The 60,948-nt window shown below is 38.7% G+C and overlaps 4 protein-coding genes across 5 annotated transcripts; all 4 read right to left on the bottom strand.

The window, feature by feature from the left end:
• Positions 1–320: 320 nt before the first annotated feature.
• On the bottom strand, positions 321–3,552 carry sox7 (SRY-box transcription factor 7). Its single transcript, XM_079255502.1, has 2 exons — positions 3,084–3,552; positions 321–2,132 (listed from the first exon to the last, which is right to left on the bottom strand). The coding sequence occupies exons 1-2, from the start codon at positions 3,313–3,315 to the stop codon at positions 1,141–1,143; spliced, it is 1,224 nt and encodes a 407-aa protein (XP_079111628.1). The 5' UTR covers positions 3,316–3,552; the 3' UTR covers positions 321–1,140.
• Positions 3,553–6,878: 3,326 nt separating this feature from the next.
• Positions 6,879–25,904, bottom strand: pinx1 (PIN2 (TERF1) interacting telomerase inhibitor 1). Its single transcript, XM_079255222.1, has 7 exons — positions 25,876–25,904; positions 25,030–25,139; positions 24,287–24,379; positions 23,992–24,079; positions 23,449–23,538; positions 18,459–18,541; positions 6,879–8,146 (listed from the first exon to the last, which is right to left on the bottom strand). Exons 1-7 carry the CDS (start codon positions 25,892–25,894, stop codon positions 7,481–7,483), a joined length of 1,149 nt encoding a protein of 382 aa, XP_079111348.1. The 5' UTR covers positions 25,895–25,904; the 3' UTR covers positions 6,879–7,480.
• A 6,101-nt stretch (positions 25,905–32,005) lies between these two features.
• Positions 32,006–37,808, bottom strand: tdh (L-threonine dehydrogenase). Its single transcript, XM_079255441.1, has 9 exons — positions 37,675–37,808; positions 35,969–36,163; positions 35,615–35,657; positions 35,463–35,533; positions 34,319–34,468; positions 33,802–33,974; positions 33,545–33,635; positions 33,032–33,301; positions 32,006–32,941 (listed from the first exon to the last, which is right to left on the bottom strand). Exons 2-9 carry the CDS (start codon positions 36,153–36,155, stop codon positions 32,802–32,804), a joined length of 1,125 nt encoding a protein of 374 aa, XP_079111567.1. The 5' UTR covers positions 36,156–36,163; positions 37,675–37,808; the 3' UTR covers positions 32,006–32,801.
• Positions 37,809–44,188: 6,380 nt separating this feature from the next.
• On the bottom strand, positions 44,189–56,658 carry mtmr9 (myotubularin related protein 9). Of its 2 annotated transcripts, none has more exons than XM_079255206.1 (11): positions 56,610–56,658; positions 56,112–56,296; positions 54,392–54,500; positions 54,170–54,295; positions 53,870–54,043; positions 53,545–53,762; positions 53,225–53,386; positions 52,967–53,108; positions 52,545–52,765; positions 49,994–50,145; positions 44,189–45,974 (listed from the first exon to the last, which is right to left on the bottom strand). In XM_079255206.1, the coding sequence occupies exons 2-11, from the start codon at positions 56,291–56,293 to the stop codon at positions 45,808–45,810; spliced, it is 1,653 nt and encodes a 550-aa protein (XP_079111332.1). In that variant the 5' UTR covers positions 56,294–56,296; positions 56,610–56,658; the 3' UTR covers positions 44,189–45,807. The 2 variants fall into 2 exon arrangements, with proteins under 2 accessions (XP_079111332.1, XP_079111331.1); XM_079255205.1 differs by having other exon boundaries at positions 56,112–56,348; positions 56,610–56,637.
• Positions 56,659–60,948: the final 4,290 nt, after the last annotated feature.

Genomic DNA, 60,948 nt, shown 5'->3' on the forward strand with positions numbered 1-60,948 from the left:
TACAGTAATCCTCTGAACGGGACGAAATGAAAGAAAGAGGAGACGGATGGAGAAACATGACAGATGAGGGGGGGGACAGAGTAGTGGGTGTCATGGAGCCTAAAATACAACAATGTATGGCGGGGCACTTCATTCAAAGATGGATCACTTCAACTAATTAAAATAGATTAAGCTTTTACGCTCCTTTATTTTCCAAATGGATGCATGGAAATCATGAAAAACTAGCAGGACTCCTGGATGTTTTATTGTCATGTTTTGTAAGCATCTAGTTGTTCTAAGTGGTTGCAAATCTCATAAATATATCATATATTACCAACATCTGTTAATAACAATGAGATAATAAGTGTTCATCCTTTCGTGGTCGGCTGTCTGTGGGTGTGTGATCCAAGTGGCAACCTCATTAATTTTAAAAAAAAAAAAAAAAGACCTTTATTTTAAATTAGCGTCTTTCATAAACCTAAATCAGCATACAGTTACAGTTATCATTATTATTTTTGTCATTGTAAAGGGTGATTATATATTTCAGAAGTATAAATGCCTTTCTGTCTTCATGATACACCATTTTCTTAAACTGCATAAGAGATGTCCAACTAAAACCTCATTCAATTACATCTACTGAGGTAAGACTCCCAAACTACTGAGAGTAAAAAAAAAAAAAAACATTCGAATGGAAAGCGTTGATAGTAGCATTACATTTATGCAAAACACCAAAGGACTTAAATTAGCTTCTAAAGAGTATCTGTACATGCCTCAGCGGCAACAGTAACTGGTGACATTTACAAAGTGGACAAACAAGCCTTTTTTATACGATTGTTCAACTGGTTTTGGAAACTTCATGACAACTGGAGGTGGCATACTATTGTATTCTGTGTCTCCTTCCCTGAGGTGTCCATCTCCTCTTCTCATGTTTCTCAGCGTTGCTTTGTGTTCTTTCCTCAGCTCCAGACAACCATATTGCTCAGTAATTACTTCAGCTTTCTTGTGCTTGGATCGAGTTGCTCATGGATGCTAATGAGGGCTTTGAAATTACAAGCAGGTGCACAGAGATCTTGTCTTTGTCAACACCCAAGCGCAACATCACCCAAAATGTCTTAACAAACTCGCGAATTGTTTCTGATCAGTCACGTGTGGAGCAGCTTCTTACGAGATGCCATAGTTGTTGTAGTAGGCTGCCGTTGCGTCGGCCAGCACAGAGATGAGACTGGTTTCTGTGGTGCTGCTGGGGCAAGGTGCGGCAGAAGCGGTGGTCGCGGAGGCCACCTGGATGTGTCCCGTTATGGTCATGCTGCTGCCCTGTTCAGGGTGAAAACCGCTACCGGTGGAGTTCAGATACTGGTCAAACTCATTGCGGTCCACCTCACCCAGGAGCTCAGCCTGGCTCAGTTGGTCTAATGTCTCCAGGTGACCTTGAGTCTCTGGTGGGGGGGACAACTGACCCAGATGGCCCTGGTGAAGCCCACGGTGAATCTGCGGGAAAGATGAGGAACTGTAGTAAGACAGCGGAGGGCCTGGGATTAGTCCACTGCCCCCACCAGTTTGAGCCATGTGAGGGATGTGACCTAAGTGACCTCCCCCGCAGTGGATTTGACTCTGAGTGTAGTCAGTGTGGTAAGGAGGTGGGCTGCCCATGTGTGTCTGATTCTGGTGGTGCTCATCTGCACATGAGGCTGTGGAAGAACAGGAGACTGATGAGCTACCAGATGTTGAGTAGTAAGACGATGGTACGTGATCATGGTCCATTGCATCTAAGGGAGACATCTCAGGAGGGGTTGGCAGACCGTAGGGGTAGGTGTCAAAGCTGCTGTTTGAGCCAGCAGGGTCTCTGAAGGTCCTGACGCCGGGCAGAGCAGGACTGGAGGCGGCAAACCCACTGCTGACGCCGTTAGGGCTGCCATCGTCTTTGTCAAGGGGGTGACAAAGGGCTCGCTGCTCGGGCAGGGTGCTGTGATCTGGAGCCAGCCCGCTCAGGAGGAAGCCAGGATCCACTCTCTTACAGATGCGTTTCAGCTGCTTCTTCCTGCGAGGCCGATACTTGTAGTTAGGGTAGTCCTGCATATGCTGCACCCGAAGCCTCTCTGCCTCTTCCACGTAGGGCCTCTTCTGAGGGGGTGTAAGGGCCTTCCATGACTTGCCTGTAGTACAGAAGATGAAAAAAATTATTAATCTTAACTAAAAGTCTGGATAACAGTTATAAACTATCCAAACCTTAACTAAGTTTTCCCTTCATTTTCCGTCTTTTGATAAATAACTAAACTAACTTTCCTTGAAATATAGTTTTTTTTTCCCTATAACTTGGGGAAAAAATATTTAAGGGCTCATTATCATCATGTTAAAATATTTATACGAATGTTTTTCATGCATAAATAAAATATTAAATTCATCTTAACATTTGATAAAAACAAAAAGTCAAACTATAAAATAGAATTCATAAATTAAAACAGAAGAAATAAGCCTCTCCTAAAAATATTCACCAATCTTTATTCACTTTTATTTAAAACCAAGATATGATACAAAGAAAGTAAGTTTCAGCTTTAAAAGAGCTATTGTCATTTCTAACATGATCCCCAATTAAATCCCGTTAATAAGAGGAGGAGATGCTGCTCTGGAATTGGCTCAAAGATAAATTCAGATTTGCTCAAGTTCCATCCAAATGAATTTTTATCGACTGCATCCAAGAGTTTTCTTCTATAAAGTCCGTTTTTAGAAACGAAAATCAAGTTCGATGTCAGCATAAGAAATCCCTTTGACTTAACATCGACTCGGACTTTAAATATCACATTATCGCTTGAAAGTTGTCTTTTATTCATTAGATTTGGCGCACGTGGCCAGTTTCCAAATGACACATTTAACTTTTTATGTCGTACAATTTTATATTCGAATTTTCCGTCTTTCTGAAGTTTTAGTGGAAAAGTCTTTGAAAGAAAAACTTTGTTTAACAACTTGGGCCTACAGAGCTAAAAGTGCCGTTAGAAACAACAACAACAACAACAACAACAATAACAATAATAATAATAATAATAATAATAATAATAATAATAATAATAATAATAATAATAATAATAATAATAATATCTTTTTCTCACCCAACATTTTGCTGAGCTCGGCATTGTGTAGGTCCGGGTTTTGAACCGCCAGCCGTTTGCGCTCATCTTTGGCCCAGACCATGAACGCGTTCATGGGCCGTCTGATCCGCGGCTCCGGCGCCTTGTCCCCGGGAGACCTGTGCGGGCCATGTCCGTCGGGCACGTCCCCGTCACCTGGAGGACACTCGAAGGACTCCGGCCACGACGAGTACGCGCTAATTAGCGCAGCCATCAGCCAGCGCGCTCTCTCCAAACTTATCAAGCGGGTCAGACTTTTGAATAAATTGTAGATGTTTCTCTTTGTGAGAAGCTGGATTAAAAGATGACCAAAATTATCAGGGGAAAAAAAAACTGACTAATTATAAAGAAAGACAGAAGATCCTGCGGTGCTTCCTTCACTGCCTACAGTTGGAGAAGAGTGTCAACACAGATTTGTGGAGAAAGCCCAGATGCGCACATGCAGCGGCTCCTCCTTGTCGGTTATGATTCAGTCTCTCCTTGTGGTTGGAGGGAACGCTTTATACTTGAAGAGCAGGTTCCAGGAGAAACCCCGGAGGAGTCTCGACTCCTCCTTGATTCCAAGTTGAGCCCCGTGAAAGGGAAGAGAGAGAGCGCAACATTTCAACACAAGCAACTCCTTAAACTGGCCACAACAAAACAGCACTTTCCTCTGACCTAATCTTCATTTAACTAATCTGGCAAACAATACTAAGCATTGATTTTTTTGGCTACTGATCAACACATACATTTTTTTTAAAACAAAGAAATACACCTGGAACTTATGTTTGTCAATCAAGGAAACATAAATCTTATTCATTTTTTGCTTCTTTTTTTTCTAAAGTGATGATGTCAAACAGATTTTGCAACTTAAGGTTGTTTTTTTTCCTAGTTAACAAGGAACAGCTTGCATGACAAATTGACCTAACTGCTTCTGCAGTCTATTCAAGACAAAAAAAAAGTAGTGACTAAGTGGCATTTTGAGATCTTTATAGCCCTTTGGGTGGATGTCGTAGTATTTGCCTGCCAAGACCAACACAACATTACCCTGAAAATCTTTCCTTATCGTTTCCTTTTTATGATATTCTCAGTAGTTTGAATGCAGATCAGTATTAAATGCTTTCTGAACGTGATTGACCAAAGAAATAAAACAACTCAGCACACATGCACAAATCAGTTTCCTTCTGTGGCCAGAAGCGGGTGCGTATCAAATCCACGAGTTCCTGTTGACAGGATACTCTGGAGCTGCGGTCATGGAGTAGCTCACAATCCCTCACACTCTCACACTACTCAAATATAGCTCCGGATCAGAGGTCAGATCTTATCTGTAACATCTATGAAGACAGAAACTTGACAACAAACCAGGAATATTCAGTTTTGATAATCCAATTCAGAGGTAAGATGGATCTTAAGTTGGAGTCTAATACACATCTTGTGGAGGGGTTGTGCCTCCCACTTGTCAAAGTGAAGTGTCAGCTCTGGTTTACCCCACACAGGAACAGGATACGGCACCTGAAGCCACAGATTGTGCGTGGTGGAGGCATCAGTGATGTATAGGGCTGGATTTCCTTTTTCTATTCTGACAGGGGCCATACTGGTGTGCAGTCAGTGAAAGTCCGAATGAAAGCTGACCGGCGAGACTGATGACACTCAGGTGGAGCGAAGTCTGACAGCTAATGTTTGAAACCAAACTTTTATAGAATATTTGCAACTTGGAGTGAAGCAAGTGGCAAGAAAAAAAAACACCCAATTATTGTTCCCAATTATTTAATTTAACAGCCATCTATCACACTTTTCTGAAATGTAATATTTTCATTCATCTAATATTTTATTTTACTTATAAAATATAGCCACAAATAGGAAGAACTTATGTTTGCAAAAACTGCCAAATAGATAAGCAACACTCTTTCTGGTTGGCTTACTGCCCATAAGCAGGCTTATGGACAACAAAAGGAAGTTTGTAAGAAAAACAATATCCTAGCAACAGTAAAACATGGTGGAGCTTTCTCAGGTTTGGGATTTTCCAGTATGGCAACAACCTGAAACACCCAGGGCTCGAAATGAACTTCTACCACCAGCCAGTTTAGGGTTCAAATTCAACTTTCCAATTATACATGGAGACATAATGGCTAGTTTAGAGGGTAATGAATGAAGGAAATCATTACAAACCCATGGTCACGACTCCATGACATTCAAAACATCCACTAGCTGTGTATTTTGTGAAGCTTGGGTGGTGTCATTTACACAACACATATTACATGCTAATGCCAGATGAGATTTTTTAAATCTCACTGGTTATCTGACTTAGCATTGGTGGCTGGACCAGTTAATCAACTTGGGAATCAAGGTAAAACCTGTCAATCAATGGTGACAGTTAAGTGATCAGGTGTTCTGATGTATGTTTAGTCTAGTTTAGCACGGTCATCACAACAGTGTCAGTATAAGCAGTGACTTGTGAACTAAGAGTAAGGCTGGTCTGATTTCCCTCTAAGCTAGTTCCCTTAGGCTTTCATAAATATATATACAGCTAGCTTTGGGAGTTGTTTTACAACAAGATAATAATTATGTTTGCTTATTTGCAAACCAACAAGGAATCTATTAGCCAAATTAGTTGATTAAAAAAAAAAAAGTTCATCTAAAGCCCTACTCTGATAAACAAGGAACGAGACTCAAACTGACCAAAAACACATCTTCACCTCATCATATTGAAAACAGCAGAATTTTGTCATTAAAAAAAAAAAACTTTATTTGAGCAAATAAGAAAAATTATTTGTTTTAAATAACACAGAATCTAAGTCAAATAAATGATGGCATGTCCAAATGGGAGTAGGACTTTTAGGTCCAATGTGTTGTGCGTTTAGAGGTGGTTTTCTCCATACGGTAGCTTGGTAGTGATGGGTGATTGAGTTACTTTTTAGTTTTTTTTTCTCATCCCAAACCAGCCTGCCCATTCTCATCTCACATCAAAATGGCATCTTCATCCAAACAGTAGCTCACAGAATATTTTCTCTTTTTTAGACCACGCTCTGCAAACTCCAGATAGTTGTACATCAAAATCTGGGTAAGATCAGTAGTTCATGAAATCTGACACCCACCCACCCCAGCGAGTTGTCTTGACAACTCCATGCCTAAATGCACGGAGATGCCAACATGTGATTGGCTGATTTGGGTTGTCATTTCTATAACAAGAGAAATACCAAAAAAGGCATCCAGTGAGTGTACGAGGGAAAAGTCACAGCCAGAATCTCCTGTTGCTCCTTTAGTGTTGCCATCTCTTTGCAGCAAACTAACCAAGTTTCATCATTTGCAAGTCATGTCAAGTTCTTTACAGTGTTACTGTTGTCACATATTTTCTCCAGTTTTCAATGGCTTTTATTCAGTGTTCCATGACATCCTATGTTGTTGATTTTTTTTTTTTGTACTGAAAAGGTTCAAAAGTTGATATACTTTATTGTGGTTTTATTTACATTACAAAAACATGTCATTGTAAGAGCAGTGAGTGAATGTTTTACACCCACTGTACTTCCATACATGCTCAAAACAGTGATGAGGAAGGCAAGATGATGATGCCAAGATTGGGTATTGGATTCCCTTTTGATGGTTTGACTCGCGTCACACAACTGCTGAACTAGAAATACTTGTTAAAGTTCATCAGTGATGTTCATCAGTTAGAGATCATTTCACAACATGTGTCACACCTTCGAATGGAAAGTATGAACGTCAGAGCAGGGACAACGCGTGAGAGTATTTCCCTTTCATCTGTATTTCACTTTATTTATGAAAGACAAAAATGTGCACAATCATTTATTTAAAAAAGGGTTCATCCAGGTAAAATACATCTGATTTCCAGAAGCTCAGAAATGTTGAGATTGGTAACATATCACTGCCTAAACATCAAATTTCATCTGTCATTTAACATAAAGAATACGTCTGTTTTCGTTTAGTTCAGTTTTTTGGATAAAACTGACAAAAAAAGGTAAACAATTCATTATCTGGTTAAAAAAAAAAAAAAAAAAAAAAAAAAACACTGAAATTTTGCTGAAATAAATAGTAATGCATATACACCAAGTTGCATTGCATGAAGAAAAATAAAAGAAAATGAAATAAACAAAAAATAAAATAAATGTAATATAGAAGAAAACATTTTTAGGCACCAATATTTTGTAGAGAGGATGATGTGGCACAAGCTTTTATCCTTTTAAACAGCTTAAAAAAGAAACAGTCCCAGATGATAATGCCACATAGTGGAGCTTCTATGAGAATTTTCCAGGTCTTACAGGTTATTATGTTCATTAATAAGAGCTTGTTTCTGTTTAGATAAGTTAACCTCACAATGAGTGACTTAACAAGAATAAGTCATTTGAAAACCTGACAGATTTCATCATACCATCAAATTCAATTTATTCCTGATTTTCTGTCTTTCTTTTCTTCTTTTTGGACTTCTTCCTCGGCACCTCCCCCTCATCTTTTACTCCAACTTCCTTGTCTCTGGAGCTCTCCTTGTTCTGTGTAACCTCTGACTCTGTAGTTTCATAGTCAGCTGAGTGATGTCCATTCAACAACTCACTTTGTTTATGCTTTTTAAGATTCTTCTTCTTAGAAAGAGGCAGTTCTTCGCAGTTTTGCTCCAAACAGTGTGTGGAGCTACAATCCTCATTGGCATCATTACCGTTTTCAGCCATTTTCCTCTTTTTCTTTTTCTTCCTCAAACACTCCTGCTCCTGGATTTCTTTGTCATTTACAACAGTGGGAGTGCTCCAATTGTCTTCTATCACTTCCACCTCTTTTGCAGGTTTTTTGTTCTTTTTCTTTTTGCTTCTGGTCTTTTCTGTATAATCATTGCTGCTGCGGACTGGGCTGAGCTCCTCAGCTGGCTCTGATGTTTCTACTGACAATGTACCCACAGCTCCGCGAGCCTTCTTCAGCTGAGCCATTCGCTGTGCAAAATACTCCTGCATGTTCAGAGTACTTGTCACAGTCTTGGTGATGGACTCTGCATCCAGTCCAGAAGAAGCAGGAGTTACACTCTCCTGGGCCTCACCCTGAGAATCGCTGCTGTTACTTTCCTAGACCAGAAAAAAACACAAGAAAAGATTGGTTAGGCTTTGATGGAGCATTTACACAACATATGGAATAGCACACAATGGTATCCCAGGGAGCTTAGGTGACTGTCAATCACCTCGCAAAGACTACAAAGACAAAAAAAAACAAAAAACAAAACACATAATGACTAACTGAAAATAGGATGCTGAGGTAACAATAGATTTTAAAGCTTTAAAATAAGCACCGTCAGCTTAACTGTTAGATTTGACATTTATCCATTTCTTAAATTTTAAAGCTCCACACGTCCGGCAGTGTTTCTCTGCACAGTCAGCTCCTGACATCTCTCTGTAACGGCTCCTCAGGAGACGAGCAAGAGAAAGATGAAACATGATAGAACGAAAGCAGACCACAAGAAGATTAAAACATCTAGCCAAGAATCAATGTAATCCAGTTCTTTGGTGACAGACTTTGAGAGCCCACTCCTCTTCCCACTTGAATGGAAAACTGAACTGAAATGGTTAAATCGAACAAGTTGGTGACAACAGCAGCAGAGTGGGCTTTCAGAAAAAATCCTGTTCCTCGCAGTGACCACTTACAACCATGAACAGAGACTTGATTCCTCCAAGGCCGACTAAGTTGGACCAAGTTGCACATTCAGGTGCAGTTAGGCTGAGATGTTGCTGAGTGGGAAGGCAAACTACAGAGGTAATAAAAGCAATGAGCCTACTGTTTGAGTCACTGTGCCCCTCAAGTCCTCAGTAACCTTTCATCAGTTATAATATCTGAACCTAATGGGGATAAGTTGGCAAACTAGCTCTCCAGCAAACATTATTGTTTACAGTGGACAAGAGCCTTTTTCTTCTTAGCTCTTTACTCTTATAGTCTATTAATCTGGCTTCACAATCTTCGCTCCAACCTTAAAAAGGTACACCTTAAATAAGGCCAACTTTACAACGTTAAGGTACAACAGTCCTGATTTTAACTCCGCAGTGTGAACAATTTGTCACCTCGCCCGTGTGACCCATTTGTCTTCATTTTCCTAATGGCCTACTCAATGCATAATGATTTGTCCAGAAGAATACAGCAGCTCCTCTGGAGTCACACTAAACAATACTGCCGCTCTGTGTATTATCTCAGATGCTGGAGTGGACAGCATTTTTCAAACCCTAAAGATTAGAGATAAATTGAAAACACGGTTGTGTGGATTCTCCTCCTGGTTTGGCCTTTCAGCTTTTCGGGCGCGATTAAACTCGAGCAACAGGACTGAGACGGACTAACTGATGATCATGTAAAACAATGCAGATTGAGAGGTAGATGCAGAGTGATGAACTTCATCTCTGTGTGGTCGTGCAGCGTTGGAGATGAACGGACTATAAACTTAGTTTCTTATCACTTTTTTTAAATGATCTAGTTGGGTTTCTGAAAACTAGGATAGTAACAAGAGAAGAACTGTTATTAGGCTCATCCAGGTGAAGCTGAAGACAGGGTTGAAAAGTTTTTCATGGTCCGAGACCCCGACTGGAAATAACCAACTTCTAACGAGGAGGATAAGGTCCTTTAGGTGAGGTGCCATTAAACAAAACTTTCCAACCTCCTGGAGAAAATCTATACTCCCGTTACCGCACAATGGCATCTTCTCTGCTAGGGAGAGTGGAGATGGGGCTTAGAGCTGACAGCGCCAAACAACATGTAACTGGGATTTGGGAAGATGGCTGGGGGCCACTTTAGAACTGCCTGTGAAATTACTCTCAGGAGAGGGGGAGGGTGAATGAGTGAGGGAAGAAAGAGGGGAGAGTGACAGAGAGAAACATCATCTTCATCATCAGGGAAAGGTGGCTTGAGCTTGGTTCGTGGTTCTTCCTCACTGCCTGGGGATCTCCATTAGACTGATTCGACAGCGAGAGAAGTGCTGTGCTGAGCAGAGGCTGGACACACACTTAGTGTGGATGTAAACACACACAGATCCAGTCAGCACTACTGGCAGCCCTGGAGATCTCTCCTGGCAACATGTTACTAAGAAGCTATGTCGCACTTTGAGATGTTTCTCAATTTCCAGCTGTTCCTTCCTTTTCCTGGTCCGCTATCGGTCGTATCTTTACCGTATAATGTAGTTTAGTGGATGAAGCACAAGGATAAACTTCACAAGATAAAAGCTAAAAACACTTAAAAAAGTGTCAAGATTACTTTTAAAGTTCTTTTTTTAAAATCCAATATCAAGCACATGCTTCATATTCAAATTCTTTATTATCATGTATTTAAATAGTCATTACAAAAAACTTCTCTGTCAAAAAGTCTTTTCTGAATCTGAATTCAATCTTTTTATTTCCCTGAAAGAGAAAATACTTTTTCTCACAACTTTAATTTTTCAACCACTTCTTTTCACTCACAGCAAGTAAGAAATGCACAAATAGAGAAATAAAAATAAACAGCATGGCTTTGCATGTGCCAGCCTTAAGCTTCAATAATGGTGGATTGTCAGAAAGGGATCCAATTTGACTCCTTCATTTATCACAATAAGAAAATAAAAACATTCAGGAATAAAATTACTGATCTTTTTTTCTTTTTTTTTTAAGAGATGTGAACAATATAGTATTCCCTCCCTTTAGCATATAAGGCCTGCTACATACCCCATGAGAAACTTGTTCTCAAGCAAGTGACGTGATTTTGACAGTTCCTGACACATCAGCTGAACTGTCTTCTCAACGGGCTCTGAGAAGTATTGCATGATTGGTCAGACGTTTGAAGTTTTAATGAAACTGCTGATCATTTTAAACACATGCTGCGTGTACAACCGCCAGGCTGCGTTTAAAGTTTCTCGTTAAACATGAAATAACTGGGTTCGTTGAACATAAAAAACACAGACACCCCCCCGCAGTGATCCCCGCCCCATTACAGACGAAGCTTCTTGTGGAGCATTAACGAACCAGATAAAAAAAATTGTTCTTGCAGCCTCAAGAGCAATAACAAAGACCTTGCTTCTCGGGGAGTATGTAACAAGCTTTAGGTGTGTAAAGCAGACCTTCCATCACTGTGAAGATGCATCTGACTACGAGATGCCACCTCATCATGGAGAAATTTATCAGTACTGGTAATACAAGGATGCAACAACGTGCTTCAGTAAAAAGTTAAAAACAGAAATCCTAACGTTTAGTAAATACACTACAAGTTAATGCAAAATAAATGTGTTCCACTAACCAACATATACAAATCTTCCACGCAAATTCTAACATGCTTCTATGGATTTAATGTGCCTTGCCGGAGGACTGCAGATGTAAGTTAGCCTGAGGAAAACTGATACGATGCATCTAATGCATATGCACAAGTTCCCTAATAAATAAAATAAAATAAACACTAGTTTGCTGTGCTAAGCTTCTACTTACACCTCAGAAAGGATTCAACAAATTAGCAAACTGTTTACATAATTGCTGGAACAAAAGAAGAATGGCAAAAAAGCTAGGATTGAGGAGAGGAGGGTTGAGGGAACACACCTGTATCAAGCAGTGTCTACCCCTTCTCCTCCTACACCACCACCTCCTCCTCCTCCTCTCCTCCCAGACGCAGAACCTCAGGAAAAGGATGCGCTCAATGCGCTGTGTGCAGCCCTGAGATAAGGCGGCTTCAGCAGAGGAGCGGTCTGGCTGGCTATCGGGCCTTTCCTGCTCCACTCTCCCCTGGCGGGGGCTGGGGCTGGGCAGGGAACACAGGGAGGGTCCACAGAGGGTCCCACAGAAAGAGAGAGGGTGGGAAGACATTCAACAGGCCGGCTCCTTCAAGACACTCCAGTTCCATCTCCCCCAGCTAATGTAGCCAATGGCAAGACATGTGCCAAGGTACTGAGACACAGAGGCCAACAAATTCAGTGGGAGAGTCGATCAAGCCAGCTGAGATGATGGAAAAGGTTCACTGGAGTGCACGGAAAACTTTTCTCCTCCCAAAGAAATATTGCAGAAAGACTCATTTTCAGCACTTTGCGCATATATTACTGATTATATGTGATGGTTTTGCAGAACAAACAAGCACTTTATGACCATTTCTAAAAATAAAAGAAAGGTAAACATTAGTCTGAAAATTTCAGATTTTTATAACACGTTTCCCGCACATCCTGTAGGCTGAATGAATTATTTTTCTTCTCCATTATCATGGGCATCTTCTGTCAGCTGTAATAAATCTAATTTCTGAGACAAAAAATAAAGTTGGAGCTCGTTCAAGCAGATTAATATGTTACTGTTAAATTCAAGATAAGTTATTGCGCTGCAGTATTCAGCTGGTACTGTGTGTGCGTCTTTATTGTATTGCATCATAGTACTTTTTTAGTACTGTGATGCAGTAACAGTGATTTTTATAGTTTCCCCATTTTCCTGATGCAGTGATTGAAAAATGAAAGCAGTTGATCACAAAATAAGCATAACTTGGGTTTTGTTTTGTTTTTTTAAATTTCTTCCCTTTGTCTAAATTTGTAAAACCATAAAGAAGTGTCATAAGTTTCTATTTCTAAACTCTAACCAAATTATTGGAACATGCTGTGTTGTGCTGAATTTTGCAGCCTACTGGAGATTTTATGGCTGTTCTCGTACAGAGCATCTGGGTATGATGGCAATTACAAGAAAAAAAATCATTGGTTAAATTTAACACCATTCTGCAGACTTAAATGCAGACTGATAAATTAATAAGAATGGTAAATATGAGGAGTTAGAAGCCAGTTGTTTCTTTGTTAGTCTGCATCTTGTTAATTAGGATTTGACAGTGTTGCAGTTGCCCATTAATTTTCTTAAAAACTGCCTCTTTGCATTACTTGCTATTTTTTTCAATAATTTCTCGCCAATATTGGTTGGGTCTGTAATTGCATGAGTGTGCCCTCATTGTCCTGCCACAATAATAAATTTGGTGATACTTGGGGTCTATGGATCAGGGCCTGATTAGCCAGCTGTCTTTCCCTGATGAACACACAAGTCCAGCATCCCATCCTTCATGACCCTGATGTGGGCGGACAGAAAAACAGGTAGATACTTCTTGTCTGGTAAATAAGTATATGTTTCGGTTGACCATCGCAATACTTTTAAGTCTCTAATCCCATTCAAACACCCATCTTCTTTCTCTGCATGAATAGTTTTACACAAACTAACAATTAAAACCCAAATGATGCCCCCTGAGTTCATTAAACAAGTTAAATGTTAAGATTTTCAGAAAGAATATATTTGCTAAAAGAATAAACTGTTTAGTCTTAACAAGACGAAAAAAAATAAATAAATACAAAGGTCTGAAAAACTGTGTCCCCAGTGCAAGAGTGTTTATCATAAGTAACAAATGAAGAAAACATTATGCATGCAGCATGACTGCCCTGTGCTTGTTTTACATTCCAAACGCTTGCCGACAACAGCCCCTTCATGAACACCGAGGTCCCCTACCCCAGCCCCACGGAGGGGAGACGCTGTGATCATTTTCCCCTGCTGTGATTTATTAGATTAAAGAGTCAGTGATTAAATGGTGGACTACCAATATTAACAGCCGAGGGGGCTGGAAATCTTTGGGCGGTTGGCTCTACCAGGCAGTAATTATCCTGTTCTCATAGATTGTAGCTCAGGCCTGTAACTAAGAGACAGACACTTTTTCCCCCCCTCTTCCTTCTTCTTCATTTTGTCCTGCACTAATCTGTAAGTGTCAGCGAGCTGGCACTGCCAACAGGGAGCAGTCCACAGAACTGCCAGGGAGGTAAATGGGAAATGTGTGGTGTGTGTCTTTACAAGAGTATGGGGGGGGGGGGGGGGGGGGGGGGGGGGGGTTAGGTTTAGATCGTTTCAACAGCAGAAGTAAGTATCCATCAACAAATGTGCTGAAGACTGGGAGCGCTTTTGCTTGAGGCAATTAGATGTTATCGGACAATGAGTCAGAACAAGCCAGCATCATAATAAGCCCGGTACCCTTCATGAGTGCACTGGCCCATTCAACCATGCAGCGACAATGCATGTTTACACCGGCGGGTCCTTTCAACAGATCACGTCTTAGAGTTGATGGACAACAGAAGCAAAAAGTTAAACTTGGTTTTGGTGCTGTATTTCTATTTATTTAGCTAATTATAGAACTAGATCTCAGCAGAAAAATGAATTATATCCCAGAAACAAAACTTCTGACATTTAAAGCTACAGGGAGAAATATTTCTTCACCTTTTGACAAACAGAAAAAACATTCTTAAGTTTAAGAAGTTTGAAGTATTAAGTCCATCTGATTTTTAATCTTTAGATTTTGTCCTGCATACTCGCTTGTGTTTCACAGTTTTGACTTCATAAAAATATTTAAACATTTTAGGCTTCAGCAGCAAACTATAAAAAACTTAGAGAATTTTTTTTGTACTGAATGACATTTTGCTTCTGCGCTGTCAGCGAACGTTCACCACTTGACTCCACCCATCAGCGCCCTGGTGCCTTGGCAATGCATCTGCCAAATGCTGTAGCCCCCAACCAGTGTCGTCCCTGCTCCATATTCCATAACATGCTGGTATCAGGGGAGACCCTGCTGACGCATGATTTTTCATGTGGACGACGCGTGGGCAGCATGCACTAGCAACAGGTGCCATCCGATGAGGCTTGATCCTCCATCCTTTGTGTCTTAGTAGGAGTGGGAGTGGGAGAGGCCACAGAGGTCACACTGACCCTAGAGCAGGGCACACCATACCCGCCGTCTGACTGGAGGTTCAGACGTCAGAACATGGCCAGCACCAATTTATGTTCGACCATTTTTCTTATCTGACACATTAAGGGAGTACAGGACTAATGAGTAAGTTGATTTTGGAATTGCTTAAATGTTTGTGGTGAACAAGCAGTCAGAACATCTAATAAAACTAAAAACTGTGTAGAGGTGGAAGTGTTTTATAAATATACATATAAATATATGCGCTCTTCAAAATGGTCACTGAAATAAAATTCAATTTGCTGATGGCACTGAGTCAAAATATGAGTCATAAGGGAGGGAAAAGAGATAAGTATATTTAAGACTAAATAAAAACAAGGAAATTTAACATTTTACTGCTCCTATTTTGTTTCAGTTTAAACACCACATCTCCTATCTTAAAAATTAGAAATTGGATTTAAAAAATACAGCACAAGAATAAAGATTAAAAATGCAGAAAAGATTAAACAAAATTTGTTTTTGCAGTGACAAATAAAAAAAGAAGACAAAAAGAAATGTAAGAGGAGAAAAAAAAGAAAAAAAAAACTACGGCTTGTTTCCACCTTTCATCTGAGCTGGCAGCTTTAAAAAATGACTAACTTTTGTTGATGTATGAATCGGCGTGGAGTCTATTTATCAGCAGGCCCTCTGCGGTCGCCCGCTTGGGTCCCTCAAGTCACAAGCCGCGTCGCTCCCCTTTGACTGATTAATTAGCCAATCAGAGGACATTTTTCACTGGGCGGCAGAATGGTTTATTTCAGCTAATGCCGGGCTTTCGAGCTGAGGCCCGCTGGAGCCTCGTCGGCTCTTTCGGCCTGCCTGAGTGGCTGGGCAGAGGGGCAAGGGAGATAAATCAAGCCGGGCTGGCCCTCCATGTGGCTCCCCTAACTAAACCCCCTGAGGAGGGCAGCAAGAGCAGGGGTGGTGGAGAAGGGGGAAGAAGGAGTGCAGGACGGCCAGGGGCACTGCTCGCCCGCCGATAAGCACAGGGAGCACAGGACTGCCAAAGTGCCTTCATTTAGAAGTGGCCGGGGCTTTCTGATACCTCGGCAGTGAGAGCCTGTCATTTGTCATGCAGTGAGTAATTGTGTTGAGGGCCGCAAGAGGAGGCAGGAGATGGAGGAGGCTAGCAAGCGTAGGATGGGTGATGGATAACAGAACCAAGTAGATGGACAGGTGCTACGACACAATCCTTGCGGTTCAACTTGAGTAAATAATGGCTTCGGGCATACATTATCTGCAGGCTAAACCGTATAAAATTAAGTTGTAGGTGACATGGGCGGGGGCATCAACTTATCGTGTTAAACATTTTTTTATTTAGCTTATAGTCCTGCACAGGTAAAATAAGAAAAAGTCAGGAACAAATTTATTTATGTTATCATTGTTTAGAATATGCTTATATACAGTATCTCACATCTAAGTATTCAATTAAGAAAAAGTCCTTAAAAAGATTCATTTTAACCCAGTGAGAATGTTTGGTAAGTTACAGGCTAAACCAATTAATACTCTATTGTGTTCTCATGTTATTTTTAACACATTCATTGGTGCCTTTGATGAACAGAGGCCTCTGGGACTCTGTGTGTCTGTGTACCGTTGTCCGTGCACCCATGTCTGTTTCATGAACGTTGTGGACAGCGATAAGGAAGCAGGAAACATCACTGTGGAGGAAGGAAAACACCCGTAGTGGGGGGACTGGTGGACAGAGGCTGGAGACGCAGCAGTGGGTGGTGGGTGAGTGCTAGGAGATTTGTGAGGGGGGGGGGGGGGGGGGGGGGGGGGGAACAGGACAGGTCTGCAGTAGTCTGTCCAGATTTGGTAAACTCTCACCTCATCAGGAGGGAGATATGCGATAATGCCACAAGTGTGTAACCTCCTACAAATCAACCACGCTATCAAACAAAAACTCTCAGTGTTTACGGACAAGATCATACTAACAGGAGTTGATGATAAGCACAAATCATTGTGAGACAAATAGCAGTGTTACATACACACTGCTACATCAAGCAAAATGCTTGGGTCAATCACCCTTTCCACCTCTTCACAGCAAGCTCAGATGTTGTTGAGCTTCAACACAAGGCCTCATGGGAAGCCACTGTAATTGTTGGTGGCATTCTTGATATGGTCAATGGTGTCCCTCCTGGCTGAAAAATAGCAACCCATAACCAAATGATTAGGGAGAAAATGATGGTGTGTATAGCTTGCATTTCCAATGTTAATCAGCTAGGGAGCTTGCACCATTGTGATGTTATGGCTCAGCACCTACAGGGGAATAGAACATTTGTTTTTTTGTTTTGTTTTTTTATTGTAATACATTTTATGGATTTCTAAGATGCCAATTTCTTCAAGCCAAATACTTGAGATAAACAAAAGAACCCAGCGAGAGGCTTTTCTGTATACTGGTGTCCAAAAGCGAGATATGTCATTGTTTTTATGGCTCTATGGATTAGATTGGGCAAACTTGTGATAAAAAAAAAGAAAAAAATCTACCTGTTTTAGTGCAGGAAGATGTATTCAATCTAAATAAAAATGTAGAAATGGTTTGCAGGTGCTTGTTTAACCTATTTTGTCCACAGCTAGTAAAAGTGGACAATCAGTAAAAGACAATCTAGTATGTAACTGCATTAGTTAATCAGTAATAATGTAAAAGCAATTTAAACACCTACCATGTATTAATGTATTCACAAATTCTACAAATATGTTTTTGGAGAAACACAGCAGCTGCAGATAAAACTAAAAATAATCTGATCACATCAACTAGATCTCGTGCATTTTATTCATAAAAAAAACAAAACAAAGCAAAACACAATATTGGATTTGTATATTAGCACAAGGTCCTCACTGGCCGATCAGTGCAAGTTAGAGCTGTCTGAGCCTGTAAGCTATGTTTTAAAAGCATGAGAGCCACCATAATATCAACTGGCAAGGTGACGTTTGAAGTGACCAACCATCGATGCCAAGAGCAAAAAGAACTTTTTTGCAAGCGTCATCACTTCAGGTTTCTGCACACCTCACCACAATTTTGATTTTCCTTTAATAATGCCTGCTGGCACACTTAACCACCTGATGTGACGCTCCGAGACAGGAGTAGAGAAAGGGGGAGGGGGGTGTGAAGAGGAGAAGGAAAGGGTAAGAGTGCAAATCCCTTAACTGGATTTAGGTGCTCTTGCCACCATCAGTGGCCTGTTGGCAGTGTTAAAGCTCTGCACTGTGACATGGCTAATCTACAGCCAGAGGCCGCATTGAAACTGGGCCCTGCAGAAGCAGAAGGATCGCATGATACCAAAATGACCCATGAGGACATCAGCACCAGTGGTCACTTGCAATTACCAAGACGGAGACAGATAAGCTCAAGCCACCTGGCCAGAGGTATGCCATCTCCTCTGCAACTTTGATTGGGTTAAGAAAGATCAGAGACTGGCATGCTCAATTTAGATATTAACTACTGTCCAAGTACAAGAGGAAGTTGCACACTGGATTAGGATTATGGCCTACAATCTTTTTGTAGTAGGCTGGAGTGTATTTTGATAAATCAAAACTGACCCGTCAGGTTGATCATTATTGTGCAACAAGTGGAAGAAACCAATGTAATGATTAACTGTCCTAATGCAATTCTGAAGCTATAAAGAATATTATTCCAAACTTTGGCTCATAAAACTCATGTCAGTGTCTTACCTGTTCTGGGTCTTTGGCAGATCTTCCTCTCTTCCCGAAGATACAGTTAAGATCTGTTTCGCTACGGGAGGAGAGGTCTTTTCCTGAAAGAAAAGGAAAGAAAACGAGAGAAAAATTACACAAAGTCGTCTTTTGACTCAGAAAACACACAGATTACTTCAACAGCAGGATCAAATAAAGTATTTTTATTGCAGTTCCTATATAGGCAGATTTTACACCACACACACACGATGAAAACATAAATTGCCTTCTCCCAATCTGCAAAAGCAGCAGTTTACAGTTGTGTGTGTAGTGGGAGAGATTTGGGTGGAAGGTGATCACTTTAGAGAGAGGGGAGTTTTCTGTGGTCTATGTCATGCTGCAAGGATAAAACAGCAAAGAAAAATAAACTGCGACAAGGTCCGCCACGCCTCCGGATTCCCATTTTCAAGCCGGGCCTCAAAGACTCCTGAAGCACGCAGTCGTCTGTCTCAAGCCTGGTCCTGTGCGTACAGCTGCATCCTCTTCCTTCAGCAGGACTCTGATAACATTTGGTTATTTATTGCTCTTAAGCCTCTATCTCTCCTGCTTTTAGCTTTGAAAGTCACTGCACATGCACATTTTAGAAGCATAACCAAGAAAGTATGCTGAAAAGAAAATAAATTACAAGAAGGGCCTGTGGTGTTTGTCATCTTGTGAACTTAGGCCAGATGTAAAATTATGCCTGATCTGACCTTTCTACTGTTTGAACAGAAACTAATCTGTCCAAAATTTCTGACTTTCAGGTGAACGTGTTGAAAAAACACTGATAAAAAGAAATGGAACGCCACTTTTCTCACACTCAAAAAGTGAACAGATATCATTAAGATGAATGAAGCTTGAGCATTGCCCACAAAATATCCTTGAATGTTATGAAAAAAATGGCAACAAGTGTAGATGACAAGCCAAATGAGATTAGAGAGTTTTAAAAAAATGTGGTGAGTAAAATGCCTTGAATGTGTGATGTGGTAATAATAAAATAAATAAGACAAGGACATCTGCAGGAGGAAAACCTCTTTGACTGGAAATGCTTTTTTTATAGTTAGTAAAGTTCTCTTAAAACCATTTAGATGAAATGTGAGAAACCTGTTTTCTTAAAAAGCCTAAAGCGCAATGAAGCCACCACACAGAGCAGTGGACAGAGAGCGGGAGTTAAATTCTGCATCAACCACCCTCGCTGCCCTGACAGGTGATAGATGGAGGCAGCAATTAAAACTGGGTTACTGGTTTATTCTGTGGAGCCTGGACCTAAGCAGCAGAGATTTCGGTACCTTTCCCCACAAACAAAGGCCATCAATCCTCAGTGCTGGCAATGAGGGAGCCAACATGAACACGATATCAATTTATTTATTTTTTTTATAAAGTAAGGAGGAGGCCTGTACTGAAAAGGAGTCATTTATGTTTGGTAGGCTCTCTGGACCAAATATGACCACACATTTTACTTACATCTGATAAAAATAAATATTGAAAATAGCACCTTACTGTATCTTTAACTTCTATTAAGTCAGCTATGAATTAAAAGAACTAAAACACTAAAACTTAAAAGGTCGACCTTTTCTCTTCATAGCTGATCGTTAGAAGAGCTATCAGAGTATTACATGACCTTTTCAGCCTCTCATATAACAAGCTTAGCGCAGTAAATCTATTACCAAGACTTAACTTCGCAACAACCTCACAATAATGGAAGTCACCATTGGAGAAGTCAGGGGAAGCATGCAAAGGGGCGTGGCGGCTTAAATGTTGCCATGCGACCGTTTCGTTGCCAGCGCTGCAAATTAACATACACAACATGGCTGTTTCAAAAGGTGACAGTGAAAATTATAAATGTTTGAGTATCATGTGACTGTCACCCACCACTGTTACAGATAGCAAATATTTAGAGAAACCAAACGTTTTTAAGAACTGACATTGTCACTGTAAAAGTGCACTGAAAACTGATGCATGTCAGAGTTCATAGACCTGAATAACAAAACTCTCAAGTTTCCAATTAAATTACGGCTGATTTAAACAAAAAAAAAAAAAAAAAAGGAGGTGCTGGTGTCCCTTTTGTTGCCTGACAACAGCTCTAGCCTTTTTGAGCAGAAACAGATTAAAGTGGTGTATTATTGCCAAGGACAGTTAAAACTGTCACTGAAAACCTACAGTATGTATTGAATATTTTCAAATTAAACATAAATAAATAAATAAAAAATAATAATAAAACCACACAGACAGACAAACAAAAAAACATGTATCGATCCCAGTTTTTACAGTCTGGATAGAGGACCCCTAAAACCATCTAAGACCATCTAAGATTTCTGAGGAAAATCTTTCAAATATTCTCAGCAGGGCTATTGTGTAGTTAGGTTGAGACAAAAATACAATAACTGGGATGGTTTATCGTCTTTAGCGATGTGCGTCTTTAAACACTGTTGTAAGTCTAGCAAATACCCAATTATAGCTCCCAACTTTTCATTTTAATACAAAATGTGCTCAATGTTGAGTGTGAACAGAAGTGTTTCACACTGCAATAAGTCAAATAAAAGTAAAACAGATCATCATAATGGTACAAAAAATAGTTACATTGCTGTACTTGTTTAGAAATGGAAATGGAAACCATAATAATGATTATGGGAAATGACCAGGGTCTGCTCAAATCATCACACTATTATGTAATAACTGGGACAGGCCAAGTCCTCAAATTAGTCAGAATAACATTCTCCAATCAACTCAATTGGCCACACATCCAAATACACAAAACAGGCGTGATGAGCTGTGACGTGCATGAGCAGAACAATGTATGGCTGCATGGATTATTTTGTGAATTTATACAAAGGGGGAAACATGATTTTAACCAGGAATGTATTCACTGTCATAAATTTCAGCAAAACTTCCCATTAAAGATTTATCCGGCTGTGTTATCTGGCTGGGACTGTGCAACATATTGTTTTTTTAAATGTTCATGGTACACCGCCATGGCAAAATAAAAGTTGCCATCCCTTCAGTATTACCATTTGTTTTCCAGATATTACAGATATAATTATGCTGTACGAACGGATTCATATAAACATAAGGTCTATATCTGTAAACATTTACAGGCCATGATTAAGAGTGTGAAATTGTACTGAAGAAATGTCACATTGCCCTGCAAATGGCTTAATTCCAAATAACAAATACTGGAGTAAAGTTCCTATTCTGTTGTACTGAGGCCCGCTAGAAAGTTAAAATACACAGGTGGAAAAGCAAGAGTAATGGTTGTTACATACTCTACGAGAAGTAAGAACTTTGTACTTATTCGCAAGGCCACAAGAACATTATTTCATATTTATCATAACACTTTGTTCATGGCAGGGCGGTGTCCACACAGCGGTGACTGTGTCTTTAAATGCTGCATGCAATGTATACATTGCTAAGCCTTCACTTAACAGTTTAAAAACAATCCTGGAGGAAACTCTGTTTAATAGCCATATTACACTATTTTGTTAGATGCTTTGATCAATGCGCACTTTTGCCTCTCCCAAAAATGTACTTGTAAAAATACTGGATCTAAATCTTCCATTATTGCTGAAAACACTTAAATGCAGCATTTGACTGCTTTTAAATGATACTAGAAGCTGAAAAGCTGAGTGAAGAATGAGTAAAAAAAAAAAACAAACAAAAAAAAACATATCTCATTTCACTTTTTCTAAACAGCCATTCTATACAGATTTCGGCCTTTGTTTTTTTTTTTTATCTAACTATGGTCCTGTGTTCAGCTGTTTATTCAAAGGTTTGATTAACCATTATCAGGAATTAAACAAATTCCTCCAACACAAAAAAATTATTCAGGATCATTACTGTTTTCCTTATCAGGCTTTGTGAGTGTGATCATAAATGTATATACAAAGGTAAAGCATCTGGAGTAAAATAAACAAACAAAAAAAAAACCCAGCAAGCACCCTTTCCCTTCATTATCCCTTCTTAGGTGCATCTCATCGGTCAAGAAAAGGGTCTTTATCTGGCTCCTGCCAAATTAAGGCCATAAAAACAGGGTGAGAAGGTCCAGAGGAGCAACCAAGGCTTTGTCTTATATGGCAAGGTCATCTAATAGGTCATGGGAGGTGTTGTTTCTTGGGGGCCAGTAAATGGACATACCAGATGCCCCTAACAGGAAACAGGAAGTTGCTATTGAATGACGTAAAATAGAAAAGGTTGTTCCAGGTGAGGCAAAAGTTGAGATATTTGTTTTGTCAAGTGTGCTGACCTGATGAGGTGGATTTGAACTCAACGACACGATATTGTATCAACTAATATGTTAGCAGTTTACACACACATATATAATATATATATATATATATATATATATATATATATATATATATATACACACACACACACACCAATTACAATTTGGCAAATTCAACTAGCTGTGTTAGTAGTCATGAAGTGGTGCAGCAAGTTATACAACGCAGTAGGAAAGTAGGAGGTTATTCATTTTTGGCCTCCAGTGGTGCTTCACAGTAAATTCCTTCTTCAGCCTATCAGTGTACTGGCCTTGACCAGCAAATGTTAACTTCCTGACATGTAAAAAGTAATGAAAGGAGTAGGGAGAGCTATAAATAACCTCCACTAGTAATCATTGGGTCAACTGACCCAGCGCAAGCTGATAGAGCTCTGATCAAGATCTGTGGTCTGAAACAAGAGCACAGGTCTCAATGAGCGCTCAGAGGGGGTGTGCAGATTGCAGGTGTACACAGGAAGTAAACTCATCAAGCAAAACTAATGTCAGATTATTGCAGGAGGGAATGAAATGCTCCCAAATGATTTTCTGTTCATTTGAAACTTCTCTTTTTTTTCCTTTTTTTTTTGAAGAGTCCAGTTTTCCTGAGATTGTTACAGGAGTTACTTTCATGAGTCACGAGTGAAACGGCTGATAACGGCAATAAAACACTGTTTATGCTAAACATCTCAACCTACTGAGGCAAAATGTCACAAAATGTCATTCACTACCCACCTTTAGTGAACTTCATGTAATGAACCCTCTTTTTAGAGGTCTTGGATTTCTCTTCCAGGCTGAACCCCTGCTTTTCATCTGGTGGATTATCTACAAATAAAAACAGTCATGGTCACAAGAAGTCACAAATTTAACCTGCTATTTTTATTTGAACTTTAATTTTTGAACAGTGGTAATTAGATATTACTCATAGTGTCTATATAACGCTGACTGTACAAAAGCATAAACTTGACTAAATGCTGCACTGTAGCGCCATCTACTGTCCAACATGACAACTGAATACATTTTTAAAAAGTAGCTGGGTGCAACATTAATCTGACTCACAAGCAACGACATACTGAGAACACTCATAAGATGTAAATATGTACACACACACACACACACACACACACACACACACACACACACACACACACACACACACACACACACACACACACACACCATGTTAAAGCCTGATACATATAGACAAGAAGCACAAATATATTTGGACTGTAGTTAAAAGACCTTTAGACAGGGTATAGCTTAACCGCATATCCATACCATTGTCATTGCTGGTGTTTTGGCCATGGTGGCTGTTCAATTGAGCAAGAAGCTCATTGAATTCATCTTGATGAGCAATCCAGTTATCCTGTAAAAAAAAAAGAAAAAAAAAAAAAAGATCTCAACACAATTGAGGAAATAAAAAAACACTATTTCAAAACAATTGTGCATATTTTTAAACAATTGTAAAACAGATTGCTTTCAGAGTCCACTTGTTTACAGCATTCACAGTCAAATATATTACTTCAGACACTTTTTGATAGAAAAGCTAACTTTTATTATAGTTTTTTCTCACCTCATGACTGGCATTAGCTCCAAGACCATGGCTGTTGTTCTTAACTCTTACTTGGATGTGGTCTGTGGAGCCTTGCTCACTCCTGCCCAGCCCCTGAAGGTACAAAGAAATTCATGCTGACGAATGTTTCCATTCAGTTAAGTCAAGTAAGAAAACCGATTGTGATAAAATTTACTATTAACATTTATAAACTAAGGAAGTAAACCCACGAAAAAAATGTTGTATTACTAGAACTAGTATTAAACCATTTCAATCAACGTAAACAGAAATGTGAATGTACAGACATGCTTTGATGTGATTTTGTTAGTTTAATATGCTTCAAACTCACTTGAGGAGTAAGTTATTTAGATATTTATTGACAGTTTTGATGTCATTGTAGAAGCTTTTCTGCTCTGGAGCAGAAAAAAAGTTTCTAGGACAACTTCAAATAATGTTATAATTCATTAATAAATTAAAAAGCAACTAGATAAATTTGAAAACTGAGTATGAAGTTACCATAAGTTTCTTATCCCACTTATTAGTACAGGCCCCTTTCATGTATTAGCCAAACTCTTTTTTCATTTCATAACAAGTTGCAAATGTTATTTCCTCGTGTGGATAAAACTCCGGATCTAACTAACTTTAATCTAAAAAAGAAAGATACTTATGTGCTCTGCTTACCAACAGCAGGTATGTCTAGATTCATAATATGCCCCGCCCCAAACCTATTTATAAAATAATGTTAATTCACGTATCTGGCTTACCTTGCCCTTGGTCCAGCCCATCCTCTCCAGCATTTTCTGGCCAAATTTGGAGTCATCATTACTCCATGTGCTGTTCCGGGGGTCCACGGACCATTTCTGTTTCCTGCGGGCTAAATTCACAGCAGCAGCAACATTTTTTTTTAAATTTTTGTTTTTTTAATTTATAAATTCAATTCTTTTACGGAATTTACAACTGTCTTCAAAAAGAAAAAACTAGAGAGACAGCAAATATCTTTTTTTTTTCCTCTCTATTATTATTATTATTATTATTTTTTGGCTTTTTGTAGCAGCAGCAACATTATTACACAACAGTCCATCCACATGACGTTGCAGAATAGCTCGGGCCATAAGCCCACAAAGGCCTGCCAAGTGTGCAAAACCCATTCTTAGGATATTCAACAGTGAGTGATGTCAAAATAGACCCAAACAACGCTCGATGGATCAAATAAGCGAAGAAAAGTATGATACGTGCTAACTGGTGACGAGAATCTGAAGTTGAAGAGTGATTATATCATGCGAAGAGGGGTCGATTTGTAACAAGTCAAATACTGGAATTAAACGAAAATCCGTCTGTTAAGTACAAGCCAGTTGTCAAAGATCAGGACACTAACATGAACACCATTAAAGACACGAAAATAGAGAAGGAAACACGTGCCTTGAGGAAAATGCTCATGCTAGCTACCGGCGTACTTGGGCAAGTAAACCTGCTAAACCCTAAATAGATTCGCAGAAGGAAAGGTAATACAGAGTGGCATTTTCCTAAAGTCAGACAAAAGAAAACAGAAAAATACTGACTCGACTAATAAAATCAAATCTATTTGAAATTTGTAAGAAAATTTTACATACGCTCTGCAAGCATGGACATCCTGAGCAGGGTCCTTAAACAAGATGACGCAAGCAAAGGAGGTTTCCTAAATAAATGCCTGAACACAATTTGCCACCATAGTTGCACTGTATGTATGTATACTGTGTATATATATATATATATATATATATATATATATATACATATATAATCTATATTTTAAACAGAGTAAAGTATTGACGTATTTGTCTCATATTATAATCGCCGATTAAGTAACTACTTTAATTCGTGTCACGGTGCGTAATTCTTTCCACCAGCAGAAGGCAGTCACGTCTAATGGTAAAAGCATTGGGTAAAACGTTATCCAAGTTCAACCATAACAGGTTTCTATTTGTAAGTGCATACATCCATGGAATCAATCAATAAACCAATAGAAAAAAGAAAATATACAGAAAAACAGCAACAAAAAAAAGTGGACACAGAAACAAAAGACAACAACATCTTAGACCCTACATAGTTTTGAACAGCTTAGCAGGTTACTGTGAAGCAGGGTTAACAGAGCAAAGTAAACTCAGGTTTTCAGTCATGCAGTTTATTTACAAGACAGTTTATGCTGGAAAGCTAACCTGCAGTCATTAAAAACTGTTCCGCAGTATTTAATGTGCAACAATATGTGTTAGGAAATGACTTATTATACCCATGGTAAAATCGCAAATAAATTTAAATAGAGGAAAGGTGAAAAAGAAAAAGAAAAACAGAGCTAACATAATAATTTCCCTATTTGCTAAGTTTAGAATAAAAGAAATAAAACAGAAATAACAAAATATAAAACCCTTTATCTTCACAGAAGTAAATAAATTAATATTACTTAAGCAACCAGCACACTTAAGCTCAATGTGTCCTCCAAAGAATAATGTGTTTTCATTGTGTCATTGTGTAATGCCATTGTTTTGAGAAATCTTGAGACTAATACGTTCCAAATTGGGTTACCTCAGCAAGACACTGTACACCTCATCATTGTTGGGTTGATTTTTTTTTTTTTCTTTTATTGGTGCAAAGAACATTTACGAAAGCTAGGGTTTCATCTGGAAGGCTAAAACTATTCTATCCCTCAAGAAAGAAAGTAACATGCAGAATAAAGGAAGATCTACTTATGCTTTAAGCAATATATTTGGTTACCCAGCTGATTTATACATTCATCTAGTTAGTGGCTATATCTAGAGTACTTTACACGTAATTTAGGAGTGGCATAAAGGCTGGGCAGTGTGAAATTGTGCAATTTACTGTAAGTTTTTATTCATTCTAAGTAAATAAAGAAAATATCATATCATATAATTTAGTTTATATAACCTAAAAACACTAAAAACATGTTATTTCATGTGTGACATGTTATGCCACTGGACTGTAAATTATATGGATAATAAAACATACCATGTGGATCAGCTGGAGTAAAGACTGGATCGCCACAATCTGTACTGTCATTCTCTTCACAGTCTCCCTCCACTGAACTGTTTGCTTCTGCCCCTCTTACATCAACATCTTTTTACTCTTCTTCACTTCTTCATGTGTTGCAGTAGTCTGTTTCAACGCTGACACTGTTGGTCTCATGCTCTCTGTTTCAAATCTATCTTTCTGTTTCTCTTCACTTTCTTCCACAAAACTATAATGTTCTCTACTTTAAAATTCTTTTAATTTTACAACAATTTAACTGTTTCATTTCTTCCTGTTTATGTTGTGTTTTTAGCTCAAACAAAGTGCTGTAGATTTAAATCTATTGTGCTAATGAGAAACGTCTAACAGCAGTGCTCTGATAAGAGGTTTTGGCACAGATCTCCCTCATGTACTGGCAAACAGCCTTTGAATGCAGAAACTTTCGTCTCAGCAGCTGGTTCACTCAGCAGTGAACCAACTGCATTCCGCATGAGTATCATAGTCACGCTTATGTAACTTGTACTCGATGTGAAAGACAGCGTAAGCGATAGTGTGCCAGCATTAATAAAACCCAGCACCAGCAGTTACTATAACAGAAGCAGATTTAAGTAGCAACTGTATGTGGATGGACTGGCTGATTGCTCAAGGTCCCACTTACTGTTTTAGTAGGCTTGTCATGTGATGTAGTGTTTTTCTTTCAATCTGTTATGATTGAACATTAAAAAGAGCATAAAACCTGCTGTGGTACCTCACTGTGCAGCCCATGTTATAGGTGGCTGCTGAATGGGATTTAGTGTCTGTAATCCTTTTACAGCTTGCTCTATAGTTTGGTAGAGAAACATTTTCAGTGACTGTAATAAAAAAATTTTTTAAGAATTTGTGAAAATAAACCTTTAAAGGGTTCAAATAGCTATAGACTATGAAAACTTTCTCAAAATATATAAATATTTCATGAAAAAAGACTTGACATAGGAAAAAGTTTGACCATTCACATGTTTCCAAAGTAGAATGTAGACTGAATCTAGTATTTCCTCATGTACAATGTGTCCACAGATTTCCCAGAGTTCAATGAAATCATGTCCAGGATTCAGAAGATGTCCTCATTGAGTCATGTTTAATGTTTGTATGCTTTCTAAAAGGACAAATAACTCAGTCTTTAAATTAGGTTTTTGTTTTTTTTGTTAACTTCAGTCGAATATTAATGGTTGTTGTGTGGATTTTTTTCATTGTTTCACATCAAACAATACAAAAACTAAAACATGAATTCATCACAAATTTTATATGTCGTGGATATCAATTTAGCATCAGTGACATGTTGTATTCTGATTTAAATGTATTTATTTTCATATGTTTAAGTACAGCAGTGAATTCTACTAATATAGATACAGACATTTTTTTGTCAGGGTTTTACCAAAAAAAAGTCCTAGTTTATTTTAATGAATTTTAATCATATCCTGAAAACTTTAACCTCTCATTTCCCCAGCAGCATACTCTGTTAAAAGTAAATGATAGTTATAAATATAATGAATGCAAGCAAATATTCATTTCTTTACATAGATTTAGGTGGAATTAAACTAAAGAAGAGTTGTCTTGTTTGCTGTTACAATGTAAGAAATAACTTTAAGTTAAATCCTTAATGCCAGAATTTATTTACAATAAAAAAAATTAATACAGGGAAAAATTTGTAAAAACCTACCAAAAGTAATAAAATGGAACAAAATTGATATTATAGTTTTTTGATTGATAAATAAAATTTTATGGCAAATAGATAGAAACAACAGAAACAAACAACTGAATAAATAAAGTAGATTTACTACATTAAAAAGAAAAGAAAAGAAACATGGACAGGAATTGATTTGTCTCATAAACGTAACGCCAGACATTAAGCGGTTAATTTTGCTCAAAGCTCAAGCATGCTGTAATATGATCCCTAAAACTGCATTTAAAGTGCCACATCAAGCAGAGATTAAGGCAAGGTTGTGTAACAGAGGACGAACCAGGATCAGCGCCAGTCCATATTGTTATCATGACATTCCAGACCATCTTTTTCTCAACGAAAGACACAATGTGTTTTACAGACAGTTGACCTTAAGATAAATGAATTCATGAATAAAAACACTTTAAGTTGTACACATGCAGTATAACAATCTCTGCAGCTCAACAACTTTCTTGATTAGAAAACTCAACATGAATTGGTTGGTAAGACTACTAAAACGTTTGCGTGAGTGTGAAACAATAAACAAAGAAACACCAGGATTGTGCTGCATGACATAGAAGTCTGAAAAACTGATGTAAAACCACTACAGCAACAAGACGCTTGTGTGGGATATCAGCTACAAGAATGTAATGTTGTGGTGTTCAGTCCTTCATTTTCTGTTCTAATGATATTTCACAACAACAAACAAAGTATTAGGGTCTGGGACTTTGAGGAAATCTGCTGAACTGTAAGCATGTGCACACACCCATGGGGACATCTTACATAAGAGTGTAAGTTTCCCTTGCGGCAAACAGAGCCGCAAGCAAAGACCTCTTCAGCTGCCTATGTCTCCCTTCCCTGCCTGCTCCGCCCTGCCTCAGAGCTCAGTAAGCAATGAAAGCAAGACGTGTTGAATCACATTTGCATTCAGGCATGCAAAATTAAATTTGTATGTGATAACATTTGGCCTTTGACAGTCTGCAGCCAATAGGAGCAGTATCCACACATGCTTACATGAGTGTGTATAGGTCTTTTAAGTTTTGATTAAAGGATTTGCCAGAGCCAGCTTCACCACTAGCTGTAACAGCAGAATTTCAGTAAAAGACTCATTTCAAAGATAGAAAATGTAAAATAACTATACTTGGAACTTTGCAAATTGAGTTCATATACAGGCTTTCCGTTACAGTTTCACATTTCTGTAAAGCACAGAAAAACAAAGAAGCCTGCAGAGTTTCAATAACTGGTTTTAAGAGCTTTGACACACAAAATCATTAAATTGATAAGATCAAGTCAATTTACAACTGTTCTTTCAGAAGACACGAATGATACTTAATTTTTTTTGTATCACTAAAATGTGTTCTGATGACTCTTAGAGTGCATCTAGTCAGTTGTCTCCCTTCTGCCCCTTTCTTGTTTTTCAGTGCAACTGCAAACAGAACAAAACAAGGTCACCTGAAACTGCTGCAATCAGTGACACAGAGAAATTCAAGAAGGGTTATTAAGCGTGCAGTCAAGGACATTGCTGTCTTCAGGGATAGGTTTTGGGAATCCACTTTGTGGAAGAAAATGCAGGCAAATATTCTTCCTGATGACCTGAAGAAGAAAAACATTCCCTGATGCATTTGGCTGGTGCTGTTTACAGTAACATAAACATGTGGAGCTGCAGTTGCTCACTTGTCAGTTGAAGTCCAACTTCCAGCAAGGTATTTTGTTTCATTTTATTGCTCAAAAACAGTGACTCAACTCACCATCCATCCATCCATCTCTTTTCTTAACTGCAATACAGTTCATTGGACAAGAGGCAAGGTACACCATGGACAGATCACCAGTCAGAAGACCATGCTGACAATCACTCCAAGGGACAATTTAGAGTAACCAATGTCCCTAACATGTATATCTGTGGATAGTGGGAGGAAGCCAGAGTACCTGGAGAGAGCCCACGCATACATGGGGAGAACATGCAAACTCTGGACAGAAAGGCCACCGTTCAAACCTCTGGACTCACCTTGCACTGGTTAAAAATATAGTTATGATTTCAATTTACATCAGTTCAGCTACTAATTCGACTGCATAGAAATTGAAAATGAAATAACACAAAAAAAATTTGAATTGCACAATGGCGTGGTGGTTAGCACCATCACCTCAAAGCCAGAAACTTGCTGCTTCTAAACTCAGCTGGAGCTTTCTTTTGCATGCATGTGTGGGCTCTCTCTGGGTTCTCCTTACAGTCTGAAAACTTGCATTTTAGTGTTGATCAGCTTCTCTAAAGTCTCCTCAGGAGAGTGTGTGAGCATGTGTTATTTATGTCTCTGTGATGGTCTGGTGACCTTCTTGCCTAGCAGCTATGCAGAGTCTCCATGACTGCACTGGGAAATGGATGAAACAAAAAGTTAAAGACACTGCAAAAATAGGCGAAACTTTAATATCCAAGCATGAAACTGTTTAAACTGAGGTAAAAGGATACTATTTTCAAGAAGTACAGGGATGAGGGAGGCGATGGGTCACAGTAACTGTTATATATATATATATATATATATAACATATAACACATATTGTTGTATATAATAATTATATCGCAGATTATATTGTTATAACACATATTGTTATATATGTAGTGTTAACAGATATTCACATCTATACATGTTTAAACCAGGAAGCCTTTTTTTTAAATTATGATCCATTATTCAGAGAGGGGGGTGGGAGCTTATAGTTTTACTTCTTCTCACCCCTTTTCCAATATGTATTTGTGTGCATGTTAATTTTTGTTATCTTCTTTCATTTTTGTTCACATTCAAATAAAAGCATTTAGCCAAGTCTCTTTGATCTTGTTTTTAAGTGTAACAAAGTCATCAGTTTAAGAATATTGTTTAAAGCATATAACATCCTTTACTTCCTACTAAAACTGGTTAGTCTGCATATTAAATCAGGACAAATGCCTGCCCTCAAAGTTAAAGCATTTTACGGGATGTGATAAGTTCTGCAGACAAGAACCGATAAAGTGTGTGTGAGAATGAATCACAAAAAGAGATATATATATAAAAAAGGTTTGTTTGAAGCTCGTTTTTAATGATTGAAAGAGCTGACAATGTCTTTCATACTTTAAAAAAAAAAAAAATCTATTTAATTTACAGACCCCAAATGTGTCTGATTGCTGATGTAACATCCATTTGAGTCAAAGTGTGAGAACTGATGAAAAAGAAAAGTAAATAAAAGGTGAAGAGAAACACATCTAAAGAAGTCTTAAAGATTTATGAGCAATGAAGTTCCACAAGTTTAACAGTGACAGAATAAATAATATTTTATGAAACAAACAGGAATAATTCTTTAGAACTACTGAGCTGCACAACCTCAGATAACCCCCTCTCAAGATGATCAGGTTCCTTGTCTTTTACCCCCTTAAAGAGCATCAAAAGATGCCTCTTCTACATTTGCACACCTCTAAATTCATTTTGGCTAAAGAGCTATAGGCCTCAATAGTTTAGCAATATTTTGAAGTCTAGCCAAAAAAATCAAACCAACATTAAAATGTGCTTCCCCCCCCCCCAAGTTGTCATCCTCTATTTCATTGGCCAAGTTGACATCTGACACTGACAGACTGCTCTTTACTGAAATAACCAAGCAAAAAAATAGGCAAGCAAGCAAAGCAGAAGTACACACACAGAACGGGGAGGATTGTCAGGCCTGCACGGACCTTTACATTCTGCAGACATGGTGATCTTGCAGCAGGCAAGCACAGCCCTTCTCACTTTTATACAGAGAGCTACTATGTACAGTTTCTCCATTGTCTTTGGTCAGATTTTACAATATATACAAAGAAAAAAAACACACTGATGCAGCATCTCAGTTAACATGAGCTATGCGTGTGTCAACACCAAAGTAGTTGAGCATGGTCTGGACCAACTCGGGGAGGTCGTAATCGTGCTTCCAGCCCCAGTCGTTCCGTGCATTGGAGTCATCGAAGTTCATTGGCCAGCTATCAGCTAAAATAAATAAATGAATAAAAGTTTAGTTTGACACTTGCAGAAATTCAGTAAAGAAAATGAACATCTGTCGTCTGCAGGGAGGCGTACCAATTGCCTGTCGTACAGGGTCGACGTCATATGTGACTTCCAGCTCAGGCATCAGCTTCTGGAGCTCCTGGGCCAACTCCTCCGGGGTAAAGCTCATGGCGTTGATGTTGTAAGTCCTCATGCTGAGTGTTTCAGCTGGCGCCTCCATCACCTCCAACGTGGCACGCAGGCAGTCGTCGATGTACATCATGGGGAGCCGCGTGTCAGGCCTCAAGTTGCACTCAAACTTGCCGGATTTGATTGCATCGTGGAAAATCTGGACGGCATAGTCTGGTCACAGATAGATTGTAAATCACCGTTACGTCAATGTGAACATTAGATCAAACACAGAAAGAGCAAACGGCGTCATCAGTTCCAAAGCTGATTAATTGCATAACAAACTTGTGACACAATGGAAGACGTACTTAAGAGACGTCTAGTGAAAGTGATCATTTATTCATTTTAAATCTTGCCAGCTGCAAACTTTGAACAGCACTCCAAATGTCATTTTAGATGTCTGCCGTCACACTGTACCTGTGGTGCCACCTCCAGGCATGGAATCAGCAGAGATGATTCCTGGGTAGCGCAGGCAGCGGAAGTCCAGCCCATAACGGTGGTGGTAATACTGTTAGAACAGAAATGAATCAACCAAAAAATAAATAAATGAACTGCAAGATTAAGATACATTTCTGAGACTGGGCATCAATTTTATACGGGTTGCCATCAATCAATTACAAAAAAAAAAAAACAACAACAATTCCACTTAATGACTTATTAATCTGTTTTCTTACCTCTCCCATCAGCTCAGCATGGACTTTGGAAACACCATAGATAGTGCGAGGTCTCTGCACACACAGATCAGGCGTAGGGTTGCGAGGAGATGTGGGGCCAAAGGCACCAATGGTGCTGGGGACAAAGAGACGCAGGCCGTGCTCTGCTGCAATGTCCAGGATATTGTGAAGCCCTTAGAAAAACAAAAGGATGATCACCATTCTGAGTACTCACTTTATATCAGGCAACACTTTGCTTCATGCTTCAACATATTGCTTTATTTTAATCCACTTTCATGACACAGGACGTCTGCACTGTTTAAGCCACACAGAGAAGTGCAGAAATAGTCAAGATGGCTCCTGGTGAACTTTGCAAATACTTGAGTGAAAGACTGCGAGTCAGGCTGAAGCTAAAAATGTTACTTTTTAGTGGGGATAAATGTGTATGCAACAAGTCATTGCAAAAAAAAAAAAAAAAAAAAAAATTTATATATATATATATCTATATCTATCTATCTCAATCAAGTGTTATTCTCACCGGTGATGTTAACAGAGCGTGCCAAGGCGACATTAGCCTCTCCAACAGCACTGAGGAGGGCGCTGTAGTGAACCAGCCACGTGATGCGGTTGTTCACCACGATTTCTCGCAGGTTCTTGTAGTCCAGGATGTCTGAGTAGATGAACGGGCCTAAATGTAGACAGATGATACAACAAGAGTTAGAGTTCATTAAAATACAGGATTTACAGTGTGTGTTTGCGTCTACTGGGATGGTTTCATCTCTTTGACAAATGAGCTGGACTCCTAATAAAATACGTAGAAGGGAATTTTCATACATTCACCTGAAATTGTTTGAGGATTTTGTTGCGCTGAAAAAACTGAATTAATAATTCCTACCTGCAAAATAAGAAGCTATGTGTATTTTAATTAGAAAATAGAGTCTGAATCTACAAAGAACAAACTAATTTCTAAAACAACAAACAGCTGCTTGAAGCAGCAACAAGATTTGAGGCTCCCTTTTGCCTCATTGCTTAGAGCGAAATCAGGCAAAAGGATTATTGAACTGATCACTTAAGATGAACCTCTAATCGCTGGTTTTGTCATGTTTTTGTGCCACAAACACTGGGGAAAACACTTCTGGCACCATGTAATGTGACAACTGTTGGCTCTCCTAGCATGACTGACTGACTGACTCTCACACACACACACACACACACACTTCAGCTGGTTATGAAAGAGGAGGTCTGTATCGTACTGTGCTGAAGGAATTTGCAAGCTGCATTTCTGTAGAGCAGATCATCTTAAATGACTCAGATGAGAACTGGAGACTAAGAGTTTTTGATCAGGATATGTTTAACAGCATGATCTGAAGCGAGCCATCACCGTTCCATTTCTGTTCTCTTAAACATGTTAAATCCAGTTACACTTGTAATTTCCAGGGAAAGTGTAAATGAGACTTTACTAGCTTTAGTCTGAGGAAAATGTGTGTGATACATTTACAACATACTTACATACATACTTACAATATTGTAAAATAGCAGAATTTTTTTTTTTTAAAAAAAGGATTTGTTTTAGTCACACATAAATTCCCCAGAGGAACTTCTTTCCCAATCGTGTAATGAAACAATATTTACCGTCACTAAGATGATAAATATTGATAACTGAGCTGTCTATGTTTACTCACCACTGTGGAAGACGTTGCTTGGGGGTTTCCTGATGTCAGATAGAATAACGTTGTTCTTTCCAAATCTCTTCCTGTAGGAAGGAGAATGTAATGAACTGCTGTGTCCCGTTGTTACGCCAGAATTCAGATTCAAATGAAGGAAAAGTTCTCACCTCAACAATTTGGCCAGTCCCACTCCCAGCTGTCCCAGACCACCTGCAAAAGACAAGGCGTCCTCAGAGAATGTGGCCCACATTAAATGAGACAAACAGCAGTTTCCTGTGCTGGTTTCCATGGACAATGAAGTTACTAGGAGAGTAGAACATGAGACCCCCTTTTTGTGTCTAACTGGCATCCCCTCCTGCTTTTTTTTTGCCAAGTGTCTTACAAATCCTGCTGGCCTTAATGTCGCCCCAGAGTACATTTTGTACAAGCTCACAATAACTTGCGTGCACAAAGAAGAACTCCTTACTTTATTTCCCCACAAAACATTGTAATCAATTACATTTTTAGGGTTGAAAACCAACCTGTGATGAGCACTTTGGGGTGATCAGTTTCCGAGAAGGACACGGAGTGAAAGCTTGCATCATTTGTGACCTGCCGAGGAGAGAAGCTGATGGTACGCACGGCCACAGTAAGCGGCTGGCAGCCACACCCGGGGGTGCTGAGCAGAACCTGCTTGGTCACCTTGCTGAGGGTTCTGATGACAGGCATGCTGATACCTACAGGAAAACAGTGCACACTTTTAGAAGACAGGAAGTCCGCCCTGAAAATAGGCTTACTGTAACTGTTCCTTCAAATGAAATCGGATTTGTCTGAAAAAGTTCACAGATGCAAGAAAGAAAAAAAAAAAAAAAAAAACCACCCAACAGCTAAATGCAAAGTGTGAGCTCTCTAAAAAAAAAAAAAAAGAAAAAAAAGAAAAAGAAAAGTAAGTATCTCTGGCAAGTGTCTAGAAAAGTAGATCCCATCTATGAGTTTGTGCGTTCGACCTCGCAATTCTTTCCTTCATCACTCACTTTTACGCAACGTGTTTCTCATGTGGCTTACCGAAGTGCTTCCAAAAGTAGGAGAGACAAGTGTAACGTGAGAGAATTTATACTGCCCTGCCTTCGTGGAGAGCCAATCAACGAGAGAGGGCGTACGAAGGCATCCAGCAGTGGAGGAAAATCATGCCAAGAACAAGTCCACGACCACAGTGACCGGATTTTAACATATTTATGGAACGTATTAAGATTCACTTAACCCTTTCATGCTTTAGTGTACAGAGGGCTCCGACTGGCAGCTCAAATAGCAGCAAAATAGTGTGGTGTCAGATGGAACATATAGCATTCACAGGTGAACGTAATTTGACTTTTCGTGCACTTTTACACCAACAACTTTTCACGGTTTCAGTTCTTATTGAGCAACATTTCCCCCGATAGTTTTTTTCACGACAGACTATCACGAAATCATATGGTATTGCTATATTTTTGTTTACCGCGTCTGTCATATATATATAGACATGAAAACATGTCAGCATTTTTGAAAAAAATTCATTATAAAGACATAAAAAGTTTTACTATGTCAAAAAAAACACGTGACATTTTTTTTTTAAAAGTCATGGACACATGAAAGCTTTAAAGCATCAGTGTTCATTTATGAACTACTAAATATACAGACCTGAAACTAAAGTATTTTACACAGCAGCCATCCTCTGCGCCCCCTTTAACCCCCCCCCGACCATGTTTGACGTAAACGTTTCTGGAGGCGGTTGTGTAATCCAGGCGGGGACGTGCTCCGCCTTGCGTCACGGTCATGGTGGCATCTTGGAGTGTCTCGATGAGAAGGGCGCGGAAACCGGTTTCTGCCTTCCCACATTGACAACGTGGTGGACTCTTTAGATGTGCAGACGCCTTTCCGACACACCATTATTCACGATGGAAGATTAATAAATGTGAAGCCGAAAAGAAAAATGGAACAAAGCCAATACCATCGAGGAAATAACGCTCGCGGCTATTTCACACACCGAGTTCTTTTGCCTTAAACGATCCCTTTCCTCTCCTCTGCTTTATTCAATTAAAATAATAATTTAAAAAAAAAAACCTATATAAGAAGCGCGTTGTCTTAAAATGCACAATGGGTTAAATAACCCGTTTCAATATATTTTTATAGGCTTTATATGTTTTAGTTCTTTGTTTTCAGTTTGGGCAGAAAAATGAAAGAAATACTAGTCAGTAGACTAGTTACTTACCAGTTAGTCGGCAGGCAAATAAGCAGCCAAAATGAAACACTGGCTTTATCTAAAGAGATGTGACTTCCTAGTTGGAGCTGCTCTGACGTGATGGCTGTGTCTTATCTCCGCTAGGTGTTGCATCAGCTTCTCGCTGCTGCTGCTTATATATCAGCGGCCATCTGGCTTTAGGAGGAGCCGGCTTTGTCGCGGATTGGTGGATCCACGGAGGTGCGGTCCTCCCTCACCGAGGCCACCCTTACACACATCCATTGTATGGAACGAGGCGAAGTTCTGATGTGTTTTGTGACCTGCTTTTCTTATTATTTGTAAGCTGTACAGGTTTTGTAGTTTGTATGTTGCACCCTTAAAAGAGACAGGACTCCGTCTCGATTTTGGCAACTTTATTCACCCCGGGCTGCGTGGATCTTTTCAATCCCAGGGACTCTTTTGAGGCAGCCAGGACATGCAGCATGACCACATTACACTTAGCAACCACAGACATGCGTCGCACACCCACTATGCGCAGGCTGATGACGTACTTTTTGTCCACCAGTCCAACATGTCCCAACAGTAGTAATAATAACTGAACAAAACAAGAGCTTCTCACATGACATGAAGAAAAAAAAAACAAAAATAAAATGTCCATAACACTTCTGACTGACATCTGAATTAGATGTTAATAATGCCTTATTTCCAGGCTGTAACATATATTTAAAAGCATAACATCAGGTACAAACAAAATTTACAATGTATGCCTGAAAATGAATGTTAACAGAGCACAACAAACACAATCTTGTCAAGGTAAAGGAAGTTCTCATGTGCAGATTATAGAGGAAGTGTTTTGTTTCTGGTCTGCAGCCAATAATTCTTTGGACATGAATTCTCATACAGGAACTTGTCGCACTCAAGACAGGATTTAGTTCTGTTGCTGGTCTTCCTTAAACCATTGACGCAAAATACTGCCCTCCATAAATGTACAGGACACCTACAACTTCCAGAACAAGTTACTGAATGTGGTCTTTCTTAAAAAAAAAGAAAGAAAAAAAACCCAAAAACAAAACAGTGCTACAACAGTGTCTTTTTATTATAATTATTTTTAGTTGAGGAAATAAAAGTTATGCCCTGGTTGCCTGGTTAATGACACCACTGACCAGCTTCCAGACTCAAGTTTAATTTCATCAGATGCATTTACTGTTTTATGATAAATGATGTTTTAATTTGTTTAGTTGTATTTATATGCATTTCACAGTGAACTTCCTTTTTGGCATTTCACTCTGCACATACTCAATATTGTCTTTTTTCCCCTTTGTGTGTTACAGACCCAGATCTGGGCTTCAGGTGAATGCAAGCAGAGCCACAGTGGATCCCGGTTTTCTGCCCTGAATTTTTATTCTTAAAACAAATGAGATATAATATTTGAGAGTTTCACATTTAAAGTAGACCCACTATTTGGATTTTTTTTTTAAACAAAGTGTTTGACATGAGGGAATTGCCTTTGCATTATTATACTTAACACCCTATTTTTGTTATATAAGAACATTGTAGCATGATTTGTTTTTACAACAAGTTAATTTATCTAGTTTATTCTTTTTGATATAAAATAAAGTGGATGAACTTATGTTGATTACTTCCAATCCCGCAGTTTCATTGTGATAATAAAGACATTAAAAGTCTAATCTCCTGTTTAAATTCACCAGATTACAAAAAAAAACATTGACTAAAAGATTTTGTTTCCATACGTTCATCCGTCCCTTCATGAAAGAACTGACTTGCAAGGTGCAAAGCTAATCACACATAGAGAGACCATTATCACTCACACGTAAGATACTGAAGTGAAAGCCAGACTTCATCTAAAAATGGAGGCAACTTGTGTTTCACACAAACCATTCTCTCCCTCTCCCGCTATTCTCCATCTTATCAAATATTTTTTGTTACTTTTTCTTTTAAAACTCACAGTGGCTGCTTTATTTATTTATTTTTTATTTATTTTCAATAAGAGACACCCCTTGATTCCTAAATTACATACATGAATTTATTATTCATATCATAAATATATTTTTTATTTTTTGGCTGCTTTATCAAAGTACTGAATAGTTTAATCATGCCTAGTCTAGGTAATGACCTACTCTGCAGGTAAAGTAACATGACTGAATCCAGGCCTGTAGAATTTGAGTAATCTCATGGACATACGGCTCCAAGCTGAAAGCATAAAGTTATTTATTGTAACATTTTCTTATTTCATTACTTATTTCATAACCATATTGTGGCTCATTCAGCGAGTTTGAAATAAACAGGAAGCCTCAGTTTTAACATTACAGGAACCTTCCGTTTAAATATCAGCACAAAAACTCAAACCAGCAGACAGACATAAATAACTTACCCATTACCCAGTGACATTAGTATGTATCCACTAGCTTCACATTTTGTCCCACTGGACTGGACTGTACTTGCCTGCAGGGCCAAAGGACATGGCCTAAAGTCTTATTTTTTACAAGTCAAAAATACTGAATGTCAACAGATCTGTTTTGCTAGTTTTTACTGTAATGACAAATATATTATTGGTGTAAATAATAAAGATGACATGGCCGGTCATAATTCATCAGTCGTGGTAAAGGTCTAGTGTCATCATTCCAACATGTTTCATGCTTGCAATATCTCACTATTGCTCACAAAAAAATGGAGATTTTTTGGCATTTATATTACGTGATAATGCAGCTATAATGCACTATAACCTTTAGAGATTAAGTAAATCAGACTTTCTCTCAAATTTTTAAAGAACATATACAACAGTTTAGTGTTTAGGCACTTACTGTGCAACATGTTGTTCTTTAACAAGATGATTATCCACACACACACACACACACACACACACACACACACAAAAGTAGAAGTGTCTGAACCACGAATTGAGAACTTAGTGTTCTGGTTCAGTGACAACTTGTATTTGAACAGTTCTCATCAAACTGTTCTTATTTAGACATCATCAAACTAATATGAAACCTAAATAACAAGTTATTGAGACACTGATACAGTGGTTATACCGGCTGTTTGGATTTTCTTTTAATAAAGTGTTTGACATGAAGGAATTACCATTGCATTATTCTACATAAATACCCTACTTTATTATATAAGGACACTGTAGTGTAGCATGATTTTAAAAAAGGTTAAATTATGCCTAAAGTTGAACATTATGAATATTCTGAATGGTGTGAGTATATACACATACATGTAACCAAAACACACACACACACACACACACACACACACACACACAAACATCCACACACAAATACATACATATCGATCCAAATCATTGGCTTATTAACAGATAAGTGCAGAAGATGACGACATTTCATTTAAATGAAGTGTGTTGTCCCAGTGGAATACTAAATCCTACAGGATGGTAGCCATTGAGAACTGGAACTGGTAACCCTGAGTTAGCTATTGTTAGCTAATAGTTTTGATACATTTCTTTTAACTTAAGAAAGAAACCTTTGATTATGCATGAACTGACTCACCTTGTGGGAGCTATGAGAGTTTGTGTGCTTTGGTCAAACGTTAAAAGCATCGTTTTTTCACAAGACTTAAAGTTTGACTGTGGACAGAGATAATGTTCACCTTCCTCTCTTACTGAATGGCTTGGGAAAAGCAAAATATAACTAGTAGTTTAGTAGTAGGAGTGTAAAATGTTGGACAATCATTTTTGTATTTGTGTTTTCTGCCCTGCAGAATTAACGGGTACTTATTGTTACACTTTCAAATATTGAGATACAAGTCACAAAACATATGTCCCTGTCTTCGTTCCACAGAGTGGGCTCCTTTTAGGCAACATTTTGAGATGGAGTTCATGTTGTGAGTTGGTGTCATGCTGTGGAAACTGAACTGAAGTGACTCCTGTGACGACCTTGCTTGTGTTGAAAGTACTGAATGGTTACACTGTGATCTAGAAATGTAGGATAAAAAAAAATAACAATCTGTAAAATTGTGAATTTATTTAAAAAAATTATAATTAAACAAATCCATCCACCTCAGTGCAACTAACTGTCACACTGATTAACAGCAAGGCAGATAATAGTAAGTAGACCTCAGCACGAAAAGTCACACATGGGTCAACGAACATACTGGAACAAGTCATTGCCTCACTTTAAAAGCAGCTCTTTTGCAAAAGTCAGATGCAACCATGTAATCACACCCATCAAATGAAGGGAACTGGTTTCAAAAGGCTGCAAAGTCCATATAATTTAGGCTGCACTTCATGTGACCATCTGCTTCCATTGCGATAATCCTTCCTATGAATGAAAGATGTTTGCTTTATCTGTTTGTTTTTGAGGTTTGTTTGCAATAGATATGGGGATGACCAAAAGACAAGTTAATGTATAAACTGGCACTTTTTTTTTTTTGCCTTTTATTTGTCTTTTCATTCTTTAATTTGACTACTACTGGTCATTTTACTACTACTGCTATAATTTTCTTAAATAATAAGAAAACACACCCTGAATGCCTCAGAAGTAAACTCAATTTTAAACCACAGTCATGAAGGCAGACTTTGCCTTTTGTTGGTGACCTTTCATAACGTCAGTCCCATAGTCTTCATGCCCTGAAAGAAGATACCTGCTAGCTCAGAGAAGACAGCTCAATGTTCATACTCAAATAAGGTCAAACATTTTCTTTCAGAAGGTAACGTCATTTTCATGAAAGAAAAAACAAGGATAAAAATGACAACGCAGTATCCATAGTCTGTCCTGTTCTGCTATAACTCAAAACAAGGATACACGTTTAATGTAACGTTTACATGGAAGCAATGACTGAGAGGTAGAACTGTAAACATCAGCTGATCCCGGACTATTTATTACCCATCATATGATTGCTTGGTCACAGCAGAGTGAATACTTGTGGAGCCTAGGCTGAGGTTTTGTTTACTACTTTCTAAACAAGCTATTACAGGAAGAGGAAAATAAATTCCATATCATCTACTGTTGTATCATCTACTGTTCTCCATTACGCTGGATCAGGAATAAGAGTTGGTTCATAGTTTATGTGATGAAGAACACACATCCTCCTTAGGTTTCATATAACAGGACAAAGCAGTAAAAAAAAAAAAGAAAAAAAAAAGATGAATATTTTTAAAAAGTGGTCCTTATCTGATGGCTGTGTCATAAAGCTAAGATCAGGGATAAAACTAGGTTTCAAAAAAGCAATAATACTTAAATGGCTTAAGTGCAGCTTGCCTCCTCCTGACTAGGCCTACAAGGTTCAGGCATATTATTTACTTATAATTTTCTTTTTAATCCCTCTAAATCCAAAAGAAAGACTTTTCAGCAATAATATACTTTAGTTCCTTTAGCCTACTCAGCTATCAGCCTGGACCTTCAGAGGATGGAAAACCAGAAATTATAGTATGTCACATTTAAATTATTCATACATTAAAATGATTAACAGCTGTTTCCAGGTTCTGGATTTTTTTCAAGATTTTCTCTTTTATTGCAGTATTAAGACCCACTTCCTGCAGCTGAAAGAGACTTTGTAGATGTGCGGTGACAGAACTGTGAACTCTGAACAACACATCCATCTGCTATATTTTTTCTACACTACTTCTGACTTTAACAACTAATGCTGCTATTAGTTAAACTAGATTATACATCTAAGATAATCTCACTTTTCATGTTCATTCATTTAGTCTAAAAGTGTCCAAAATCATTTTTGTGACAATTATAATTACAGTCATATTTTCACTGTTATCCAGTGTAGATGATATTGTGGCAATCAGCCATATGGCACGGATCAGTTTATTGTTTAACTGTAGGGAGGGATGAAATGTCATCCAATGTGCTCACTTGGATGAGTGGTAGCGTCATGGTTACACAGGTAGACTTAGGGTTGGAGAGCCCTGGTTCAGGTCTCTGGACAGGTAACAGAGATAAACTACTCTGGGCCTTTGAACAAGGCCCTTAAACCTAACTCCGCTGCATCCATCCATCCATTTTCCTAACCGCTTAGTCCAATTTAGGGTCACGGCAAGCCGGAGCCTATCCCAGCAATCAATGGGCGTACGTATAATTAGCACATATTAAATCTTAGTTATATTTGCAGTAACAAAACCGCAAAAATAGAAAACAGATTTCAAAATTTTTTTTGAAAATGTAACTTTTAATGGCACGAAAACTTAAAAAAACATTTAAATGTCTTGAACAATCAGAATCGTAGCTTTAGCTAATCACAGAAATACATAATCATCAAATATGGTTTACAGTAAGGCATTGCACACAGTTGATAAGTACAACAAAGAAAAAATGTTTGTCTTGATAGCAGTAATATTTTTGCAGATATATATATATATATATATATATATATATATATATATATATATATATATATGTTTTGTTTTTTGTTTTTTTTACCAAAAACAAAAATAAAATTTGGAGATAATAATGAAAGCGTACATTTGTGTTATTATCAACATGTTACATCCTTTTAAACTTATTTCATTAACAAACACACATAAAGCATCAAGGTAAACTTTCATTTAGGCTGAAGGTAGCGATTTAAAGCAAACCCCTTAAATATATATGTAAACTTTTGCTTTAAAATGTAGTTTTATAGTATTTTAGTGTGATTAATACAAAGCATTATTGAGGCAAAGCATTATTAACATATTGAGATAATATTTAAACAAAGTTGACAATTTTGTTACTCACAAACAAGCAAAACTGGTCAAATGGACATATTTTATCTTAACCAGTGGGATGTGTAAAGCTCTCTGAAGAGCACCACTGTGAAGAACACAGAAAAGCATTACTTAAAAGCTTAAGTGCAGCTGTGTTGAATGCTATTTCAATTGCAGGCTTCAAAACATTTGTATTGTTTATGTGGCTTAGCTAAACCTGACTCCCGTCCTGGTTGGTGAGAAAATGACTGTGTTAAGGTGTAAAAATGGGGAGGAGACGCTGACTGTGTCATCAGTATTCATTGTCTGACATGGCAACAGCAGGATGCTTTAAAACTATTCCCAGAATCAGATCAGTGTTTCTAAAACTGGTTCTGGCTTCACAAGCATTTGAAACATAGAAACAAGTTGGCATGCTTTCCACAAAAAGTGCATCAGTTTTCAATGTTTAACAATAAAACTCAGATATGTTGTTTTATCATCAATGGGACTGAAAAAATAACCAGACCTTTAAAAACCAAAATGCAAATCAGTCTGTGAAAAAAAAACTATTAAAAGAGTCAAGTGTCATCCATCACCATAACAACAAGACCTTCAGCAGCATCTTTACACTTTTCCTGCATCATACCCTTTTAGCATATTTCAAAAGTTTTTATGCATAATGAAGCTGAAATGTTAACAGCATTGCTGCAATGAGACTGGATTAAAGCAACTGTTTATGTAATTAAACTATGCAGATTCTGGCAGTTATCAGAATGTGGTGGAAGGAGCTGATAAACAACATGACTTCCAGTATTTTAGCTCAGTATACATGATACAAACCTTCACTGCAGAGTACAGCAGATGATGACCCATCCTACACATTTTATCTCAACATGCTGCAGTCATGTGACATATTACAGCATCCCATATGTTACCATAGTTACTCTGCAGTGCTTCAGTGCCATATACATTCAGCAGGATGTTTAAAAAAAAGTATGAGTCAAGTATGAAAACATATTTTTAACCCCTAAATGGCTTCCTGAAATGCTTCATTAAGGTAAAAGACAAATAGAGAAAAAAATGATTGTGAACAAATCTATATGTATGTAAATGACACAAAATATAAGAGTCTGAGGTCTTAATAAAGATTCTGTTAAGTCAGCAGAGCAGTCAAAATGTAATTTAAGGATTTAAACCAGATTCTCTGTTCATGTACTTCTGAATACAAACTAATATAAAATGACAATGAGATGCACTATTCTCACCGAATTCCCACAAATAATATAACATGGAAAATTGCATGTGTTGACTCCATTGCACTGTTTACAGCGTGAATAATAATAGAAGGAACAATAATAATAAATCCTAGAAATCAAGTTTGATTATGCTTTGAGATGTCTTGAAGTAACCAAAACCATAAAGTGGCACATCTAATTAGTTTGCATTTGTTCATGCAGACACTTCATCCCTTCTTCCACCAGTTTTCACAGCTGTCTGTCAGTCACTCACTCTGGCGTGTGCAACAGAGGGTCTTCTGTTTCCAGCTCGGCCAGCTGCCTGCGCAGGCTGTTCACTTTATTCTGCAGTACCTTGTTGTATTCAACTATATGCACCATTTCATTGTAAGCCTCGTCCAAATACTTGGAGGAGCGGTTCCAGCGAAGGAAAACTCCTGTAACAAAAGAGGGAGTTGAAGCTGTGAGTGATGCACAAGCAACAGAAAATACAGCAAAAGCACAGCTTTGCATGTGTTTATTTTTATCATGAAAAAATATCAATTTAAGATATTTGCATGGAATCCAGAAAAACCGTATCACCAAACTGGAAGTGGTTCCTTTGAGTCACTGAAACTGATACATATCCAGTCAGGCTTGAATTTTAACCTGTTCTTTCAGATTTCTGACATTTCTGCATCAGGGCAATATTAATATGCTTCTCTGTGCAAAAAAAAGTACACAAACTGAACATTTGAGCAACAGGACAGGTCACAGGTCACATGAAAGCACTATTATCTGGCTTAGATTCAATTATTGCTACTCTTTTAGAACAGTCTTCCATCATTAATGGATCAATTCCTTTTTAATGATACATAGCAACAACATGTTTAATGGTAGATGTTAAATGTTTCACTGCCTTCCAAGCTGCTTTGAATGAATGCATTTTAAATGACATGAGTTGACTTTAAGTAATATTACAGAAGAGCAGCGGGATCATAATGGTGGGTGTGGGGCTCACCCAGAGAGAGACTCATATGACTAGAATGTGTAACACTATACAGAAACAACTTGTCAGAGAAAACTGGAGCAAGTTTGTCAAGAAGCAAACCTTTTCTGATCAAATCTCTTGTGCCATTAAAACACACAAATAAAGGTGATTTTATAGACTGAGATCAAAATCAGACTGAGGGCCTGTACAACACTGACTTGCTTATTTTAAATTTAAGACAATAACATCTTTCGATGGTGACTTGCAAAGTTGCGATGCAAGTATTTGATACGTCCAAACTTATGTGACACGATAAGATTTGATCCCCATTAATGTCCACATCAGCCACTAAGAATTTGGGTCTTATAACATGACCCAGAGTTCATTTTCAGGAAAAGTGCTCTGTAAGCAAGATGTCACGTGCACCAGTGAGTTCTCACATGTCTCTCCTCTTCATTTAGAATCAGGATGCAAGTCTAAACCTTATGGCAGCAACGGAGGCCCTTGACGCACACCGCTTTAACCCAATGATCCCTCTTCTGTAAAGATCTTACCAACCCCCATGTTTTTTTTGTTTTTTTTTTACAACTGACTAAGTATGGGTTTCCTCCCATCCCCCCAGAATTTGTTTAGGTCAACTGAGTTCAGACGCCATCAGGGTCATGTCATGCTGCATTTGCTGTAACCTGGAAGTGGCAAGTCAAAATTCTTTTGCTTTTTGCTAAATGTTTCTATCCTAACAGGTAAAACTTCTAGACGCATCATAAGATCGACATTCCATTTGTCCATACGCCACTGAATGCACATGGCTATTAGGAAACAAAATTTAAGGAAAAAGGAAGCAAAAGTCCTTGATGTCATCTGCTAAACGTCTTTTTCAGAGTAATAGAGCAGCACGGTAGCGTTTTACCAACCTGGACCATTCATTCATTTTCTAAACCGCTTAATCCAATTCAGGGTCGCGGGGAAGCTGGAGCCTATCCCAGCTGGCTTTGGGCGACAGGCAGGGTACACCCTGGACAACTCGCCAGTCCATCGCAGGGCCACACAGAGAGACGAACAACCACTCACGCTCACACTCATTCCTAGGGGCAATTTAGAGTAACCAATTAACCTAACATGCATGTCTTTGGATGGTGGGAGGAAGCCGGAGTACCCGGAGAGAACCCACGCATACACGGGGAGAACATGCAAACTCCATACAGAAAGGCCACTGACCAAACCCCTCCCAAGCCAAGGATCGAACCAGTGACCCTCTTGCTAACCACTGTGCCACCGTGCACCAACCTGGACCAGTTCGACACAAAACTCGGGACACAGAAACTGTTGCGGCTAACTGTCCAACGCCATTATCTACTTAGCCGCTGCAGGCTAAACACGGGAGATATTGATGACGTTTGACAGTTAGCCGCAACAATTAGTCAACAAAACGTTTACTCCCAAGCTCACCCCACTTCTGCATCCTTACAGCCAAAACGATGCGCTCAGGTGAGTGCAACTATTTGTAATGTGTGCGTTCACACCCAAAGTGACACACCATCCACCCAAGTGCCAATCAAGTCTGCACACATCAGCATATTCATGACTTATAATATGGCTCCTACAGAAACTGTCCGTTAAACATTTTTTCCAGCATGAGCTCAGTCTGTTGTGTGATCCCTCAGGTTAAGCGTTGCAAATGCTAAGTCCAATTTATGTCCAATTTTAAACCTTAAACACCTGAACTTAGATCCATATATTGCAGTATTTGTTGATACAATACCAGTCAAAAGTTTGGACACACTTTCCCACTGGATTTAATGGGAGAAGTACTATATGTTGCATTGCATGTCCTATCATTAATTCAACAATTAGCAATCACATGTGTATGTAGTTGTCCTCTTATCATCTCATCATATCTCATCTTATCATCCCACCTGAATAAACTTAGTCAAGATTTCATCTTCAGTATTTTTAATTAAAGCTTTTAAGGTCACATCATTGTGTCAAATACTTGCAAATAACCTTGTACAGAGCCTTCTTTTGCTTTAAGCTCACAGAGTGCTGCTATTGTGAGTCCTTCATATTTATGACATATTCATTTAAGAAACCTTACATTTTCATCTATTATGTTACAAAATAGCATTTGGTGCACCAAATTTATAATAGATTAAGTCCATAATTTATAACTTTATAAATATTTTCATGTTATAGTCATTTTAACCTTAATGTTTCAGTATTCACATTGAAGTGACAGCACGGCTGACTGAATTGTCCAAAAGGGTCCCAGCAGTCAAGTCTGTTGCAGGTCTAAGATTAGCTTGCATATGATCACTGGCTGTAAAATGTTCTGCACGGTGATGGGCATCAGCAGACTCAGGTGTCAGTGAATGAATGCCTTGACTTCATCCCATTAGAAGCAGGCAGCAATGCTGATATGGCTCCACTGAAAGGTTTATGAGGCAGGCCGTCACTGAATGTTTGCCATGACACAAACAGAGGTCAGAAAATGTTTGACGTCAGATTGTTGTGCATTTCATACTGACTCAGCATAAAATGTTTTGTACAGTTCAATATTAACTTTAACATAAATGATCTGCTTTGTTAGTTTGGATCTATTTTACTTCACAAAATCTGGAGTTCTGTGCACCTGAATGTTATGATATTTAGACTGCCTTGCTAATTATTCTCACTCAGTTTGACTGATAAGAGATTAATCATTAGAGCCAACAGTGCCCCCTTCTGGTGAGATGTCAGAATGTCTGGATAAAAAAATGTGATTATGTGATTAATACCATTGTTTGTTTGTTTGTTTTAAACATTGACTACTGTGGAATATCATTATTTAACATGAAAATGAACTGAAATCAATATAGAACTGTCTTTGTGTAACAGAGTTTTTCTTTTTTTATCGCCATCTGTTTCAGCCTTTCAAATATGGCTACTTGCCTGAAATCTGAAGTTTATTCCATACATGCTCTTTTTTTTATTATGTTTTGCTCATTTACATCAATCCGGAGTGCATTATCAGGATAATTATTAGGGGTGGGAAAATCAAATCGAAAAATCGGAACTCGGGATTTTTTTTTTTAAAAATTGATTTTTTAAAAAATAAATAAAATAATGCACTATAATTTTTTTTGTCATTTTCATTGTTTTATTAATCTTTTTACTTGTCTTCTTGGGCATTATAGCAGCAGAATGATGATCTGGCTCCTGTGTTGTTTTTTCCTAACTTAAATCAAGAGAAATTACGAGCAAAAAGAATTTAATCTACAAAAATCATCAATATTGAACAATTTTGAGAATTGCAATTTAAATCGAATCGGCACCCAAAAAATCAGAATCGAATCAAATCGGGACAAAAGCATATCGTCACAGCCCTAATAATTATAAACTCTATTCAATAGATTAAAAGCACCTGAGCTCACTTTTGTTGTAGGAAATGTTTTCTACAAGGGTCAGCTTAAAATCTGAGTAACTGCATGTTGTGTGTTTGCGGTTTACCTTCCCACAGCAGGAGGCTCTGAGGGGCCACAGACGGCCAGATAACAAGACTGTTGGGTTCATAGAGAGGGTTGGTCAGATGCTCCAGCTCCTGTGGTCTATTCATCCATGACCAAAGGGAGACAGTCTTCTCGGGCAGAGACAGTTTGGCCCTGTATAAACGTAAACATGTGTTTGATTAACCAACAAGAGCAGGAAATGATTACTTTTTAAACAGCCGCCTTGCAACCTGAAGACTCTTCAAGGTAGCCCTGCATATGACACTCGGCACTGCACTGTGTGTTATTTCTTTTGTTTATTTATGTGTGTCTGGACACCCAGACCTCATCACTCTCAGCAGGGGGATGAGCTCCTAAACATTAAGCAGCTCACTATAGACATTTTCTAACTTTTGGCTGATGAAGCAGCAGCTCTCTGTGAACTGTGGAGGAGACACAGACAGGGGAAAGGAGCCAGCGCACTTATGATGCTCAAAGAGTGGGGCTTCTGCACTACACGCCCGGCAAATATGCTCACTAATATTTGCTCTCTCCCTAATAAGATGGATCAGCTGCTTAACAGGAACGTTGTTCCTCCGTCTCAGACCATGCACCATAGCCCCCAGGCTGTCACCTGGTGCAAGCATCAGGGCACTACATACACAAAGGTTGGTAAACAGATGCCACGGTGCTTTGCTTACACTGCATCTCAGATCTGCAGTTCCTCATTCTGAACTGCAAGACTTTTATTTACTGAACGAGTTTTCTTCCTTCTTCATATTATTTATTACTTCCTCCAATAGATAATACATCCACTGGCAGAAAAATCCTTGTATGTGTTCACATACTTGGCAAAAACACTGATTCTGAGTCTGATATTCAAGCAGCACTCATAATTTTCTTTTCTCTAATAAAAAAAAAAAGGGGGGGAGTCTTTGAAATTATATATTTTTTATCTTGTAGAAAAACAAAGAAATACACTACTCACAAAAAGTTAGGGATATTTGGCTTTCAGGTGAAATTTATGGAAAATGCAATATGTTCATGCTACAGTGATATAATATAAAAGTAAGACATTTAAGTAGAAGGATGCACTACTGATTTCCTCATCTCAAAAAATTCATTCAACACAAAAGGTAACAACAATGGTAGTTACACCACAATATCTCGTCATGTGCCCTTGAGCATCAATTACAGCTTGACAACGACGTCTCATGCTGTTCACAAGGCAACTTATTGCCTGCTGAGGCATGGCATCCCACTCTTCTTGAAGGGCAGCCCTCAGGTCATTGAGGTTCTGGGGTGCAGGGTTTCGAGCCTCTACACGACGGCTCAGCTGATCCCACAGGTTTTCAATGGGATTCAGGTCTGGAGAGAGTGCAGGCCATTCCATTTGAGGTACACCAGTCTCCAACAGCCGTTCCCTGATGATGCGGCCTCGATGAGCAGGAGCATTGTCGTCCATGAAGATGAAATTAGGCCTGTGCTGTTCATGTAGGGGCACAATCACTGGATTAATGATGTTATTCAGGTAGTATGGGCTTGTCACTGTACCATTCACAAAGTGTAGGGCAGTTCTGTACCAAGTGGACACCCCTGTCCACACTGTAACACCGCCACCACCAAAAGCTGGCCTGGTGACAACAGGGGCTGATGCATAGCGCTCTCCCTGACGTCTCCAACATCGTTGCCGGCCATCATTTCTGCTCAGTGTGAATCGACTTTCATCAGAGAACAGCACTGAGGCCCACTGGTTCCTCGTCCAGCGTAAATGCTCCCTGGCCCATGCAAGACGATGATGCCTGTACCTGGTGGTGTGGTCAGGTACCCGTGCAGGTCGTCTAGCACGCAGACCACGCTGATGGAAACGGTTTCGAATGGTCTGACGTGACACTTGGGTGCCTCTCACCTCTCTTAAACGTGCCTGGAGTTGAGTGGCATTCATCATCCGGTTTCTCAGGGCAGTGTTCACAATGTAGCGGTCATCAGCACGGGATGTGGCCAAAGGACGACCACTTCTAGGCCTTTCTGTGACTCTTCCAGTCTCTCGATATCTCTGTTGCAACCTGCTGATGACACTCTGTGACACTACAAGCTCAGTGGCCACTTCTGTCTGAGAACGTCCTGTTTGAAGCATCGCAATGGCAAGGGACTGTTGTTCCATTGTTAGGTGTCGTCTTGGTCTCATGATGTCAAAATGCGAACAGCATGATGAGGACAACTGTTTAAACACCAGCTCTAATTGAACCAGGACATTTATTGGTCAATTCAAGGATCACACACATGCCGTGATTTTTGCCGTTAAGCTCCTTGTTAGAGAACAGCAACTTGTGCAAAATTTATTGAAACATTTAACAGTTGGACATGTGCATTTAAAAGCTTAGAGAAGATCACATTAAGTTCACCTGTACAGGTTTAAATGCATTTTAGGCTTGTTGTGAAATTTCACCCAAAAGCCAAATATCCCTAACTTTTTGTGAGTAGTGTATGTTAATCACATAAACTACAAGCTTTTGATAGCTCTGCTTAAGAAAGCTGAAGCTGAAATAAGCAAACAGTCTATTTGAACTTACCTGTCAGCTGCATTGTTGCAGAGGAAAGTACCAAACTTAGAGGCATAGGCGTGTTCAAAGAGAAGCACTAAGAAGCTTTCACCGAACTCAAAGGAACAGGGAAACTGGTGAAGGATCTGCCACACACAATCCAAGAAAAGGAGGAAGACAGGCGCTTCTTGGCGAGGCTTGCTGTTGGAGAAGGCAGACTGGGCGCAGCGTTGCTGGAACGGGTGTCCCGCCTTGGAAGATGGACCAAAAGGGAGTTTAGCCAATGAAGGTAAGTACTAAAACCATGTCCAAAGAAAAATCTAAATCCTTATTGGATGTTTCTGTAACTTAACTGTAGCAAAAACTGTCTCATTAAAGACACTTTTAATGTCTGCCGTTGAAAATGAGGTCCCCCTTAATAAGACGTTGCATCAAAGGTCAATGAAGCTCACCTGTAGCCACTCTCGCTCCACCAGGCCCTGGAAGCCCTTAATGGTCCTGCAAGCTGGATCAAGGATGATCTGAGCCAAGGAGGTTACCTGCAGAGTAGAGTCTGTCCCTTCTGTTCCGTGAACCAGCACAGATGCGCCCTCCCTAGAACAGATACACACATGATCATCGTTTCAACAGTGTTACCTGCTTTTCTAAGTTAGTTTATATCAGTCCTGACAGCAGAGCAAAAAGAGCAAAGGAAACACCAGTCCCCTCACCTGTCGATGCACTGGGCAGCCAGGCAGGCAGTGGTGAGGATCTCCTTCACATGAGTCTGCCAGTTGGAGGCCTCTAGCTTGCTTAACCAGCGGTCCATGCTATGGGACTGATCGCTGCATGCCTCCACCAGTTTAATCAGGCTGTCCTGGAGCACATTTGACCTGGAAATCCCAGAATTATATTAACAATGCTGGCAACAAAACTGACAACTTACAGTATTAACGTCAAACAAACACTTTCAAAAGCATTGGCTACTTGTCTTAGTATGCAACTTCCAAACAAGACAAAACTGTACAAGAATCCTGCCATAAATGCTCACCTTTCAATGGCCTTGTGGATCTTCCTCCACTGTGGGTAGCTTCCCTCAGACTCAAATCCCCCACCTCGAGCTTTGGCCTGCTGAGCAACATTGATAGTGCGTGTATCGATGATGTATCCCCGCTTTCCTGGTCTCAGAGTAGCATTGATCAGCTTCTCGTCTTCCTTGCATCGTCGCCCGTTGGTGCCTGTCAGTGGCTGTCCTGCTCGCATCATCACCTGAAAAGGGAAAGTGATCAAGTCTTTAAAAAAAAAAAAAAATCATGCCATGAAACGACTTGTGAAATAAACAGAAGGAAAGATTTGGTTATTTTACACTTGCTCACCATGCCGTTCTTCTTGTGGTAGTAGCTGAGTACTGGAAAACGGCCACCGTGACGGAAAGTAGCAACTTTCTTCAGTGATTCATCATCAATGTCTTTGGGGACAGCCACTAGAGGGGGGTATGATGGACACACACTGAAGTCCTTGTTGACCTCACTCAGTCTCCACTCATCTGTCTGAGAGAGACAATGTTTCATGTTAAAAGAGGGGATGATGAAGCAGTGAAGGCTCACAGTCCTGGGTTTAGCGAACATTATTCTGAAGTCACAATCATAGTTTATGACCTCTGATCACATTCATACCATGGACTCCAACTCTTTAAAGGCATCCTGTGGGAGAAATGAATTCCATCCATCCTCTATGACTTCAAACATGGGCCGATAGAAGAACGGATACATCAGGGAGATGGAATCAAGTGTGGACAAAGCCTTCAGAGAAATGAGAAATATATTCAGTATTTTACCAGATGTAAAGACAAAAAAGCAGCTAAACAAACTTTAACAGATAAGATTTAGTTGCTTTACCTCAATAGAGCAGGCAATGTTAAGACATTCCTCCATGCCAGGAATGTCAAGCTGAATGACCCGCAGGTCTTTGCATTTGACTATGATGCTTCCCAAGGATCCCACAAATCTAAAAGACAAGGTCCATATTGGTTTTAAAAGGCAAGCACTGCAGAGTGTGTATATGTCAAGGTGATTGATGGCTAACAAAAGCTCAAAATGTCCAGATTTGATCACTTCGAGATTAATAAGAGTCCCACTGTGTAGAATATATATAGTTCAACGGTGCTATAAAAAATAATTGTTGATTTGGCTTTACATTTAGACCTTTTTTTTTTTTTTTTTTTTTTTACAGCCAGTGGTTGATACTTAATCTGGATGTGCAGTTCCCCTTGCAACAGTCAACCAAAAGAAAAACAACCACACTCTGCCGGTCAGTAGGGAGAATGTAACTTCCAGTCACAAATGTTTCAGTTCCTCAAAACACTTCCATTTTAAGTAAATCAAGGCAGTGAATAAAAAGACTCAGAAATATCTAACACTGGTTATAATAATTGAAAGAAGATTTACTGCTTTTCAAGCCTCTTTAGTAATTTCCACTCACACATAGTGGACAACCCCACAAAGAAAGAGATTTGCCATAGCTTCTTCTATGGGAAAATAGACCCAAAAAAGACCCAAAGCTGAACATCATCTGGCTCTTATTTTACACATTTTGTTATACAGATAGTTGACTGAATACAAGCATCCATTCTTAATGAGACACATTTTTAATATTACTTTTGCAAATGGTGTCCTCATAACCTCATTAACAAAGTAATACTTCTCACCATGTTGTTTTCTTGTGTGATTGAATGATGCAGCACATTAAGAACATATGAGGTAAAGAATGTAAGAAGTTCTTTCTGTACTGCATCCTGGGAACACTGTAGTCTCACCACAACAAACCCGCATTAGCATGAGCTGCTGCTGCAAAGATTCGTCTAACTGCAGTTGGATTCTGTTTGAAATGTGTTTATGCTTGCCTGAACACCAACACGGTGGCTTAGGTGGGAGGAGTAGATACTCCAATAATCACTTGATCAATGACTTGTTCTGCGGTATTCCTGCCCTCACGTTAAAATGTTTAGCTGCAAATGATGAAACCATTTTTTGCAGGCATGTGCATGGAAAAAAACATTAGTGCTGCATAAATGTGTGTGCTGTATGTAGCTAGTGCAAAGCACTTTACATTAGACTTAAATTATTCTCACATATAACTTACAATCCATTCCCCATCAGGCCGTGAAAAATATTCTCACACATCTGTCACTTACATAACATTTTATATTAAGACAAAGGAAAAAATGTTAACCAAAGGGTCACTATTAGAAACATTGCAGCCTAATGGTCAGATATGACTATACAAGTTGCACTGACATACATAATTAATATGAATATTCTCACTAGGCTTTCTCACTGTTTATTAGTTGTTTGAGCCTATACATGACCAGCTCACTTGAATCTCTTGATATAATAAATAATAATTGTTTTCACTTAGGGGCACATACAAAAATGTAACCTAGTGAATGCCTAGCTTTTTTTTTTCTTAACAAGGTTATTTATTAGAAATAATCTCAAACTGATGTGTCTGTAAAATGTCCTGAAATGACGCTGTTGTGAAGTGGCGCTACACAAATAAAGCTGAATTGAACTGAAAAACATTGACACTTTGACACCACTAAAGTATAACGAGTGTCACCTTTTTTCAATGGAGTCAATGTTTGAATGAAGCAGCCATAACTCCTCTGTGTTGTCCTGTCTGGAGGAGAGAATCAGGTGATGGCCAGTCAAACAGAGAGTACCCTCCACGGTGGGCATGAAAGGCCGGTACAGGACAACCCCGTCAACTCTGGGTGTCTTTATCAGTTCTGCAAACTCCATGATCTGACCAGGCAGAAAAAAACTGCTTTTATTTGATGTCTTTGGTTTTCTTGTGCTGCGGATAAAGAAAAATGTGAAGCAGGCTGATATCAGTTCGCAGTAAAGTAATGAATGCAGAAATCTGTTAGCTTGTTTCAGGAAATGAAATGGCTAACGTTAGCTAGCAGCCTAGTTGTTACAAAGATAGAAAAGTTCATTAATACAAATTTCGTCATTTTAAAATTACCATCGCAATGTCAACATTAGCTAGTCTAGAAATGCATAGCGCAACCGTGAACGTTTTTCACTGATGATAAGAGATTTTTCATACAAGTACCTGACAATCCCGTTTTTGGTTGTTAAGACTGGTACGTTGGCAAAAACACGCCGACTGGAAACAACTACCGTGCGAAGTTGAATTCTTAACCATTTTCATAAAAGATTAAGCATTTAATCTTTTCTAAAAATGTAAACAATTCACCTCTACTCATTTGATCGTATTTCAACATTAGTTATTATGGGTTGAATACAAAAAACATTCAATTAATCTGGTAGAGCGAGACACTAAGTGAATATGACAAAATTTCGAACAGTAAAACCATGACACTTACGCAGGTGATTATTTACACGAGGCCATAATGTTAATAGACTTCAGTACACTAAATACCAAAGTCAGCTTTATTTTAATATAATTAATAATATGAGAGTTTTTCCTTAAATATATAGAAGACTCTTCGCTAGAAGGAATTGTAATTTACAGAAAAATCGCATGATATCTGTAATAATCTAGGCGACTTGAAAGCACAATAAATACATTTTCACATTTTGTTTTTACGTGGAAATCTCTCTTGTTAATGTTTATTTAAAAATATACCACGTTGTTTGATAATTGCTTATTTTAACTGACACTAGGTGGTGGCATTGCAACATTGCTGACATATTTTTTTCCTCATCAGAGTCCCTAATGGCATGTCACACGGTCATGCAAAGAAAAGCATTCATTCATTCATTCATTCATTCATTCATTCATTTTCTAAATCGCTTAATCCAATTCAGGGTCGCAGGGAAGCTGGAGCCTATCCCAGCTAGCTTTGGGCGACAGGCAGGGTGCAAAGAAAAGCAATTAACGTTAAAAGAAACACAGATTAAAACAATAAAAGTAACAAAAAATTTGATCATTTAATAATGGAGGTTTTCCTTAAACTGTGCATTTGACCTATTTTGATGCACAATGATAGGGGATAAGTTGACTTGAACCTTTGATAGATCCTGATTTATTGTGCAGGAAACTTTAAAGTCACTTTTTCCCCACTATGAAGGTATTTACATTTGGAGTCTAGCTTGGATCCCTGAACACCACTGGAGATTAACTCCAAAGAAAGAGCCTACAGCAGGAAAAAGCAGCTGCCTGCGGGTACTGTCTTAGGTCTCAGTATGGTAAGGATGCCTGTGCACTGAGACTCTAAAGCACATGAAGGAACACACATCGACCTTGAATGACTGACTCCCTAAAGAGGTGAACACTTTTGGAAGAAGCAGAAGAACAAAAGCAGATGGGTTGGCCGAAGCTTTTGTAGTTTAGTTCATTTTTTAAATCTTTTACAGCACTATGAGTGTGTGTTATGTGTCTAAGCTTCAGAGTTGATGGCTATACGTGGACTTTTCCAGTCCATGTAATACAGAATGTTTTAAAGGCACCAAGGTTCAGCTCAATGATAAAGACCAATGTTGCTTTTAAAGCTAAATAAATGCCTTTTATCTGAGAAAAATAAGCTTTTCTCTGGTGATTTAAAAGAAAGGCTGATACAAATAACCCTCAAAGAAAATACTCTCTTCACAGCCTAAGATGGATATAATGCAGCAACCTAATAGAGTGCTTGGACAAATACACTGGTGTAAAGAAGATTATTAACTTAAGTATCTCTTATACTAGACTGAGTAGAGAAAAAAAACCTTTACATTCCTGTGCTGAAGACATAAAAATAACATGAAATGTAATTAACTCAAAAGGATTTCAAATATAGTAGCTCTGTGCATAACTAAACAATGTGTTTCCACTGAAAGTGTGTGGATGTCACTGAACAACTGTGTTCAAACCTGGGTCCCAAAATGTTTTCTGTCATCATTTTATAGATCAAATGTTGACATTTACTGATGAGTTCCGAACATTTGAGAACAGTCTGGGGAATTTTGGCACAGACGATTAGTACGCACATCATTGCTCACTCAAGCTTTTTATTCAGTTTTTGATTAAGATCTTTTCATCTATGATTCACAGCTTTCCGTTCACCTTTTGTTCTGGTGTGGTTTGTTTGTTCTAATTCCTGTTTATGGTGTGTTATTTTGAGCATGTCCGGTGAATCAGAGTAGTCAAGGCAGATGATAATGACTTAAATGTGGGTGCTGAGTCTTAATACCAAAGAAATATTGTCTTGTTGGCTCTGAAGCTTTGAAAAGCCTATTCAATATCTCACCAAACTGGCAATGCTAAAACAATGACGTGTCAGATTATTTTCTCTTTATAGCTTTAAATAGTATCAAATTATGTTGTTCTTCCTAACTATTTCTGGGAGATACATACCTCCACAACAGCTATAGTTACTGCCCTCCACAACTGAGAGAAACACTGTAAAAGTTTATGAACCTCTTAAAATTCACTTTACTAGTTAGTTTCTATTAGATGATATGCCATATTGTGCACCATAACATCCCAACATGCTTTCCCTATTTGAATTTTTTAAGGTCTAAGATCTAATTTTGTTTTCTTTTTAATCACATTCTTGGATTTAAGGCCTATTTAACTTAATAGAAAGGCACAAAAACAGATAAAAAAAACAAAACAAAACAAAACACAAAAAACCTTTTTTTCTGAGGGTTTGTTTGCAATGCCTTACATACATAAATTTAATTTTTTTTGGTAGGTTTACCATTTTCTTTCTCTGGAATAACCCGTAATCCAAACATAATATTTAGCAATGAGCTAAGTTGAAAATCAAATCATCCAAACTTTTCATTAGAATACTTTTTTTCAAGAGTGAAACATGCATTTTCCCCTTGAAGTCCCCTTCACCTGTGTTAGTGTAAATATTACTGTTGTAAAAACATGTTTTATAAGTAACAGGAGGGTTCAGAAGAATTGTCCCTGAAGCATCCTGATTTGCTTCTCAGCTAAAAATACATGTTTGATCTATTTGGCGAGGCAGTCAGTTCTACAAAGGAACAGCATGGAGAATGTCTTGTGCTGATTCCCCATCATGTGCCACATCTTTACATCATCATTTCTTATAACATTATTGTTTTCTGCTTGGTGTTAGAGTCTCTACCGCTGTTTTGCTGCTGGGGTTTATCGTCTACATCAAGACGACGTTGACATATTCAGAAGCTGATGTTTTGACTGCTAGCATCTAAGTCATAGCAGTACTCCAAATATCAGGCAGGCACACTGACACATGTTAACACAGTGCCTCTATGTGAAGACTTCCTTATGGAGATCTGCAGACCTAAATTAATTTAGTTTTGGAAAGTTTTTATGATGTAACCAAATGGAGAGGAAACTTAATAGCTGTTTCTCATTCATTGCATTATTTTCAAAGCTGTTGGTTAAAACCAATATTTAGTGTTTTGCAATATATTCACTTAAATATTTTTTAAAGCTATATTGGATCTTTATTTTTATTCATTAGCAAGAATACATGAAATAGTTTGGGCTCATCATGACATCTGAAATAAACAGCAACCTGATGAATGATAATTTCTGCATTATTGCTAATGGCAACACAAAATGGAAAAAAACAAACAAACTGCAATTGACATTTGTCATTGCTGCTTTTATTGAAGTTCACAACCTAAAATAGCCTTACCCACAATGCATCACTGATTTACTCCTCTAGATGCAGAATTTACAATTGAGGAGCTGGTCTCTCGATTTCTTGTCCATGGGTGGGAATCATACACACTCTTCTTTAAACCAGCCTCATCTCTTCCTTGAAAGCCCTTGCAGCACCTGCTTTATTCCTGCTTCAATATTCAACAACTGTCTCCCAAAGGCTGCAAAATAACCACTTCGGGCCTGCTCGGACCTCCAGAGCATCAGACCTGAGTATGCATGCAGTGTTCTTCTTAAAAGACCTTGTAGAGACTGAAGACCATCAAAGGAAGAGGAGAAAATGAAGAATACTCAGATGGAGTGAGTTTTGATCTGATGATGCAGCCCATCTCTTACACACAGCCATATCCCTAGTGTATATTCAATCACATTAAAAGATCCTGTTTCAGTTATTTGACCTTAAGGAGCAGCTATTGTCTGATTATTTTAATGCAGCATCAAATTTACTAACATATGACTCATTGTTATTGATTTACAATAGGGTATACAAGTTACTAAATATATCAAATTACAGCTGCCCCCGAAATAAATGATTACACGAATGCCCACCTCTGGGAGAAACAGTGTCAGTCAAGACAATGTCAGGCTTTTTAGTTGAGAATGGATGTAGTGTGAGGGAAAGCATTTTAAACGGAGAGTTCTCACTGAGACAGAAAGAGAGTTGTCGAGATTCAGCACTGGACAGCTCCCATCAAATCCAAACAGGCAGAGCTGAGCGGAGTTGGGGAGCAGCGGGGGTGAAGCGAGCATGAACCAATCAATCTCATGCTGGATGTGACCCTGCATGGCA

Source organism: Telmatherina bonti (genome assembly GCF_933228915.1).
Source record: "Telmatherina bonti genome assembly, chromosome: 16".
Classification (NCBI taxonomy): domain Eukaryota; kingdom Metazoa; phylum Chordata; class Actinopteri; order Atheriniformes; family Telmatherinidae; genus Telmatherina; species Telmatherina bonti.

What these genes read in the sequence shown, in the direction of transcription:
- tdh (XM_079255441.1), bottom strand. Translation starts at nt 36,155, where the DNA reads ATGCCTGTCATCAGAACCCTCAGCAAGGTGACCAAGCAGGTTCTGCTC. An exon ending in GGACTGGCCAAATTGTTGAG is followed by an intron (nt 35,534 to 35,614) that starts GTGAGAACTTTT and finishes TCCTTCCTACAG; the next exon opens with GAAGAGATTTGGAAAGAACA. An exon ending in GCCTGGAGGTGGCACCACAG is followed by an intron (nt 33,302 to 33,544) that starts GTACAGTGTGAC and finishes ATCTGTGACCAG; the next exon opens with ACTATGCCGTCCAGATTTTC.
- pinx1 (XM_079255222.1), bottom strand. An exon ending in TTACATGAAGTTCACTAAAG is followed by an intron (nt 18,542 to 23,448) that starts GTGGGTAGTGAA and finishes CTTTTCTTTCAG; the next exon opens with GAAAAGACCTCTCCTCCCGT. An exon ending in CTGCCAAAGACCCAGAACAG is followed by an intron (nt 8,147 to 18,458) that starts GTAAGACACTGA and finishes TTTCTGGTCTAG; the next exon opens with GAAAGTAACAGCAGCGATTC.
- mtmr9 (XM_079255206.1), bottom strand. Translation starts at nt 56,293, where the DNA reads ATGGAGTTTGCAGAACTGATAAAGACACCCAGAGTTGACGGGGTTGTC. An exon ending in ATTGACTCCATTGAAAAAAG is followed by an intron (nt 54,501 to 56,111) that starts GTGACACTCGTT and finishes CTTGTCTTTTAG; the next exon opens with ATTTGTGGGATCCTTGGGAA. An exon ending in GCTGCCCAGTGCATCGACAG is followed by an intron (nt 53,109 to 53,224) that starts GTGAGGGGACTG and finishes TATCTGTTCTAG; the next exon opens with GGAGGGCGCATCTGTGCTGG.
- sox7 (XM_079255502.1), bottom strand. Translation starts at nt 3,315, where the DNA reads ATGGCTGCGCTAATTAGCGCGTACTCGTCGTGGCCGGAGTCCTTCGAG. An exon ending in CGAGCTCAGCAAAATGTTGG is followed by an intron (nt 2,133 to 3,083) that starts GTGAGAAAAAGA and finishes TCTGTACTACAG; the next exon opens with GCAAGTCATGGAAGGCCCTT.